The sequence below is a fragment of the Homarus americanus genome, unplaced genomic scaffold (genome assembly GCF_018991925.1).
Source record: "Homarus americanus isolate GMGI-L3 unplaced genomic scaffold, GMGI_Hamer_2.0 scaffold46197, whole genome shotgun sequence".
Classification (NCBI taxonomy): domain Eukaryota; kingdom Metazoa; phylum Arthropoda; class Malacostraca; order Decapoda; family Nephropidae; genus Homarus; species Homarus americanus.
Genome location: NW_024723050.1, coordinates 2,955,841 through 3,019,949, shown reverse-complemented (window position 1 = coordinate 3,019,949; position 64,109 = coordinate 2,955,841). Strand labels below are relative to the sequence as shown.

Here is a 64,109-nt window from a genome sequence, read left to right as displayed (position 1 = left end):
TGTTAGTTACAAGACTAGCGAGGTCATCCTAAAACTGTATCTTGCGCTTGTGAGACCACACCTGGATTACGCAGTTCAGTTCTGGTCACCGTATTACAGAATGGATATAGAATCCTTGGAAAGAATTCAGAGGAGAATGACAAGACTAATCCCGGGCATTAGGAACCTTGAGTATAGAGACAGGTTAAAGCATCTTAATTTGCACTCCCTCGAGAGACGTAGAGCGAGGGGCGACCTGATAGAGGTGTATAAGTGGAAGTCAGGGATAAACAAAGGGGACATTACAAAGGTACTCAAACTATCCAACCAGGAGCGAACTCGTAACAATGGTTTTAAATTAGACAAATTTAGATTTAGGCGTGAAATAGGTAAACACTGGTTCGGAAACAGAGTAGTGGATGAATGGAACAAGTTACCAAATATCATCATTAACTCGAATACGCTGATTAGCTTCAAACATAGGTTGGATGCTTATATGAGCAATAGGGGTTGGGTGTAAACGGGACTGCCCAGTATGGGCCAATAGGCCCGCTGCAGTTTCCTCCATTCTTATGTTCTTATGTGTGAGGACATTGTGAGTATCGACACTCACAGGTACACTTCCTGTCCAAACGGTACGAGGCAGAGTTGCCAACCTACCGCTTTTGATGCTAATATTCAGCGATATTTGTGACTTTAGCAATAGTTCATTAGACGTTCTTTTATTTATACTTGATTACTTGGTGCCAATTTAGGTGGCTAAAAGAGCAAAAAAAATTATTTGCTTTATTTCTAAATTTTTAACTTGGATTCTTTAAATATTCTCTGACTCTGTACTATTTGCCAGATTTAAGGACAAATCTAGCATTATTTTTATAACTTCTTAGCAACACTGCTAAGCCTGCTCTGAGTCAGTCGCATTAGTAAGGCTACATCTGTGGTGGTCTGTGGATTACTCGCAAACACTAAATTTAATTTTCCTCACTAACAACCCTATGACATCTTAGCAAACAACATTAACTTCTTTCTTTCGTAAACGATCTGAGGAGTGTAACAAGAATAACGTACAAGAGACTGATAATAGTAAAGTGACAAAAGCTGTGTTTCACCTGCTTCTACTGCAAATTTTCTAACCGGGTCCAAATGCAGTTCTGAAAATAATGGCTTGTATCCCTGTGCAGGTGTTTGGACGGAGGAAATGTGGAAGAAAAAGAAGGAACTTATTCCTGGTTAGTCTTCAAAGATGATAAACTTGGGTGTAAAGTATGTGCAAACATAAGCAATCTGACGCTTTTCACTTCTCAGGGTTCGAGGCTGTCAAATGAATGGCAAATGTGCCAGGTATCCTATTATGGAGCCGATCAAAGGACACGCTTGAAGTGTCTCAGAAAAAAATGTTGATCACAAACTATCGAAACCAAACATTGCTGCTCTAAGTGTTGAAAATAAAGCTAGTGAAGATGCTCTTGGAAAATTATGTGACACCATGAATGCTTCGCATCTAAAGGCAACTTGTTAAATTTTTCGTTCCACATATTATTTAGCTCAGAATGACAGACTATACTCTGATCACTTTGGCTTACTGGAACTTCAAAACAAATATGGTATTGATATTGGATTTGGACTGCATTCCCGCACTAGTGCTACAGACATCATTAATCACATAGCCATTAATATGAGGAAGAAAATTTGCCAGCATATCAAGCAGATAAATGGTAAAATTTATGTTGTCATTGATGAATCAAGCCTGAGCATCAAGACTGCCCGAATAGTTTATTTGAAATGTGAAAGTGATAAGGAAGGTGATCCCCATTTTATGTTTTTAGATCTAATTGAACTGCCTGATCAAAAAACTGCAACTATTGCTAAGCATCTATTAAACTGTCTCAATAACCATGGTTTTGATGACTCTTACTTGAAACAGAACCTTGTAGCATTTGCTAGTGATGGGGCGAGCGTAATGCTTGGTGTCAAATCTGGTGTTGCTACAATTCTCAAGGAACATTACCCTGATGTGATAATTTGGCACTGTCTTAATCACAGATTAGAACTTGCAGTAGGTGATTCGGTGACAGAAGTTCATGGAGTTAATCATTTTCAATCATTTATGGACAAATTGTACTCTGTTTACGGTAGATCACCTCTAACTCAAAAGAAACTGTCTGAATGTGCCTCTAACTAGAACAACAAATTTGCAAAATAGGCCGTGTTCTGAGCACCAGGTGGGTGGGTAGCTAGCTTGTTTCGAACAGTTTCAGCAGTGTGGCAAAATTGTGAAACACTGTTTTCATTTTGAAAAAGCAATGAAGAATAAAACAAGATCTGGGAGTGACAGAAAAACCTATGAAGGTCTGTTGAAAAAACTCTCTTCAGAAGTTTCTTTTGGACTTAGCTCTAATGTATGACACGTTGCATGAACTTGGTTTACTGTCAGAGTGTTTACAGAAAAGCACTACTACGATTATTTATGCAGACAAACTGATCCAACGGAGCATAAGATCACTGCATGGACTGAAAGAGCAACCTGGCACGAAAATTCTAGAAGCTCGAGAGGCAGTTGAAAAGGTGAAGTATGGAGCAATTACCTTAGTAAGCAACAACAAAATTGTCTCCATTAATTATCTACAGTTTCTTACTAATCTCATAAACAATTTGCTGCACCGTATGTTCATGACAACATCCTTGAAAGGTTCTCATTCTTCTGAACCTCAAAGTATGTATAAATCCCTGCTAAATGAAATGTGTCCTTGATAAAGACTACTGGCCTGCTGAAATACCGCCTAATTATGGAGGAGCTGCAATATCATCTCTCTGTAAAAGGTTGAAGCTTTCTTCTTCCTCTGTAATAAATGCCTTCAGAGATTATGTGGAGGATGGTGGACGCCGCATCCCCCAAGATTTACGGCCATTACTGAGCTGTTCATAAGTTATTCCCACTAGTACTGCTGAGTGTGAGAGAGGATTCAGTCACATGAACTTGATAATAACACCAACACGCTCAAGAATTCTCATAAATCATGTATCAGCACTTATGTTTGTTAACTACACGGACCTCATCTGGTTCAGTGGACTCCTGAGCCGTAGGTCACATCATGGCTGCTGTACCACAGATCAGCAGAAGACACCAGGACAAGAGTTGCTTCACACCCACCAACACATATTACGCCTGACCCTTTGTGGAAATTATTGTGAAACTTCTCATTAGTGGCATTTGGTAAGTACGTAATTACTTGTAAATTGGTAAAATACATGATTACCGTCTTTTTCTTTACTAGTTTGATATTTATATTTCATGATAATTAGTGAGTGCAACCGTGCAATACTTTGTCATATTATTAAATTAAGTATTATATGTTTTATTGTACCAGTTATACACTGACATGTGGTGATAGGCTATAATCTTGTTAATGTCTTAATTATCACTATATTTCTGTGGAGCTCTGAAATTCATATATTTCTTTCATCTTGGTTTAGTGCATGAAATTATAAGCTGAAGCTCTATATATATATATATATATATATATATATATATATATATATATATATATATATATATAGAGAGAGAGAGAGAGAGAGAGAGAGAGAGAGAGAGAGAGAGAGAGAGAGAGAGAGAGAGAGAGAGAGAGAGGAAATGGCAAGCATTTTGACAGCTCCGGCACCTAAAAAAATTAGCACTGCAACACTGCACGTTACTATGTTATATATACGGTGTATAGCATGCGTTAATATACCTTAGAGCAGGTACATATTGGGTATCATACTGGGTGAGAAGAGACTTATTTTTAAATAATTTAGTTACAGTACAACAACTTGTCTGTTAACGTGATGTTGCAGTAGGCATAATTCTTGACGGTTATTAAATACAACATACAAGTTGTTACTGGGTAAGTGACCACAACCTCACACACCCACAGCTACAGTACATTAAGTTTACAGTTCTGGGCGAAAAATAATAACAATGATTCAGTGACGGAGGCGACACAAAGTGAAATAAAAATTAAACCGAAAATAACCGATCGTTAAATGTACTATAACATAACCTAACCTAAATTAACATTGTTAATCGAAGGTTTTGCTTATCTACAGTCACCCATGCACCACTTAGAATGTAAACAAATAAAGTAATGGTACTTTTTTGGATGACACCAACTGGGTAAGACGCCCCCACAAAATCTCTAACGTTAGCAAGGTCATGTGTGTATGTACTGCATACATTACACTAAATAGCGATAATTTTATAATAGCGAAGTTTAAACCTTTTTGGTAGAAAATATTATGCTATGTCTTTATTACCGTCTCAAAATTATTCAAAGTCACGTTGAGGATTATCAAAACTATTAGGCAAATAAAAAGCACTAAATAAACTACTGCAATTCTCAAAGTTCACTTCTCTCAGAGGAAACAAGTGGGCTTTACAGATACAAATTAAATATCATTACATTTTCATCACAGACTAAAACTCCTAACTGTACACAAACTCAACTCAAACTGTGTATCGAATATCCACAAAATTTAAAACATCTGCCTCGAAATTTCACAAACAGTTCCTCCATGATTTTCCCGCCAAATTTGTCCCGCGCGCCCTGGCCTCGGCAGACCGCGACGCTAAAACAATATTGGTCGATGTGAATTTGGCGGGAATTTTCTTGCCTGGGGCCCCACGAGGCTCATTAATACGTGCCGAGTCATCAATATGTAAAACCCGGACGCTGACGAACCACAACGGAAATTATTAAATTATTTCCAGTTTTGATGATTTTTTTTGTTTAGGCCACTGACCTAACAATGCGGATACCGAGTAATAATTATATTGTCTGGTGCTCAGGAAAGAAAAACACGGCGCACGTTCACAATGGGGCTGTGTGCTATAATTGAACATACGATGTCGTGTTATTGTGTTGTGTGCAACATTAGACTTGTAGTTTGCGCAAGACTATCTCAACACCACACGGCAACAGTAAAAAAATGTATGTACAATTATAACAATTACGAATTTCAGTAATAGTAACGAAGAAAATTTTGATTTCGTGATTTATTGTTATTACTATTATTAGTAGTAGTAGTAGTATTGTTGTTGTTTTTAATTATTGCTATTAATAACGTTATCATTATTATTACTATTATTATTAGTAGTGTTACTAATATTAGTAATATTAACTTATTTTTTAGCATTTCCTTTCTTGCTTAAGCTTACGATTAACCAGTTAGTGCATTCTTATAACCACAGGTCAAGGAACTATTCATCGCTGGACCTTCTGAGGCCCTGGTAACACTCTTGATGAATGTTATGTTAATACCGATACTTTATTCTGTCAACTTATCATCGTTTTATTTAACAGCCGAAAAACTCTATTATCAAGGAAACACCCCGTTCATTTTGGTGAAATTTGCAGCAAAATTTACCATGTGGATCTTGTCATATGTTGATGACCCCACACACACACACACACACACACACACACACACACACACACACACACACACACACTACTACTACTACTACTACTACTTTTCTGTCACTCGGAATCGAGTATGACGATCATCCAGCTATGATACAATGATATAAGTTAATAGGGATGTCACCTTGGTTGGTGAGTTTTGAGGTGACTGAAGAGGCCGATACGGGACCCACAGGGTCGTCCATAATTCGTCGCACAAGTGGACAGCAGCATCTAGTGCGGGAGCGGTGGCAGCGTCTTTCCGGCGTTGGCGCTTGTCTGCCTCGGTTTGCAGTCGGGTTAACTCGAAAGTATTGACACCTGGTGTGGGGCTCCTCCAAGCATTAAGGTGTGGAGTAATCGACTCCCAGGTGAGGGGGGTTGATTTGGCACTTATTCAGGTTTGTCTTCAGATTATCCTTATACCTTTTCAATTGCCCGCCGGCGTTACGTTTACTGTTCGTTAGATGACTGTAAAGTAGCTGCTTTGGCAGTCTACTGTCGCCCATGAGGGTAACATGGCCAGTCCAGCGTAGATGATCATGGATAATGGTAGCCTCGATGCTCCTACAGTTGGTGTCAGCAAGAATAGTGGCATTTGTTCTCTTGTCTTCCCAGCAATGTAGACTACGTTGGTGAAAGTTTTCAAGTGCCTTGAGGTGCTTCCTGTATGTGACCCATGTCTCACTGCTATATAGCAGGGTGGAGAGGACCACTGTTCGATATACATGCAGCTTTGTAGATAATTTCAGCTCCCTACAGCTGAAGACACGGTTTCGGAGTCTGCCAGAGGATTGAGATGCACATCTGATCCGGTGCTGAATCTCTTCATCGATGTCTGCGGTGGTGGACATAGCAGGTGGGAGCCGAGATACCGAAAGTGGGTAACAGTAGAGAGGGTAGTACCGTTAAGTTGGATGGATGGTGGAGGTGTGGCTGAACCAGGGGCAGGTTGAAAGAGAATCTGAGTCTTACGTACATTCACCTTATGGCAGAAGTGCGCCTACGCATCTGCGTAGGTGTTCAGGATCTTCTGTCGGTCGTGTTCAGTGTGGGCAACAAGGGTGAGGTCGTCTGCATACTGAAGTTCAGTAATGGAAACTGCCGAAACCTTTGTTCTTGCCTGGAGTCGTCTTATGTTGAAAAGGCCCTTCACCCGGTATTCGATGTCCACCCCGCCGGGTAAATTGGCACTGGCACGAGTAGGGAAGACAGCCAAGAAAATGGAAAAGAGAGTTGGTGCCAATACACACCCTTGTTTAACCCCCGTTTGGATGGGAAAGAACTCAAAATGGGTGCCGTTGTGCAGGACACTGCCGTTCATGCCATTGCAGAGTTGCCTCACAACGGCGATGAATTTTGGTGGGCAGCCAAAACGGCTGAGGGTCCATCAGAGGGCTTCCCTGTTGACCGAGTCGAAGGCCTTGGTTAGGTCGATGAAAGTCATGTAATGTACAGGTCACGACGCTGTGTCACACACACACACGCGCGCGCACACACACGCGCGCGCGCACACACACACACACACACACACACACACACACACACACACACAGTCTTCTGGCTGCCAGCTCTTTCAATAAACCGTTAATTATTATTATTATTATTATTACACACAAACAAAGGAACGAAAACAATAAGAGCGTTTCACGTGACGTCACTGTTTGTTTACTTTCTGACTGTGGGCAAGAAAGCAGAGCGTCGCTTCCATCTGCCTGGCTCCAACATTAACATTTATATACAAATTGACTTAGTCCACGAATTTAAGTTTTACTTTGTAAGCATCAGCTTGAAAGTGTTTGTTTTTTATTGTGATTAGCCCACCAGGGCACAGGTCAATGACCCATTGACCCACGTCAGGACCGAGGGGGCGAAAATATAAATATCAATAATAATAAAAATATTAATAATAATAATAATAATAATAATAATAATAATAATAATAATAATAATAATAATAATAATAATAATAATAATATTAATAATAATAATAATAATAATAAATAAATAAATACAAAGATTAAAAAAGATAAATAGTGAGAAACAATATATGTATGTTGTGTTGTCAAAGTAAGAAACATTGAGACCCTGCAATTGTGTGTAAATGAGGCAGAAAGTCAGATCAGCAACCTGGGACTTGGTCACAATTTTTGTGATGCCATATGGCAGCAGGATCTACCATTAGACAACACGTTATGCTTCCAATATCTTCCCAGGCTACTAACATCAATAGTTATGTAGTTAAAGCTTGTACTGTACCTTCCATCACACACCCCAACAGTGAGGACGGGGACGTTAACCAAGCATTTCGTTATGCGTGAGGCAACTTTCTTATGGTCGGAGCCACAGTTAAAGGTGAACCTTATTAAGAGTCTGAGCAGTGACTTGGGTTACGCGGGAAGTTGATACAGGGGTTTATGTGGGTGGGGGGGATACGATGGTGACATCCATTTGGGTTGCAAATGTAAAATCATCTCCCATTACCTAGCTTAATCCTAATCTATTATTAATCTCAATGTTTCCTGGTTAGGGATAGATTAAGTTCAGAGTTAAGATGAGGGTTAACTAATATAACGGTGGGATAGATTAAGATTTTATACATGTGACAAACACAGATGCAAACATTTTAATTCTAAATGTGTTTATAAACCGCCAGGTACTGGCCGGTGCTGTACGCTGTCTCCAAAGACAATTATTGTTATGACAGTATTTACACAAATATAAGGGTGGTACAAAAACCTCTTTAATTTTATATAATGTAGAAAGAGACAAAACTATGACAGTGATCAGCTTAAGCAGCCGTAAAACTTACCTCCAGCCAAAGAACATCCAAGGGTGAGTTGGTCCCTTAAGGTGAACTGGGAGCGCCCGGGAATCGAAACACCGAACCCTGGAACAGAATTAATTACAGATTAAGTAACATTTCATTTCACTGTTGAATAAAATTTATTATAGAGTTGAAGATAAGAAGCTATAGGCTGTCTTAACTATACATCACTTAGCTTACGTTGTGGGGCAAGGTGGAGTGGCGGGACCCCGAGTTACTGTTGATGATTTATCCTTTAGTGTTGATCAGAATATCATGTTATAAATCTTCTAAGGAGATAAAACAGTGAGATTACTAAGGCGACAATGTTATCTGTATCTAAAGTACCAGGAAATAAATGATCGATCAGTTCTAAACTACTTAACATTATCATAAGTGTATAATTTTGTTCACTCATTACAGCTTTTGGTTGTCTGTATACAACTGGGGGCCACAAGAGCTTCCCGGGGTTCACAAGCCTCACAGTTGCCAGTACTCTTGGTCAGGGTAAACAACAATAACAATAATTCTTACACAACACATAAGTTTTCACCTAATTGCGACATAAGACAACATTACTGTAGTCTCTGCAGTAAAGAAAAACCATTTTAAAACCTATCTTTATATCGAAGCTTAAGTGATTCAGTTCTATAAGGTCAGACATAATATATAGTTTGGAGAGGAATATCTGACGTTTAAGAGCCTTTGAGATGTGCTGAGGCCTCACATCCCGGGTGGCTGGTCACCGTAGACTTCCCCAGCGCAGGGTTAAGCTTCTCCCTCCTAAACGACTCCAAGCTTTATTGTGCGTGACGATAAGGGGAAAGTGATGGTTTATAAGGTATTGATAAAGTTTTGTAGATGTATAATGAATGGAAACATTATGTCTCGGCAGGAATTTATGGTTATTGTCTTTTTTTTTTACGTATACAAAAAAGTCTCTCTCTCTCTCTCTCTCTCTCTCTCAGCTGTCATTGAGCGCTAACGTACGGAAATTCTTCACTGATGACAAACTCCCCCGCGTCGTGATTCAACTACGGGCGGTAACCTGTAGTATCTCTCTCTCTTTGTCCTAGTTTAATTCACCAAAAATTAAAAAAAAAATTGTCAAGGTGTAGGACGATGAGCGTAGATAAACTTAATTATTTAACCGTCACTGGAGGGCGCTAAATTTACATAATAGCGAATATCAAACTCATTCATAATTTTTCCAATGTCATAAAAAACGGGAAATCGAGACGTTCAGGGGGAGACTCGGATAGATCAGGGAATCCCCGAGCAATGACGGGATGCCACGAAAATAGTGCGAGGGTGGAGGTAGTAGGTGTGTTGGGACTGTTTGTCGGGCTCACTAGTCCTCACGCGCGCCTCCCCACAGCAACCACACCTCACCCACAGCTGCTACATACAGTCACCGCTACATACAGTCACCACCACATCCATCTACCACAACAGTCACTGCCACATCACCGCCATTGTCACCACGACACTTCTACCAATCGCGTCACACTGTACCTTCACACACGCCACAAAAAAATACACACACCCTAACCCAGTGATCGTTTTTTGTTGTATTTACTGTGATACTATACAAATTTACCTCAACTACAGAGCGACAAGTAAGTTTTAGTATTAAGCTAACTTATAATTTGGGGTTAGGTTAGGTTGGGTTAGGTTCTTACGAGATAGTGAATGAGTTAGAGAACATCCGGTGGTGTTTTGGTTGATGAGGTGTTAGGACTCATCAACACCATCTAGCGGGAGAGACAGACATGTGCAACTAGCGGCAACTAGGAAACGTGTGTGTGTGTGTGTGTGTGTACCCGCCGTATCCTGGCCCAGTGTGTAAATCCATCAACATTATAACCTTTTGTTGTCAATACTTAACTATTTTGTATTATGGTAAAAGACAGGATGGTGTGATGAGAAAGCGTCTAGAGGTGATGTCAGAAAATAAATAAATGTGTGAGGAAGTAAAAATGAGGCAATGACAGCAACAGGATATTATGTCAGCCGGGTCGGGAGGGGTACTGACACACACACACACACTCTACTCGGTCTTACCACCCCTCCCTCTTCCCTTCCTCTAATTCAGTATAAAAAAGGTATCATTAATCGTCAAGTGTACCAACGCGTTAATCACCTCATTTTTAAAACCAGTAATAAACGAGTAATTGTAATTAAATGCCATGACGGTCCCCAACTGTGAACCATATCGTTTATTACTTCCCATGAGTCACTGACGACCGGGTGTAAATATCCTCTGAGTCACTCAATATAATGAACACGGGACCCCAGACCTATAGCAGACTCACCAGTGGGTTAAATGCGAGTGTAACTTATCTCTTAAAGCAGTGTTACTATAAGTTTGTCAGTATGGCTGGATACCGTGTGAGTGTGTGTGTGTACTGTGGTGTGGCGGGTTGAGGCGCTCAGCTGTTATTAATGGCGCCAAATAATGCGGGCGCTCCTGTCTGGCTGGGTTCGCACGAGGCTATTTTGTTTGTCTGCCATTCGCTTATCTGGGTTAAATCGTTGTATTTACGCCTTGGCTTTTATGTATTTAATATACTATCACGTAAACCCTGTGTGCAGTGAGACAATAGACAAGGGAGAGAGAGAGAGAATACACTATATGTTCTGTTGCAACCACTAACCCTCCCCACATAAAATATCTAGCTAGGCTTGTTGCCCGTATATACCTAGATATATTGTCCTGAAGATACACCTACATCTTAAAAGCATCTATTATGTGTACTGTATATTCACATACTTTAAAACGTATACTCAGAGGTATATATTTTCCATAAAGGATCTTATATATATATTAACAAATTGATGTGCATAATTATAAGTGTATTACTAACATGAGTGAACTATGGAATGTATGTGACATGATCTGTGACTTGTTAGTAGGGTTTATTAACCAATAGTACATAAAGGTAAATATTATGTTGGACGAGATACAAGTGTTTAATTATACATACATACATACATACATACATACATACATACATACATACATACATACATACATACGGTTAGGTTAGATTAAGTTAGTTTAGGATTTATTATATTAGGCTGGGTTTGGGAAAGTTAGTTGGGGATAATTTAGTTTAGGACGGGTAAAATTGGGTTGATTTAAGTTAGTTTATGGATATATGAGGTTAAGACAGATTAGGGTGGAATAGCTTAGCTTAGGTAAATTTATGAAAGACTAAGCAAGATTAGGTTAGGTTAGGTTGGGATATATCTGTATTAAATTAGACTTGAGTAACGAACATTCACACAGGTCAGAGCTAAAATGAATTCATATTACAGGTAGGTGTAATTAAGGTGTGTGTGGGGCGGAATTACCTAATGATTAAGAATTGTAGTGAAATAATAATAATATACGGATTCTTGCGTGTGTGTGTGTGTGTGTGTGTGTGAGCTAGGTACTGTCACGTAGCCTGTGTTGTGTATCCTGTAGGGGGGAGGAGGTGCCCCTGCCTACCTCCTCCCTCCCCCTCCTCTTCACCCCCTACCATCACGTTACTTTCTTCCATTCTATCAATCTATCTTTCCTTTACACTACTTCTCTCCCACTCATTCCCTCCCCATCCCCTCTCTATGCCCCTTGTCCCCTTTCCCCCTCCCCACTCACTCTCGCTTATTTTCTTTCCCTCCCCACCCACTCTCCCTCTCACCCACCCACTCTCTTTTCCTTCCCCTCTCCCTTCTTCTCTCCCACTCCCCTCTAGGCGACCACACGGAGGCTGTCAGGGAGTGTTGTGTCGCGGTCAGTGCTGGCGGACATATTGACCTGTTGACTGTGTGTGTGTGTGTGTGTGTGTGTGTGTGGAGGAAGGGAGGTGAGAAGGGAAAGAGAACGGGAGGACGGGAAGGAGGAAATGAAGGAAAGGGTGAAAAGGAAGGAGACAAAGAAGGTGAAGAAATAAAGGGTTAGGAGAGAGAGAGAGAGAGAGAGAGAGAGAGAGAGAGAGAGAGAGAGAGAGAGAGAGAGAGAGAGAGAGAGAGAGAGAGAGAGAGAGAGAGAGAGAGAGAGAGAGACAAACCTCTTCATAAAACATCAAACCAACGAACCTTCAAACCACTGAACCCATCGACCCAATAAACACCAGGAACAGTGAACCTCCGAACCACTGGAGCTTCAGACTAGTGTATAATAGCAAAACAATAGCTCCCATTATCTGTTATAGCTTATACAGTATTATATCTTGTTATAGCTTATATGCCTCCTATTATAGCTTATATTGTTATAGCATATTATATGTTATTAACTTGATACCTGTTATATCTAGGGTGGATCTTTTACAGCAATTACAATATTTTTTAGTATGTTATGTTATTGTTGAATGCATGTTTAGTTATCAATTATCATATTTCTGTAATTGTTATTTGTCATCATTGGTATTTCTAGTGTTATTGTTATTTCGGTTATTTTTTTGCGATTGGTCTTTATATGAATGGATGGCTGTATGTTTGTATGTATGTATGTGATCCCGTATGTGTGTGTGTGTGTGTGTGTGTGTGTGTGTGTGTGTGTGTGTGTGTCCTTATTAAGACTGACAGACACATCACTGTAAATTACGAGATGGAACCCAGTATTGTATTCTCTTCTTCCTGTTCTTCTCTTCTTCCTGTTCTTCTCTTCTTCCTGTTCTTCTCTTCCTGTTCTTCTCTTCTTGTTCTTCTCTTCTTCCTATTCTTTTATTATTATTATTATTCCTTCTCTTTTTCTTCTTGTTCTCTTCTTCCTATCCTCTTTTTTTCCTGTTGTCTTCCAGTTTTGGTCTTCCTGTTCTTTTCTTCCGTTCTTCTTGTTCTCTTATTCCTCTTTTTCTATTTTCTTAGTCTTTCTCTCTCTCTTATTTTCTTTTCCTGTCATTCTTGTCTTTGTGTTTTTTCTTGTTTTCATTATTATTTTATTTCCTTCTACTTATTGCTGTTTACTCTCCCTTTTCCGCGCTTCATTCTGTTTTTTGCCTTTTCTCTCTTTCTTTTTTTTCATCATTCTCTTCTTTACTTTTCTTCTTTTACTCTTCTTTCTTCACCTTCCGTTCGTTGTCCTTCATTTATTTTTTTGAATTCTTCTTTCTTTCATTTCTTCATTTGCATTTTCTTTTTTCTTTCATTTCTCTTTTCTTCATTTCAGTTTTTCTTTCTTTCGTCGTCTTCTTTCTAATATACTATAGGTCTAGCCGTCTGTCTGTCTGTCTGTCTGTTCTGGGCAGCCGAAACGGCACAATCGTTTATCATCAAACTTGGTGGAAAAATCGCAAAAAATTCGTAGAGTTGAACAAACCTGGTCCCATGTCGATGGTTTCTTTAGGAAGGCATTAATTAACCATTTTATTTACGATGGAAAACGATGCAAGTCTACGGACTTGGCGCACCCTCATTCGCTGTACGCTGTCACGAGCGTTAAAACTTTTACAAGGGCACGAAGGGCCCGCGATCACTTGTATTCTTTTATAATAGTCAGTTGGGTAGTAAGTCAGTCAGTCAGTCAGTTAATTAGTCAGTTAGGTGATCAGTCTATTAGTCAGTTAGTTGGTTAGTCTGTTGGTCAGTCTATTGGTCGGTTATTGATCAGTCTATTAGTCAGTCAGTCGATCGATCAATCAGTCACTCAGTCAATTAGTGAGTTAGTTAATCAGTCAGTCAGTCGGTCGATCAACCAGTCAGCCAATTAATGAGTCAGTAAGTCAGTCAGCAAGTTATCCAGTCAATCAGTCTATCAGGCAGTGATTCAGGCAATTTATCAGTGAATATCTTAATCAGTGAGTCAGTTACTTATTAATGTATCAGTGGCCTGTCCCTTGTTCTACAGTGCAGTCTCTTTAATTTGTTTAGTATAAGGTGTTAGGTGCTATACCTCTCTCTCTCTCTCCTTCCTATACGACCTCTTAATTCTATTTAGTACGGAGCTTCATACTCTCTCTCTCTCTCTCTCTCTCTCTCTCTCTCTCTCTCTCTCTCTCAGACACACACCCACCCCTCTCACCGCCTCTCCCTGCAGGATGAACTCCCGCATCGTGTCGCTGCGCCGCGGGGTGGAAGAGCTCGAGTCAAGGGTGACCTGCCTGGAGGAGCAGGTAGACCAGGAGGCGCTGCTGGGGGTGGAGGCTCACCACGTCCTCAAGAACGCCAACAGACACGCCCAAGAACTCACATTCCAGGTCAGTGCCATCACGTTCTTCACTAATTATTACATTTCATTCACGTGTTCACTTTGTTTTACGGAGGTAGTGGTTTGTCCGAGTCACACATGAGGATCCTCCGTCAGGTAGGTCCTTCGGTCTTAAGTGCTTCTTATTCCCCTGATCTATTAATCTGTCAGGGAGGTGGTGGGATATAGAGGGGTTAGTCGGTCCGTGTCGAGGATTAACTTCCTTCTGTTCTTCGCCTGTGAGGTTTCTGGTCTTCCCCACTCGATAAACTCCCTGTTGGAACCAATGGCTTTATCTGTTTAGGTGTGGACGTGAGGAGGCGACAGGACCTTACTAGGGAAGTGGTGGGAGTGTAAGGCGTGACAGTATATTGCTGGGGAAGTGCTGGGCGTTGTTGTTAGTTTAGCTACCATGGGGAATATTGGGGAGGGTGGAGGGAAGGGAGGGAAAGGGAAGGAGGGGGAGGGGGGGAGATACGACCCACATAAAAATCGTTCTCGCTGTAAGACATTTATGGAGATTTTTTACAATTGTTTTTTGTTTATATTTTTTCTAACGGGCATTAGCCCACATGGGCACAGGTCAGTTTATGACCCACATCAAGGCCTGGTGGGTGAAAATATAACAAAATAAAATCAATAAAACTTAATATAAATAATAATAATAGTAATAATAATAATAATATTAATAATATTAATAATAATAATAATAAAATGAATAATAATAATAATAATAAAATGAATAATAATAATAATAATAATAATAATAATAATAATAATAATAAAATGAATAATAATAATAATAATAATAATAATAATAATAAAATGAATAATAATAATAATAATAATAATAATAATAATAAAATGAATAATAATAATAATAATAATAATAATAATAATAATAATAATAAAGAGCCATAAATAAATACGAAAATTAAAAAAATATAAATAGTGAGAAACAATATATTGTTTGTTGTGTTGCCAGTAGTAAGAGAAACAATTGAGACCCTGCAATTGTGTGTAAATGAAGCAGAAAGTCAGATGAGCAACCTGGGACTTGGTCACAATTTTCGTGATGCCATATGGCAGCAGGGTCTACCATTAGACAACACATTATGCTTCAAATATCTTCCCAGGCAGTAGTACCTCCCTGTAGTTCTCATACGTCTACTTTAACCAATCTCTCATCTCCATTATCTCCGTCTCAATCATCTCCATCATCATCTTTATCTCTCATCTCCATTATCTCCGTCTCAATCATCTCCATCATCATCTTTATCTCTCATCTCCATTATCTCCGTCTCAATCATCTCCATCATCATCTTTATCTCTCATCTCCATTATCTCCGTCTCAATCATCTCCATCATCATCTTTATCTCTCATCTCCATTATCTCCGTCTCAATCATCTCCATCATCATCTTTATCTCTCATCTCCATTATCTCCGTCTCAATCATTCCATCATCATCTTATCTCTCATCTCCAGCCTCTTCAACGTCAACTTTATCTCTCATCTCCATTGGTCCAGATTCCTGACTCACATTCCAACCATTCCAGATTCCCACTGGTTGCATTTCAAGCGATTCCGAATTTCTCTTGACTACATTCCCAGTAAATTCCAGTCGCTCACTTGTTGAACACACTTCTCTCTGTCTCTCTCACACACACACACACACACACACACACACACACACACACACACACACACACACACACACACACACACACACACACACACACACACACACACACACAAATCAGATCATACAACACACCCACACCAGATGGTCAGTCGGGGTGAGTCAGTTCAGTGAGTCAGTTCGGAGACTCATTCCCGTGACTCGGTTTCACTACGGAGAGCGAACTATCGTCAGTAACCGTACATGATCGGTTAGGACCAGTCGGAAGTTTCCCAAAATATCGAAATACATAGTACAGTAGTTATCGCTAATTATCTCTATTTAGTGTATAGTTTTTATGTCTATTTCTATACATCTATCTATTCATCTCTACCTGCACGTATATTTCTATCTATATATCTCAATCACCGTTTATATATCTCTAAATCAGTTTATATATCTGTCAATGTGGCTATATATCTGTTAATCTCTGTCTATGTATCTGTTAATATCTATTTATCTGTCTATATCTGTCTGTCAATCTGTTATTTCCTCTATAAACCCATACCTGTCTACCTCTCTCAACTCTACCCGGCTATCACATCCTGTAAGCAATGGAGGAGGAGGAGGAGGAGGAGGCCCTAACCCTAAGATATCTGAACACGAGATAAAACTATCTTTGCCGCCACCTAACAGAGACGTGCTGCCCATGTTTATGATATCAACGGTGGTGAGGGGAGGGGGGGAATACGCCTTTGGGGAGGTTGGGAACGGGAAAGGAACAAACCGTGGGAAGGGAAGAGAGGAAGGGAGAGAATACGCCTTTGGAGAGGTTGGGAACGGGAAAGGAACAAACCGTGGGAAGGGAAGAGAGGAAGGGAGAGAATACGCCTTTGGGGAGGTTGGGAACGGGAAAGGAACAAACCGTGGGAAGGGAAGAGAGGAAGGGAGAGAATACGCCTTTGGGGAGGTTGGGGAACGGGAAAGGAACAAACCGTGGGAAGGGAAGAGAGGAAGGGAGAGAATACGCCTTTTGGGGAGGTTGGGGAACGGGAAAGGAAACAAACTGTGGAAGGGAAGAGAGGAAGGGAGAGAATACGCCTTTGGGGAGGTTACCGTGAAGGGAGAATGCCTTTGGGGAGTTGGGAACGGAAAGGAACAAACCGTGGGAAGGGAAGAGAGAAGGAGAGAATACGCTGGGGAGGTTAAACGGGAAAGGAACAAACCGTGGAAGGGAAGAGAGGAAGGGAGAGAATACGCCTTTGGGGGGAGGTTAGGAACGGAAAGGAAACAAACCGTGGGAAGGGAAGAGAGGAAGGGAGAGACATGCCTAGGGGAGGTTGGGGAACGGGAAAGGAACAAACCGTGGAAGGGGAAGAGAGGAAGGGAGAGAATACGCCTTTGGGGGGAGGTTGGGGGAACGGGAAAGGAACAAACCGTGGGAAGGGAAGAGAGAAGGGAGAGAATACGCCTTTGGGGAGGTTGGGAACGGGAAAGGAACAAACCGTGGGAAGGGAAGAGAGGAAGGGAGAGAATACGCCTTTGGGGAGGTTGGGAACGGGAAAGGAACAAACCGTGGGAAGGGAAGAGAGGAAGGGAGAGAATACGCCTTTGGGTAGGTTGGGAACGGGAAAGGAACACACCGTGGGAAGGGAAGAGAGGAAGGGAGAGAATACGCCTTTGGGGAGGTTGGGAACAGGAAAGGAACAGTTGATAGGAGGCGAGAAGTAGTTCGTGTGTAGTTAAGAGAGGGGGGGGAATATTAGCCAACAAGGAGGGAAGAAGGAGGGAGGAGAGCAGTGTGTGTGTGTACAGTGGAGGGCGGGGAGCAACACACAGCTGACACACACACACACAACGTGGACAGCGGCAGCGAGGCGAGATTTGTCGGCATGATGGGAGGCGACGGTGTTCCCAGTGATGACTGATGTGAGATACTGGCGGGCCACGGGAGAGAAGAGGAGCCTACAGGGAGGGAGGGTTAGTCTACAGTGTGTGTGTGTGTGTGTGTGTGTGTGTCGGAAAGAAAGAAACTAGTTCCCTGTAAAAATAGGATTACGTCAAGGTGTGTGTAGTGTAGTGTTGACGTAATGTGTTTATGGACGGGGAGGGTGAGTGAGGCAGGACCAGGGAAGATGAAGTACAGATGGATATGAATCAACACCTGTTCTACTGAATGATTCAAATATAAAAAATAAATAAACTATTGGGACATGAGTCGATAAATGTTTTATAATAAAAATCTGATATTGTTAAAGTGAAGAAAAATAAAACGATACTAATGTTTTCTATAATGGAGACAGAACAGAGACATGTTCCAGACAATAGATGTATCAACAAACTGATCAACTGAACCACCAGTACCAGAGAGAGAGAGAGAGAGAGAGAGAGAAGGATGACACTGGGTAATACCTGACCCAACATTAGAGACAGGATGTGAAGCTTGGACACAGTAGACGTATATAACACAGGAGTGAGGGAAATAATGTACTTGAGAGTAACAAGAGGAAGTGAGAGGAGTAAAGGACAAAGCAGATGAGAGTTTACTAAGATGGTATAAGGATATATTGAGAAACTGAAGAATGAGAGAAGTGGTAAATGGAATGTTTAATAAAGATGTGGATGTTAAGAGAGAAGAAAAGACCAAGAAGATGTAAGGATGAGAGGGGGAAGGTCCTGGATAAAGGAGGGAAGGGAGGGAGGGGAACTAAAAATCCAGAAAGCAGAGGCGTGCGTGCATGAAAGGATACCATGGCGCCAGGGGTAGAGGGTGATGCTGGGGAGGTGGGGGATGGGGAGGGGGGTGATGCTGGGGTGGTGGGGTGATGCTGGGGAGGTGGGGGTGATGCTGGGGAGGTGGGGGGTGATGCTGGGGTGGTGGGGTGATGCTGGGTGGTAGGGGTGATGCTGGGGTGGTGGGGGTGATGCTGGAGAGGTGGTGGGGTGGGGGGTGATGCTGGGGAGGTGGGGATGATGCTGGGGAGGTGGGGGTGATGCTGCTGATGGGGAGGTTGGGGTGATGCTGGGGAGGTGGGGGTGATGCTGGGGAGGTTGGGGGTGATGCTGGGAGGTGGGGTGATGCTGGGGAGGTGGGGGTGATGCTGGGGAGGTTGGGGATGATGCTGGGGAGGTGGGGGTGATGCTGGGGAGGTGGGGGTGATGCTGGGGTGGTGGGGGTGATGCTGGGGTGGTAGGGTGATGCTGGGGTGGTGGGGTGATGCTGGAGGTGGTGGGTGGTGGTGGGGGGTGGGGGGGGGGGTGGGGGTGATGCTAGGGAGGTGGGGGTGAGGGAGGAGATGCTGGGGAGGTGGGGGTGATGCTGGGGAGGTTGGGGGTGATGCTGGGAGGTGATGCTGGGGAGGTGGGGTGATGCTGGGGAGGTTGGGGATGATGCTGAGGAGGTGGGGGTGATGCTGGGGTGGTGGGGTGATGCTGGGGTGGTGGGGGTGATGGTGGGGAGGTGGGGGTGAGGTGGGGAGGTGGGGTGATGCTGGGGAGGTGGGGTGGGGGTGATGCTGGGGAGGTGGGGGTGATGCTGGGGGAGGTGGGGAGGGAGGGGGGTGATGCTGGGGGGTGTTGGGGGTGATGCTGGGGAGGTTGGGGGGTGATGCTGGGGAGGGGGGGTGATGCTGGGGAGGTTGGGGTGATGCTGGGGAGGTGGGGGTGATGCTGGGGTGTTGGGGGGTGATGCTGGGGAGGTTGGGGTGATGCTGGGAGGTGGGGGTGATGCTGGGGAGGTTGGGGGTGATGCTGGGGAGGTTGGGGTGATGCTGGGGAGGTGGGGGTGATGCTGGGGAGGTGGGGTGATGCTGGGGAGGTGGGGGTGATGCTGGGGAGGTGGGGGTGATGCTGGGGAGGTGGGGGTGATGCTGCCTTTGTGTGAAGTGACAAAAAAAAGAGATTTTATGAACTTGTGGGAAAATACCATAAAAGAACACAACTGTTGCAACACTTTAAAGAGGATGAATTTTACTGAATGTTGACGGTGAGTTTTATTCCGGTCACCTGCACCATGCGGCAAAGGGGCTACAGAAGTGGGTAAAATGTGACTCGTATCACACATCGAACTCCAGTACAGCTACCCTGGACAATACTGAACAACTAGCAGGAGTACCTGACACTGTACCACACCTCCTTTAGGAAGTACTGTAGGTCTGTTGACATCATGTTACAAAAAAAAACAAATTCCTGCTGGATAAAAATTCATCCGTGACACATATCAGGTGGAGTAGTCTGCACCAGCCAGCGGAGGGTCATGGTGAGAGCCTCTTAGTTGTCTCACAACACAGTAAGTAATGCAGATTGAATTAACTCACCAACACAACTTGTAAAGGTTACAGAGCCTCGGGTGAACAGCATTATGGAGCGTGGTGCCCTCGCCTAATGAAAGCAGGAACCCCATAACCCGCGTGGAGGCCATCCTGGTGGCCAGCAGCTGGTGGTAATGACCCAGCCAGGCTTATCCTGCCACCCTCCTACTGGGGACCCGACCTCGCTCCTCCCACCCAGTATTATAATTACAAAGTTTATTTATAAATACCAACACAAACACACAGCCAAGTATTACCTGAAGGTACCGTCCTCCCCTGTGGTGTCAGCACAAGTACAGATTTAACTACAAGTATAAAAGAAAATTACAGTAATTTTCATTTGATTACAGTAGCATAAATGCCACACCTAGACACAGAGAACTAATTAAACTAATCTTCTATGCATAGTAATAACATCATCTCCAACACAGAGACTCATACAATAAATCATCCCCCTTAACCTGGCATCTAATTGGTTCATTTAAGCTACGACACAAATAAGGCATCTCAAAGGATCGCGCCTTGAGTCTTCCTCCTGACTGGGGAAGGAAGTAAGGACGCGTATATCTGGCTCATTACGACGCGGCACAAGGATGAATTCTCGAGGTTCTTAACACAAATTTTCTCCGTAACTGAAGATGTAAGAAGATTCTTAGTCACATAAGCGCCAAAATGACGACGAAAATGCAGAGAGTTTGGTATAACTAGACACGTTTTCTTATCCCCTTTAAGGAGAAAAGAAAATTGCTCACGCATCTTAAGAGACTCCGGCTTCAGGGTTGCCCGACATTACCCGAACTCTGTTATTCTGGCGACGGGAAATTTATGTTTATTTTCGCGGATCTCGTACGTTATGTTGTTGGTGATTCATGTTTATTTATTTTGTTTAACCTCGCGAATATTGCTCGTGTGATGCACTTTTAAAGCTGGGATTTAAACAGATGAATGAGTGCAATTATTCACCTTTGTTGTGCATAAAAGGAATATTAGAATTCTGTTTCGCTCCAAAAAATAACATCCGCCATATGTCGACCAACAGTCGCCCATAAACAAACAAAAAATAGATTTTTTTTCTTTTTACTGTAATTGATATTTGCAGTTGTACAATATATATAAATATATATATATAAATATATATATATATATATATATATATATATATATATATATATATATATATATATATATATATATATATATATATATATATATATATATATATAATTCTATGGTTTAATACAGCACATAACGTACAATTCTCCAACTAAATGGCAACATGTAAAGTATAAAATTTATTTCTCAACCTACGACATAAAGACGGCGCTCAAAATGGCGCCGAGAGTAAACTGACACTATCGTAAACAAAATCTCACAGGATTATTATTCAAATTCTAAAAAAAACACAAAAAACACAACTGCTTTCGGTAGAGTCTCAGTGCAATTCGGACTCCATCTTGTCTGTCATTTGAGCATCGTAACACAGGAGAGCTTTTAATCTCAGGCTTCCACACGTGAAAACATTCCCTCCCATAGTAAGAACTTCCTCCATCAGTGAGGTCAGGTGAGGCAGTGAGGTTCGCCATCTCAGCTTATTTCATCTGATGATTAATAACCCGGATGGTACCTGGGAGGTTAGGTTAGGTTACCGTTAGATTAGGTTAGGTTAGGTTAGGTTAGGTTACCGTTAGAGTGGTTAATCATCAGCTGAATTAAGGTCGAGAGGAAGGGAAGAAGGGGGGGGGGCGAATCTTCAGGTGACCTAAATTACCAAGGGAAGGTGTGAGGCGACGAGCGGTGTCAGGGCTCCAGTAACACATCGTGGCTGCCTCAGAGGAAGTTAATGGGCGGAATATAATACTAACACACTTCATCCCAGGATTCTGAGTGATTCTTAATATCCTTAGTTAAAAAGACTCTTGCACCATGGTTTTTGAAGTGATTCCTGTACCATGATTCCTAGAGATTCTTCCACCATCATTAGTCGTGATTTTTGTACCATGATTCCTAATGATTCTTGTACAATGATCCTTGAAGTGATTCTTGCGTGTGAAATATTAGATCCTCCTTTTAAATTCCCCTTAAAAATGCTTTATCAGTGACACAACAATGGCGACGAAACTGTACTGAGACTTCAAGATGACGCTTAACAATACCCGAACAGACAGCAGTTACCACCCACCCCCTCCTTACCCTCCTCCTCTTCCTCCTTACCCTCCTCCTCTTCCTCCTTACCCTCCTCCTCTTCCTCCTTACCCTCCTCCTCTTCCTCCTTACACCCTCCTCCACCTCTTACCCTCCCCTCCACTCTTACCCTTCCTCTTCCTCCTTACCCTCCTCCTCTTCCTCCTACCCTCCTCCTCTTCACCATACCCTCCTCTCTCCTCCTTACCCTCCCTCTTCCTCATATCCTCCTCCTTCCTCCTTACCCTCCTCCCTCTTCCTTCTTACCCTCCTCCTCTCCTCCCCTTACCCTCCTCCTCCGCCTCCTTACCCTCACCTCTTCCTCCTTACCTCCCCTCCTCTTCCTCCCTTACCTCTCCTCTTCCTCCTTACCCTCCTCCCTCTTCCTCCTTACCCTCTTCCTCTTCCTCCTTACCCTCCTCCTCTTCCTGCCCTCTCCTCTTCCTCCTTACCCTCCTCCTCTTCCTCCTTACCCTCCTCCCTCTTCCCCTCCTTACCCTCCTCCTCTTCCTCCTTACCTCCTCCTCTTCCTCTACCCTCCTCCTCTTCCTCCCTCCTCTTCCTCCTTACCCTCCCTCCCTCTTCCTCCTTACCCTCCTCCTCTTCCTCCTCACTCTCAGCATACAACACCACGTCTGTCTGGTGTTGACGGAGCCCCAGTCCCAGACCCGAGCTGTAGGCCCAGTGCAAGCCAGAGATGGGGTGCCTGAACGCCCATTAAGGATAGATGATGATGATGTTGATGATGTTGATGTTGATGATGATGATGATGATGAAGTTGTTGATGATGATGATGATGATGATGATGCTGATGAAGTTGTTGATGATGATGATGATGATGATGATGATGATGATGATGAAGTTGTTGTTGTTGATGATGATGTTGATGATGATGATGAAGTTGATGATGATGTTAATGATAATGATTGTGCAGAACAAGATATAAAGACTTAGAGAGCTGTGAATACACGTACAGTAGTAGCGTCACTGTGAGGTCATGGATGGATACACAGTTCTCACTCCTAGTAAATCACATCACCAGTTCTGAGGGAAACCATTGTACGAGTTATTTAGATGATAGTATAGTAAACGTTCCCCGTAAGTGAAGACGTAAGCATGTATCTAACTGGTTAACTTAAATGAAAGCAAAAAAAAAGGTAAAAAGTTGCACTCAGACGCTATACCTTAACTAGATACGTTCACATAGCATCAAGAGATAAAATAAGGAAGAGAATTATTTCCAAACATTTCTCTAAATTAATTCTCGTATTAAACTTGGAGGTTAATTTGAAGATTTACATTACCTCCTTACGCCATCACTTACCACGACTATTGTGCCGACCTCCGACCTCCAAGCTGTGGTGGAGGTAGAGGTAAACACAGGCTGGAGTATCCTGGACGCCTGAGTACGCCAACCTCAAACGACAGTCAGTGGGAAACGACGAGACATCCAGGGATTTTGAGGACGTGTGTGTGTGTGTGTGTGTGTGTGTGTGTGTGTGTGTGTGTGTGTGTGTCGAAACATGGTAAGAACGACCTCCTAAGTAAATCCTAAGACTCTCATTTGACCTTTTTTCACCACAACTTTGAAAACCGTCTCGGTCATCTTTAGACAATTTTTTTCAAGCTTTTATCCGTTTTACGTAAAGATGGAAACAGTGACATAGTTGTGGCCTGTGAGACACTTATTGTAAGGCTTTAATACAATGTTATCCCTGCTGGTGTTGTTGTTAGTAGTAGAAGTAGCAGTAGTAGTAGTAACAGTTGTTGTATAAAGGTTATTATTATTATTATTATTATTATTATTACGTATAAAACGTTGTCAACATCACTTGCTAAAAGAAACTTAACATTTGCCTTGGAAACTTTGAGACTGGCGGCCTCCACCCCGTGCTTGTCAACAAATCACGAGTACTTACATATTTTTAATGTTGCTCTCAAGCACGAACACAGGCACAAGCACCGCCACTTACACACACACACAATTTTTCCCCATGCCTTTCACACTCATTTTGCTCATGTCTTACACTCATTTTTCCCGTGCCCCCACACCACACACACCCATACGCGCTCACTTTTCCCATGCCTCATACTTTCACAACCTGGCCATACACAACGCATGTAAGCATTCTTAAATCCTTACATACGCACACAAACTTTACACGCACACGGACCTCACGCACACAGACATCATCTGGTAATACTGGTGACCAGCTCCGGCATCACTGTTAAAGCCGTCATCTGGCAACACCGGAGATGATTGTTTAGGTAATGTTAAACAATAACCATTGGGTGAAGAATAAAGCTTAATTTAGCATTTTTCAGCTAATGACTTTCAGAGCTTTTATGTGTATTGATAATTAGTCGTCCTGATAACAGGCCATTTGGCAACACTGACAAAATCATTTACGCAACACTGGTTTGGCAACACTGACCTAATTATTCGCAAAATAGACTCAGATATTTGGCAACAATGACACCAAACACTTACCAACAGTCAGCTTACCTGGTATCACAGTTGCAGTCACTTGACAACACTGACTCAAGTTACTTGGCAACACTGGGATGGAAGGAATATGGTAATAATGTTAATGGTATTGTTTTGGAAAGTTTCACAGTTTGAAAACATTACCAAAATCTCTTTTATATCAATATATTACTAACACTAATTAGACCTTAGTACAGGTAACCCTGAGTCAGACAATTAACCACATGTGGTAGAAGCAACAACCTCATAATGCCTAAGTACTGTATAAGATATTAAACACAACATTACAATAATTTCTGTACTCGTTGGTGAAGTGATCCTGATAATTGGAACAATAACATCACGGTGACACTGTGACTCCGCCCTAACGTTCACTGCAGCCAGGATAAAGATTAAGTTTTACAATCTTTCCAATGATTGTTATGTTATTTGTTTCTCTTAATTAGTGCTGATAAATCTATCTGGTTAAGGTACAGTATCAGTATAATGTTCACGTTATTTCTTATAGACCTTATGTAGTTGAGTGCATCTTAACATCTACAGCCATAACTTCCATCCTTAGAAAATTGTGAATTTTGGTCTAAGTTGGTGACTAAAAATATATTTAAACATTTAAGATTATATTGAAGACAGATATTAAGTTTCTGTATATTATAAAACATTTTTCTCATTTTTATATAATAATATACAATGACCATTTCAACCCCCAACTGCCCCCCACACACACACATACCGAGCATTTCATGAAATTATTATATCACTGCTGAAATTACATCCAATTTCCTGTGTAAATATGTAAATAAATTGGGTTCGTATTAAAAATTTCAAATTCTGATGAATATATATATATATATATATATATATATATATATATATATATATATACACAAGGTTGTTACGTGATAATAGCTTGGTAATAAAGAGGAACACCAAGGTGACCACAAACATCTTGAGTGTTAAATTGTTTAACACAATTAGTCAGTTTTTTAGGAACATGACTTACTTCATCCTCAGAGCAGAGCTTTCTACAGTTACACGTATAATGTATTAATAAGATACGTATAATAAAACACTGAGGAGTCACGCTTGACCAGTACTCACCCACTTAACGAGAACTCTCTTTAACGACCTTAGTCTTTTAGGGTATGACAATACAATTAACGAACATGTAGTCAGTTTAAGGAGCCAAATTTATAGTGAAAGACTACGGTACCGACCAGCCTGGGCCTGGTTCCTACAACACCCCTCTCTATACTTTAAACTAACACTTGATCCTGTTATCATTTATTCACTTAAACAATAAAACCTTCATACTCTCATCATTCACTCACTTCAAAAATAAGAATTGGATCCTATTATAATTTTCCACTTAAAACAATAAACAGGTGATCATATTATAGTACAATAAACAATTTAATAGGAACGCTCTGACCCGTCGCGTGCATCTTAACCCTAAAACTTCAATATTTACACTAGGCACACCAGGGTGTTTACTTACAATGACAAAGGATACCAAGGAAAATCATGTTTACCGTAAAAAAGTTTTAAAGTATATATACTGTATAAGGTACAGTCTCACCCAAAAGCTCGTTAACTCTCCCAGCCAGCTATTGCTACACTGCCTGCTTCAGATGTATGAAACTGTCTCCGTACCAACCAGAACATGAAACCGATACGAATGAATCTAAAGGTTCGAAGTAACAGACTCAAGTTCATACATCTGAAGCAGACAGTGCAGCAATAGCTGGCTGGGGAGAGTTAACGAGCTTTTGGGTGAGACTGTACACAACTAAACCAGCAACAACTGTTCCTGGCGAGAAGTGGTGGTGTTATAGTACTTCATTATATCAAGGCTGAAACTTACTTAATATTTAACCTAGTTACAATGACAGCACAGTATATCAAACGAGACATTACCAGGTACACATATTATATACATGTTGACCGCCTCTGAAGCGTAATTTTGTCAAGATATAACCTAGCCCGATATACTCTACAGAATTTTCATCAATAATAGACACACACACAAGGTAAATTATCCATTCATAACATTTCTTTACTAAACACAATGACATGTTTACTTATTTATACAACAATGTTTGATCTCCGTGAAGCCAACGGTCTGGCAGATCTAACAGCTAGCGTACAAGTTTCCCCGACACAAGCAGTTATGGTTTATGTGGGATGACTTATCTCTTCCACTGATTCTCTTCAAATTATAGAAAAACAAATAATTATGACACTACTACAGGCAGAGTTCAATAATGAATAACTACGGTCAAAGGTGATCACCAATGAAGGTGACGCTATGCTAGGAAACACCCACAATTATCGACAAATTTAAACGAAATTTTCACAAATGAAAGAGCTCACATATCTCCAGTGGCCATACTGTAGACTGTAAGCAGAGCACATTATTATTATTATTATTATTATTATTATTATTATTATTATCTTTTTTTTATTATTATTATTATTTTTATTATTATTATTACCATATTTTACTATAATTATTATTACCATTATTAGCAGTATTATAGCAGTATATACGACTATTAATCCTTCATCTAAATGACAGGTAATTATCCCAGTCTGTAGCAAATTTGTTCCATCATGAACCCATTGAGTGGTAGGAGCTTCTCTCACCTGAATCATAATCCCCACGTGCTACTATGTACAAATTACTTATACTAGACAAAGTGTATGAATTTACCATTTACTATACAGTCGTGATTATTGTCATCATTAAACTCCGCGTGATCCAGATAAGTGTGAAAGGACTGTAAGATTAACCTGGTCGTCCTAAAAATATAAATGTGTAAAATAATCCTCATCCCTAAATTCCACTAATACATAATATTCCCTTTATATATTTGTATGGAATAAGATGGCGTGTCCAGTATAAAAATAAATAAATAAATATCATATATATTAATCCCGTGATATTAATTTTAGTAAATATTTGTGCGGATTTAGCTGGCATTCCAAATATTAAATCCTGGAGACTGATTCCTTTACCGCAGTGGAGGTCAGCGTTAGGTCCCCGAGTAGTCTTGAAGCTGCTCGCTAAGCCTCCAGAAACACCTGAGAATACCAACAGCGGAAAGCCAGCACCATCAGACACCCACAGCCCGCAGGGAGATGCCAATTAGGGATTTTATGCCGCTGTATTATCATTGGTAATGTTATACTCGCCTTGCTAATTAAGGCCGTTAGTATGATTTGCCCGTGTTAATTTCGAGTGGAATTGCAGTTTTAACTCTCTCTCTCTCTGTAATTATCGATCTACCTAACTCTCCGTAATATACCATGTACAGTGAAAAAAGTACACACAACACGCCAAACTGACAAGTATTTTCCAAACTCAAATACGCCCGCCCCCAGCAGGAGTGTTGCCAATTACCAATAAAACGCCGGCCTCAAACTCATCCCCAACAAAAACTTCTGCATCAAGTATTTTTGGACGCCGGATTTATATTAAAGGCGTCTGTCTGGTTGCTTCAGAAAAGAGATGAGGAAAAAGCTGAATAAATTATGCCCAGCGTCTCTTAGTAGGAGTTGAATTTCGTGGTAAAATGAGCAAGCGGAAATCTAATATTGGCAGGAGAGTATTGACGTTTTGGTGATCCAGTCGAAATATTAATAAAAAAAAAAGCCGAATGATGTTGACTGTGTGTGCGCTTGTTCTTAACTATAAATATACACGTACTAATAACAAACACATATGTAGAAGCCAGAATGATGCGTATTAAAAAAAAATATTTCTGTTAATACGAGACAAATTCAGGGGCAAATTTAACTACATATGTATCTTTGCTTATTAAACACAATTTCATCTAAGAACACTTAACATCCATAACAAAGCCAAGTGGTCAAATTAATCTAACCAAATTTAACCTCACCTCAGTCTACAGTTTATCATGAATCCGAAGCATTTTATAAACCGAATAATGAATATCAGTCGACTGCTTTGGGTTCACGAATCTGAATCTTGTGGTTCGTGCAGGTTCAAGGGAGAGACGAAAGTACTTCAGTAGTTGACTGGTTTAAATACATAACACTTGTCATCCAATTTTGTTACATATTGAATCCAGACCCTTGCCAATTGCCCTATATAGTGGTTTCCTATATATAACACCACTAACACTCTACAGTACCCTAATTAGATACAGTGAAACCTCCATATACCGGACTTGGGATCTAACGTATACTAATCGCATACATTTAGTCCGTTAGAACGTTTTCATATATAACGGACTACCATCTCACATAATCCGTAAGAAGGAAGTTTCATGTTTAACAGACTAACCTATCATATAATATCCACACCATCCTACCATACACTCCACACCAACCATACACTCCACACCATCCACACACTCCACACCATCCAACCATACACTCCACACCATCCACACACTCCACACCATCCAACCATACACTCCACACCATCCTACCATACACCTACACCACCTTAACATACACTCCACACCATCCTACCATACACTCCACACCATCACCACTCCACACCACACCATCCTACACCCACACCATCCTACCATACACCCACACCATCCACCACACTCCACACCATCCTACCATACATCATCCAATCACCATCCATCCAACCATACACTCCACACCATCCTACCATACACTCCACACCATCCAACCATACACTCCACACCATCCTACCATACACTCCACACCATCCTACCATACACTCCACACCATCCAACCATACACTCCACACCATCCAACCATACACTCCACACCATCCAACCATACACTCCACACCATCCTACCATACACTCCACACCATCCTACCATACACTCCACACCATCCAACCATCCACACTAACTCCTATGCAGTTATTTCATGAAGCTATTTATTACTAAACTCTTCATCACCCTCACACAACATAATAATTATCCCGGCTATATACAACTGCGTAAAAAAACACTGACCAATAATAAATAAATACAAAATAATAGTGTACATATTATATCTAACTGATCAAATTACAATCCCATAAAATATAACACTGGTAACGATTCGTGTAGTTGCTAAAAAAAATTATAAATTCTATACGCATTTATACTGTCTCCATGAGTGTCAATCCGTCATAATTACGTCACCAATTCGAACATACAGTAAACACGCTCCCTGGGACCCTTACACACCCAGTTAACGCCTTTGGACGTGGCCACATTGAGAACTATTTGCCAAAAGTAACAGACAATTACAAAATGGGAAAAGTGGTCACCTTGTAGCTCGGGGATTTGGCGGGTATTTTAATTGGTGGTGTGTAACGTTAGGGCGTCGTATGGTGGGGAGGCAAGATCGCACGACATACCAGACATCCAGTGTTGCCACCACATGTACACACTACGCTACACTACACTGCACTTTAAACCAGACGATTTTATTCAGCACAGAGGGGACCCCGTATATGCAAGCGGTTAAATAAATGATGATTGTCATACATTTACAAGAGCAACAATAAAATATAAATAACGTCTCTTTGTGTATTTATAACGATGGAAATAATATATAGAATAAATAAAGTGTATTTGTTAGTTTATTGCTCGTGCATAAATTCATTTGTTATTAAGCCATACTCAAAGGCCAAATTATTACAGTTGCTCACATATTATAATTGTAATGTTTCCCTGAACCATTTATACGCGGCACCACCTAATGTATTATGAAATTCAATCCTGCAATTAACTCCATTAGGTAATTGCAACATTACATATGAATTAGGAAATATTTTTAGGTCCACAGCTTGTCAGGTTTATTTGCTGAAGGTCGCTCGATGATTTCCTCCTTGCAGATAATAATGTATATTATACTGTAATATAGTCCGCCTACCTGACTGGTTACCTTAAGTGGTAAAATGAAGAAAATAGCTTCCTATAATAATTACACTAAGTCTACCATAACTACAAATATATTCAGGTGACACCAAACCAAATCTTACATAATACTCTCCTGTCTCGTGTTGTCTCCTAACTGGTGCTATACGTATTTATAGTAGCGTCTCAGTTTAATGTGTATTCGGGCTTTATTTTGTTGCATTTTAGCTTAATTAAACTAAGAATGTAGTTAGTAGGCAGCTACCAAACAGGGAGGTACTAGTGCCTGGGAAGATACTGGAAGCATAACGTGTTGTCTAATGGTAGACCCTGCTGCCATATGGCATCACGAAAATTGTGACCAAGTCCCAGGTTGCTCATCTGACTTTCTGCTTCATTTACACACAATTAAAGGGTCTCAATTGTTTCTCTTACTATTGACAATACAATATACATATATTGCTTCTCACTTTTGATCTTTTTTTTCATTTTTGTATTTCTTTATAGTTCTTTATTATTATTATTATTATTATTATTATTATTATTATTATTATTATTATTATTATTATTATTATTATTATTATTATTATTACATTTTCGCCCCACCCCAGTCCCCGATGTGGGTCAGTGATCTGTGCCTGGGGTGGCTAATCCTGGTAAAAAAAATATATATATATATATATATATATATATATGTGTGTGTATATATATACAAAACTTTTAGACTCAACAGCGGATGACACGCCCAGCAATACGATACAGTAAAGTACAGTACACCAGACGCTTTCATCAGGGATGATCTTCTCCCTAACGCATCTTACACCTGGAGGTCAACTGAATTCATCCTTTAAAATGAGAGAGATTAATTAAGGCCTGCCGCAGGCCCAATAAATAAGTTAGTGACGCCAAGAGTGTAGTAACTGATGAACCCCTTTAATATGTGTTCACTCTCCCGCTTAACATTCTTCTCTTGGTTTCAAAAAGCATAAAGAGATTGTTGTTGGTTCTCACTAGAATTTGTTCAACTAAGTGAACAGCATCCATGAACACCTACTTAGTGTTCACCTACTGGCACTAGAGGGCCACACACCACCTACTGGCACTAGAGGGCCACACACCACCTACTGGTACTAGAGGGCCACAATCACCACCTACTGGTACTAGAGGGCCACACACCACCTACTGGTACTAGAGGGCCACAATCACCACCTACTGGTACTAGAGGGCCACACTCACCACCTGCTGGCACTAGAGGGCCACACACCTACTGGCACTAGAGGGCCACACACCTACTGGTACTAGAGGGCCACACTCACCACCTGATGGCACTAGAGGGCCACACTCACTACCTGCTGGCACTAGAGGGCCACACTCACCACCTACTGGCACTAGAAAGCCACACTCACCACCTGCTGGCACTAGAGGGCCACACACCACCTACTGGTACTAGAGGACCACACACCACCTCCTGGTACTAGAGGGCCACACACCTACTGGTACTAGAGGGCCACACTCACCACCTACTGGCACTAGAGGGCCACACTCACCACCTGCTGGCACTAGGGGCCACACACCACCTACTGGCACTAGAGGGCCACACACCGCCTACTGGTACTAGAGGGCCACACTCACCACCTGGGCACCCACTCACACTGGCACTAGAGGGCCACACTCACCACCTACCAAAGGCCACACACTCACCACCTGCTGGCACTGAGGGCCACACTCACACTGGCACTGGGGTCACACTCACCACCTTCTGGTACTAGAGGGCCACACTCACCACCTACTGGCACTAGAGGGCCACACTCACCACCAACTGGCACTGGGGGCCACACTCACCACCTACTGGCATTAGGGGCCACATTCACCACCTGCTGCCACCCACACTCACCACCACTGGCACTAGGGGCCACACTCACCACCTACTGGCACTGGGGGCCACACTCACCACCTACTGGTACTAGAGGGGCCACACTCACCACCTAATGGCACTAGGAGGTCCACACTCACCACCTACTGGCACTGAGCACTACAGGGCACTGGGCCACTCACCACCTACTGGCACCCACACTCACCACCTGCTGGCACTGAGGGCCAGAGCCACACCTGCTGGCACCCACACTCACCTGCTGGCACTAGAGGGCCACACTCACCACTGGCACTAGGGGCACTAGAGGGCCACACTCACCACCTACTGGCACTCTCACCACCTACTGACACTAGAGGGCCACACTCACCACCTGCTGGCACTGGGGCCACACTCACCACCTACTGACACTAGGACCCACCACCTGCTGGGGGCCACACTCACCACCTGCTGGCACTGGGGCCACACCACCTACTGAGGGGCCACACTCACCACCTACTGGCACCAGGGGCCACACTCACCACCTACTGGCACTAGAGGCCACACTCACCACCTGCTGGCACTAGAGGGCCACACTCACCACCTACTGACACTGGGGGCCACACTCACCTGCTGGCACTAGAGGGCCACACCTCACCACACCAGAGGGCCACACTCACCACCTGGGCACTAGAGGGCCACACTCACCACCTGCCACACTCACCACCTGCTGGCACTAGAGGGCCACACTCACCACCTACTGGCACTAGAGGGCCACACTCACCACCTGCTGGCACTAGAGGGCCACACTCACCACCTACTGACACAGAGGCCACACTCACCACCTACTGGCACTGGGGGCCACACTCACCACCTGCTGGCACTGGGGGGCCACACTCATCACCACTGGCACTAGAGGGCCACACTCACCACCTGCTGGCACTAGAGGGCCACACTCACCACCTACTGACACAGAGGGCCACACTCACCACCTACTGACACAGAGAGCCACACTCACCACCTACTGACACTAGAGGGCCACACTCACCACCTGCTGGCACCAGAGGGCCACACTCACCACCTGCTGGCACTAGAGGGCCACACTCACCACCTACTGGCACTGAGGGCCACACTCACCACCTGCTGGCACCAGAGGCCACACTCACCACCTACTGACACTAGAGGGCCACACTCACCACCTGCTGGCACTAGAGGGCCACACTCACCACCTACTGACACTAGAGGGCCACACTCACCTGCCACCACTGACACACACAGGGCCACACCACCTACTGGCACCCACACTCACCACCTACTGGCACTAGAGGGCCACACTCACCACCACTGGCACTAGAGGGCCACACTCACCACCTGCTGGGCACACTGGGGGGCCACACTCACCACCTACTGGCACGGAGGGCCACACTCACCACCTGACACTGACTCACCACCTGCTGGCACTACCACACCCACCACCTACTGGTACTAGAGGGCCACACTCACCACCCACTAGAGGGCCACACTCTCCTGCTGGCACTAGAGGGCCACACTCACCACCTACTGGCACTAGAGGGCCACACTCACCACCTGCTGACACACAGCCACACTCACCACCTACTGACACTAGAGGGCCACACTCACCACCTGCTGGCACTAGAGGGCCACACTCACCACCTGCACTGGGGGCCACCTCAGAGGGGCCACACTCACCACCTACTGGCATGAGGGCCACACCACCACCTGCTGGCACTGAGGGGCCACACTCACCACCTACTGACACTAGAGGGCCACCACCTGCTGGCAGGGCCACACTCACCACCTACTGGCACTAGAGGGCCAGACACCCACACTGCTGGCACCCACACTCACCACCTACTGGCACCAGAGGGCCACACACTCACCACCTGCTGGCACTAGAGGGCCACACTCACCACCTACTGACACTAGGGGGCCACACTCACCACCTACTGACACTAGAGAGCCACACTCACCACCTACTGACACTGAGGCCACACTCACCACCTGAGGGCCACATTCACCACCTGCTGGCACTATACTGGGCCACCACCACCCACACTCACCACCCTGACACTAGAGGGCCACACTCACCACCTGCTGGCACTAGAGGGCCACACTCACCACCCACACTCACCACCTACAGGCACACTCACCACCACTGACACAGAGGGCCACACTCACCACCTGCCACACTCACCACCTAATGACACCCACACTCACCTGCTGGCACTAGAGGGCCACACTCACCACCTACTGACACTAGAGGGCCACACTCACCACCTGCTGGCACCAGAGGGCCACACTCACCACCTGCTGGCACAGAGGGCCACACTCACTCCACCACCTGCTGGCACTAGAGGGCCACACTCACCACCTACTGACACTAGAGGGCCACACTCACCACCAGCTGGCACTAGAGGGCCACACTCACCACCTACTGACACTAGAGGGCCACACTCACCACCAGCTGGCACTAGAGGGCCACACTCACCACCACCTAGCGTTCATCATCTGTTATATAAGTAATATATGCACAGTATGTGATGACTACAGCAAGAGTCATTAAGTACAAGGTAGTAGAGAAGTGCACATGACCTCGGTAGGGCCGCGGTACAGTGGGATAATCACTAGGTTCATCGAGGTCACTTAAAGCTGTCAAGTGGTATTTAAAAGATTACTACACATCTAGGCTAGTACCCCACGGTACTTTATGTTAAGGTCTTCTTTAGCACCTGGACAGAGAAGAAGAATCTGTTAACAAAGACTGACCTAGATGTTCTGGTGAGGAAGTATTCTCTCTCTCTCACACAGTGCACGCCAACTGTATATTTTTAATTAAAGAGTTTGTTTAATTGTTCCATCTATGTAATATGAATCGTAACCCGGTCAACTGTTTTTATTTATACTAATATGAGGACAGTTGGGGAGGATGAAGAGTCGGGTAAAATGGAAGACGCTCCCCGACACTACGGTTCAGCCTATAGCCTACACCAGACAGCCTAAAGGAATTAAATCTATATATACTGTAAGTTATTTACACCAACTAGGCTGAGTAGTTTTCGTATATAAGTATTATTTTCAAATGTTTGTACTTGTAGCTGTATCTAAGTTGGTTCTGCTTTAATACTGTACAATGTAACGGTGAACAATAGTAATTGTCCGGAAAGTAAACTTGGGCTATCCAATACAGCACATTAGTCTCTCGGGGTGTGGAGTTAATCTAAGCCAGGTTCACCACCACGAAATTGAAAGCATGAAAAAAGTAAATAAATAAACGAAATATTAGCCACATTGTAATGTATGATTCGTCCAGCTCATTCTACGAAGTTACAAGTTAATAAAAATAATTAAATTGTTAGTTCATTGCCTTTGGTGTTACGTTAAAATTAGGCAGATATAATCTATGAATTAAGAACTATCATATGTAGACAAAACACAGTCTTTACACATATTTACGCTTAGCACTTCGATAAAGCCTCATTTTGTACGGACTGCAGGTGAAAAATCAGTGTGGGTTTTGTCAACAAAATCAGCCGGGCCTCGGCCCAGGTTGTGTATACCCCATAACTACGCCGAGCGACAGCTGCCACAGGTGAACCCAGCCGCCAGTAAGTGGTGTGCCTGCCAGACGTCTCGTTACTTCAGTCAATCACTGAAACTATTCTGTGTAGTCATATGATCTCAGCTTTAATTTTCGGGTGGCATGGCGGCACAGGAATCAGTGGCGAGCCCAAGGGAAGGCGCAAGGGGCCGGCCCCCTCCATAGTCTTTCATATTAATTTGGGTAAAATTTCCCTAAATTTATTACTTACAGGTGACAGACAGATTGGGCAGGAAGGACAACACCCTCACTCGAATCTTGTCTTTGAAAAGCTTTCATATTATGTAATGCGTATTAATAAAAATCTAAGGTTTAGATTTTTATATAGAACCAGTTTAAAACTGTTTACATTGACAGTTTTGTTGATTTTTTCGTTACGGTATCTCATCAGATTGGTAATTTCAGCAACAATCATCTTAACTTTCATGCTGAAAAGTAAATTCGAGTAAACAGAACTATACAGTAGCTCTGCCTACAGTCTATAGTACATCATCCTTACTCGATCAAGAGGTGCGTCTTCGGTAACGACACTAGAATGGTGAGTTAGGAAAACCTGTATCTATCACAATGACATTGACTGTCAGTTCAATAAATGCAAAGCATTTTCCAAATTTTAGTATTATCATGCGCTTGTTGCTGCTACAGCCACTACAAAGAGGGTAAACTCTTCCCTCAAAAGTGGCAGGACGGTCCTATCAAAGATTCTATGTACAGAATCCTTGGAGTACGTGCCACCATGGGTGAAAATAAGCTTTATTGTTGTAGCACGTACAGTACACAGGGACATATTTCTTGATTATGATAAGATTACACAGATATGTGTGAGCCGACACCCAAGGAGATGGTTTGTAAATCCATTCCTGATAATGAATAAATGATACAAATGACATGTATCCACACTTGAAATTTGACTGTATTTGGTCTACAAAAATAAATCTCAGTTCATTTTTTATTAAAGTAAGTTTTGTTGCCAGAAAACGAGTGAATCTCATTCTCCAGGTGCTTAGTTATGTGTTTCACATGTCACCACAAAAGGTTTCTCACTTTCGTATTTCCACAATTTTCTCCAGTCCAGGAGGGGTCCCCCCCCCCATCCCCCGCTTCATGGCTTAGCTGTCTCGTCAACAGTTGTACCATTAGATTAAGCCTCCATCCCCCGCTTCATGGCTTAGCTGTCTCGTCAACAGTTGTACCATTAGATTGAACCCCCATCCCCTTTCATGGCTTAGCTGTCTGTCAACAGTTGTACCATTAGATTAAGCCCATCCCTCGCTTCATGGCTTAGCTGTCTCGTCAACAGTTGTACCATTAGATTAAGCCTCCATCCCCGCTTCATGGCTTAGCTGTCTCGTCAACAGTTGTACCATTAGATTAAGCCTCCATCTTCATGGCATCAACAGTTGCATTAGATTCATGGCTTAGCTGTCTCGTCAACAGTTGTACCATTAGATTAAGCCTCCATCCCCGCTTCATGGCTTAGCTGTCTCGTCAACAGTTGTACCATTAGATTAAGCCTCCATCCCCCGCTTCATGGCTTAGCTGTCTCGTCAACAGTTGTACCATTAGATTAAGCCTCCATCCCCCGCTTCATGGCTTAGCTGTCTCGTCAACAGTTGTACCATTAGATTAAGCCTCCATCCCCCGCTTCATGGCTTAGCTGTCTCGTCAACAGTTGTACCATTAGATTAAGCCTCCATCCCCCGCTTCATGGCTTAGCTGTCTCGCCAACAGTTGTACCATTAGATTAAGCCTCCATCCCCCGCTTCATGGCTTAGCTGTCTCGCCAACAGTTGTACCATTAGATTAAGCCTCCATCCCCCGCTTCATGGCTTAGCTGTCTCGTCAACAGTTGTACCATTAGATTAAGCCTCCATCCCCCGCTTCATGGCTTAGCTGTCTCGTCAACAGTTGTACCATTAGATTAAGCCTCCATCCCCCTTATTTCTAAACACGCCCCTGAGATTGACTAAATACTGTACGTCACACTTCTTACACTGCTGAAACTTGGTGCGCAAACACCCATTATTTTGTCCTTGGTCCTGATCATATTACGTCTAGTTACAGTGCGCCCTGACGACCTGTTAATATACTACCAAATACAACTCGAGCGCTGGCGATGCTCAGACCTTGACACCTCGGCAGACGTCATCAATATCTGTGTGGCGGGTACTGAGGGGGTCGGTTGGGTGAGATGGCAGCGGAATGTGATATCCGGACATGCATGAAATGTGACCACGGGGCCACACCGCCACCTGTCATATCTGATACTGGCCTGACTCACAAAATGACGTTTGCATTTGACATTTTCAGCTTAGTGTAAGTCAGGCAGCTGCCACTCTCTCTCAACAAGTACAGCTCTCACAAGGCCACAGCGCGGGGACACGGTTACTCTCACCTCCCCAGTGGACCCATGCCAAGAGTTCCGTGTTGGTGTAGCCACGGACGCTCACCTTCACGCCCATCACGATTCATCCCCCTCGTGTTTATAAGCTTAGGACGCTTTAGAACCAAAAGTTTCCTAATTACATGTTAACCTAACCTTACTTAAACTTAAGCTGTCCTCGGTGTAACCTTAGCCTTGCTTTCTCTAGCCTTAGACTAAACCTAATGTTACATGTACCCTTACCTAACTAGGTTAAATCATTCTAGGCCGGATTCGTTTGCAAGTCATATCTACCTAAAGGCATCAAGGCTTACTTGTTCATACACAGTGATAAAATATAGCGCAATGGTCTACATGATTTCAGCATTTTACACACATTCTAAAAATTCCTCTGTGACGACCTCTGGGTGTGTTGCAGTGAGGAATTTCAGAACTGCAACCTTGCATTTTTAAACCGATCAACAAAATCCCGTAAATCGTAGCCTGGACGCAGCGTAGCGTGGAAATGTTTTATACGTGTTGCTGTCAAAGAGTATATCTTCGTCTAATACAATATCGGTTTATCATGTTGGACAGACTAAGTGCTAAAAATTGGAGCTTTTGTTTTCTATTTAGTCTGGAATAAACCTTTACGTGCACTTTAGTCTGAAAGGTAAAATAAAATAGGAAAGCTGTATGAAATTACGTCGAGCACACACACACACACACACACACACTAGGTCAGAGGGTGATCAGATTAAACGGATGGACGACTTTGCGCTTCTCACCACCTATACCAACAGTCCATATTACTGCTGCTGCCTCTCAGCTGTACTTCCCACACTGTACTGTGCTATAACTGCTTTACCGATAATATTTCTAACTCGACATCATATGCTTGGAGAACTTGAGATAATATATACGTACTGTGTATTATAAGTCACGCTAGAGATCATCGCCGATTAAGTCTTAAAAAACAACTGACGTTTTTGCCGAATAGGAATAACTTTTTTTTTTTTCTAGAGTAATGGAAATTATTTCGTAAATATCACAATTTGTCTTGTTTAATTTAAGACAGCCAAATTATACCTAAAGCAGGTTAGATAACGTTAGGTTACGTTATGGTAGATCATTGAATTGAAACAGTTTATTTAGCCAGCAAAACACAGATACAGAGTGGATAATAATAACAATATTAACATGGCTGAGCCAGACGAGAACCTGGGCTCTCTTTTAGGCACCTGATATATACTATACATTTATCTCAAGAAGTATTATGTAACATTTAGTATCATCTGGAATAGTACGCATTGCATGGTTGGTAATAAGAACATCTCATTATGCTACCACGGTTATCACTTCAATATTTATTTATTTTATTTATTTATAAATATTTTTTTTAGTTTATTTTTTGTATTTTAAGTATATACATAAATTACAGTGGAATTGCAAAAACATAAGTAGAGTGGGGGAGCAGTACAACCTGGGTTGTACAGTAAAAGGATGAACAAGAGGACAGAGCTGTCAGGATTATGTCCAGTTGGCAATTATGTTTATTACAATGGTAATTTCTTATCTATTTACATGATAATTTCCGATACAACGATTTTGATGGTACAATAAAAGCAGGTACTGTAAATATATCACGTTTGGTTAGGTTAGGTTAGGTTTAATATGAAGCTATTTATTATTATGTATTATGATTATCTATATGATCTTTTAAGGCAAGTCAGTAGTTTAAAAACAAATAAATGAATCGATAGAAGTTATCAGTACTTGACAATAATCCCTAAAAGTGTAATATACTCACACATACATGAGACAGGCAGGTCATCCCTACCAACAATGAAACACAAACGTCACAAGCTGCCATGTACTGTACTCACACCTTTAGGAGAACAAACACAAGTGAGAACAAAGAAAAAAGCACAATAGAGTACATAAGCTGACTGAGTTGTCCTGAAAGTGTAGATGAAGTAACCGCAGGTAAGACAAATGTTAACCTTACCACTGATCTTTTTGAGGATGAACAACTTTTTCTTACATGTACAGGCTAACGTTCAAACTATTTTTACACACCCAAACATTTAGTTGATTATCCGCTTCCTAGCACCACTGAAGAATAAGAACCTATTTTCATTTTTTTTTACACAATACTGTATCTCGTTATTTCGTTTTCAAAGCAAATGAGAAGTTTGTATTTTCCAATTTATTCTGATTAGTCTAAGAGTTGTATCAGTATCGCTTAGTTGTCCCAGACTAAATTAGTTTGCACTGCATACAAAAAAGAATTATTGTTCAATTATCTCTAGAACATAATTTAACATTTTTTATTGATAAGTTTTGGCCTACTGTTGAAAATGTATCTTGATAACAACTCATACGAAAATGTGGTTCAAGATATAAATGTAAAAAAAAAGTACGATACTGCATACTTAATGCAAGGGTGAGTTTCATGTAGACTCGTCCTTTACTAAGTGTGTGTATGAACTAGCTAGTTGTGGTGCGTAAAGCAGTGATGTGGTAATACTGTAATGAGGCGGTCGGTGCTCCCACAGGCGGAGGAGGACCGCAACAACACCACCAGGATGATGGAGCGCGTGGCACACCTGCAGGACCAGCTCAAGACCTACGCTGCTCACCTGGAAGACGCCAAGCAGGTAGCAGACGCCAACCTGGCCAAGTACAAGCAGGCCGAGCGTGCTAGAGACCTAGCTAAGGATCTCAGCAGTATAAGGGAAGAGCGCGCCAAAACCGCCAGCAGGAGGGAATAGCCTGGGCGCCAGATGTTCCCACGGACGAGGTGCGACTCCAATGGTGCCACAGTTTACACGTATATCCGCCTCAAAATGGGATTACAGAAAATGTTGAGTAAGACTAGCAGCTTAACTTTGGCACATCATGTGACTTAAGTCGCTTGCGCTTTAAAAGCTTCGCTAAAGCAGGTTTGAGAATGGTAAGCTTTGCCAGGCCATCAGCTAAAACAAGCTTATACATGATGTTACATAGTACGAGGAGTGCTTTTGCAAATAAAGAGCTGACAATGGTACCAGATCATACTGGTACAATCTAGCTTATAGTCTAGCTGTGCAGAAACGGCTTTCGAGAAGAGGCTCAGAGTGAAAGCCTTGAAAGACTGTATCAATAATAATCACGAATGCATTTCCAGAGAAAAATTATACTGTACAGTATATGGCAGCCATACAGGGTGATCACAAAGATGCTGCCGATCTACGACAACAGAAAACAGTGTTAAAACAATGAGAGGCTAGTTGTGCTAATACATATGCTATATAAATCCACGTATATTTAATATTTCATCAGTTAATCAGAATGCAACAGATGGAACCCAGATGTGTTTATGAAGCAAATAGCTCTAAGTTGTAACGGTGAGGGTACACAAAGGTTCATAATATGAAAATTTCTCCAAAGTGAAGTTGTAAGAATGCATCTACAGTATAACACCCAAAAATATACAGTACAAGATCACTGAAAGAAACCGTATAATCTGTCCTCCTTAACTGGTACATAGAGAACGTATCTATTTCTGTTATAGTTTAAGCGAGTGATAGTGTAATTTGGGTGCCATTTTCAACGTTACTTTTGTATTCTAGTTCAAGTAAACCAGATGAATTCTTGCATCTTCACTTTAGAGTTATTGTACGAAAAACTACGAATCCTGACCCAATTGGCTCGTTTCGACAAAAGTAAATCAGAGATTAATGTGAAAATAAATTATGTTATTTCCTGTTTGCTGAACGTATTGTTAATAATAAAGATCAGACCACCATGCGTCACTAAGGTGTAGATCACTCACTGCAACAGCTTATATACCATGCACTGTGTCCACACAAATGAAAATATTTACTGTTAGTAATCGACTTGACACAAAAGTAAAAGAAATATCACCAACACGTTCGTGGAAACAATGTTAAGCTCCCCGAAGGGCTGGTCAGAGCAGTGCTTCAATCTATCTGTCCTGGGAGACCTGTGCAGCCATGTTATGTGGTGGTGCTGATGGATTCTCCAATATCCTCCGTTTTTCTTTGTCAGTCTTAACGAATAACCTGAAACGACATCTCGTGAGAAATTTGACGTTGCTTTCAATAAAGACATTGAAACCGATATGCTTTACGATATTATAAAACAAAAATAAAAATATGACAAAGTTAAAGCAAATAAAAAAATGTTTCGTCATATTTAATTGCCGTAATAAAATGGTTTGTATTTGTTCTATTTTCGATTTCGTTACAACTTAACACTATATATATATACTTACTCTAATTCTGCTTATGGCTTTTAGTGCTTTGCTTGTATGTCAAAACTTATTGACAAGTTTAGTTAAAATCAATTTTGTATGCATAAATCTGGTCACCTGCTGTTACATTGGTTAGTTAATCAGAGATCGTTTTTCTATCAGTGGTTTACCTCTCGTCTAAGTGTACGACAGCATGGGACCAGTTTATGATAAATTAGGCTTAACATTTACATTACATCCCCGCTTATTAGACCCGCAAAAAGAAAAATATTTATGCTAGATTCATTTTCGTAGTTATTATTTATATTTCTAATATCAATTGTTCAAATTTATTTAGCTATTATAATGAAGTTGAACTCACAAAGTTCTGTAATACTGTATTAATAATAATGAATAAATTAATATATCCGTTAAAACTCGCTATAAAATCACATACAATCAAATAAAAATAAACGACGACTATTGTAATAATATAATAAAAATAAGCAATAAAATTAAACAAATGGCCTCATATCGTGGCAGCCGTTATCCTACAAACTTTTGGCGACAAAAACCTGCCAAAACCCGTGTTCGCCTTCACAAGTTAGGAGGCGCCTCTCAGGCAAACTTGTCGTAAATCTCTTCTGTTTACTCTCGCTCCGCCTCCCACGAATTATCTTGAGAGATAAAATATTTATCTTTTCAGTCTGGTAATGAGGTGTTTGATATTTTTAGACCAGGTGACGAGCTAGTTGCGACAGAGTTTAATGAATTCATAGTTATTTTCCTCTGGGTTAGCCTGGATGTGTGGCGCAGACGAAGCGTATACGCGAGGCTATCTTCGGAAGCTTATTCTCTATTGTTAGTTTACTCATTATTATAGTGCATTAAAAAGAGTGCTAATATTATGTGTTTTTCTCCCCTATATGTTGGAGACTATTTGGGTGACCAGTAGGTTGAGTAGACCGTGAAAACATTTGATGTTTCCGTGAGCAACAGCTTATTGTGTGTCAATTCCACAACTACTAATTGGCCAGTAATTGCTTCATTGAAATGAGTGGTTCCGTAAAAGATTCTTGAAACAAAGTCGGTTCTAACTTTTTCCGTATATAACTCACCATTAAAGGTCACTGAGTTGATACAGTGGACTATGAAACTATACAATCAAGCAATATTTAATTTTCGTATGTATACCACAGTATTTTTTCCCTAGCGATTGTGATTAAAAAGTCAGATGAGAGCGAGAGCCGCGACACACACACACACACACTGATGCTGCTGATATCGTTCACATGAAACCTTGCACATTTACAAATATTAAGTACTGCATACTGAATCGACCAATAGGTACATTTAAGCTTTACGTCTGAATAGTTTTGGGTTACATGTAGAGAGAAGAAAAGGTAAAAATGTAGTTTAGTTCATGTCAGGGAGGATAGACATTTCATGGATCAAGCCCTTATTCATCAATGTTCAACTAAATATATACCAAAAATATTCTTCTCAGTATAATCCATTCCATGATTCAACACATTAATTTAATTATTTTGGTTTTACTTATGAAGCGACTTATAGCAGGATTGAACTCATGGCGATAAATACAGAACAGTACTTAATTTTGGCAATAGTCCAACGTTTGTTCCTACTAGAATCAGAAACAGCTCAGATGTGGTTTGTTTTCATTCGTCGCAGAGTGCAAAACATTTGAAGCTAGTGGCCTACTAGCCGCTTCATAATTAAAATAGCAAGTCGAATCGTGAAATTTCATCCATCAGTGTGTTCGGTATATAATGTGTTTTCAAACGTTAATTAATAAGCGCGCCTCTAACTTACACTTTCACGTAATGAATAAAGTTCCACTTGACTGGAAAAAAATCATGTATTAAAACTTACAAGAAAACTTTTAATAACACTTTTTTGTTGACGTAAGACCTGCGAGTCAAGAAAACATAATGCCATCCCGATTTTTCTGTGCACAATAGCATACTAAGCCAAGTGCGGTCTGGCGCTGTCTTTACAGATCATGACGTTTCATTGGCCTCTGCTGTGTACCATACCTGTAAACTGTCTATCATTTAAACGAATTTACAGTCATACGACCCTAGCCGCTGGTGATCAGTGGTGGAAGCTGGGTAAGCGGTGAAAGGAGGGTCGTAACATTATTATATAATCAGTTACGAGGAACATTCATCATATGAACCTTTGAAAATCTGGAATCAATCGTAGGCCATTATTTTCGGACACACTACAGCATATTTACACACAATTATATATATATATAATATATATATATATATATATATATATATATATATATATATATATATATATATATATATATATATATATATATATATATATATATATATATATATATATATATATATATATTATATATATGGTTTATTAAATATATTAAGATGTATATCACCAACGTAAAATATGGCAGTCTTAAATTTGATGAACCCTCCTTTCTTAAGATAATTGCAATAAGTTAGTTTGTACCCTGGTGATTTTTTAAGGGCACCCCTACTGCATAAACCAAGTTACTGTTAACAATGTTTAAAGTTACCGTAAAGCGTAGGGCAACAGTGAAGCTGAGCGAAGACAAAATTATCTGTGATGTGCTGCCAGGCTAAAATTAGAGTCCACGCGCTCAAGGGCATCATGGCAGGGACTACTGTCTCAAGATATTATTGTATAACCAAACCTATATAAGATATTAAATAAAATCAGGCAAACAATTGTAACGCGTAACCGCTTTTTAATTTTGGTTTAACAAATTTATTGACAGAGCTTGGAGTACAGTTTGCCTAGTCTGAGTAATTTAGTCGGGTCTTGACACTGAGGGTGGTATCACTTCTCACTACCACGCAGGACAGAGGTTCATACACAAAGAAATACATCATATTCATTAACAGTATATATACTGTAAGTCAGTCATGTGGGTGATGTCACTGTTCACTGCCATGCAAGACAGTGGTTCATATACATTGGACGCCATATTCTAATTGAAGATTCATCAGTGTGGGCTAGCAAATTTGGGATAAACAGCAAGAATGTCCTCAAGCACCCCCGATTCAATGTAGTAATTACAAAGTTCATGATACAATAAGTCAGGTGGCCTGAAGTCTTTGACGGTGTCACATTCAATAATATAGTGTTCAAGTGTATGCTTTAAAGTTTTATCACAAAGTTTACATGCTGAGTGTTCCGGTATGGGTACAGCGTTACTAACTTACCAGATGTGTCTGTATCCTAGCCTAATTCTGGCCACGACTATGTCACATTGTCTGGTTCTGTCCTTATGCTGGCCATCCCGGTACCTCTCGTCACAAAATTTGTCATATTTACTAATGCTACAACTGTCAGGTCTCTCTGCATTTCTCAGTTCTTCTAGATCAGAGTTCATGATTCTGACTTGAATGTTTTTAAGTATAGCATTGGACAGGCCAAGGTCACGGTCAACATTTTCTTTCTTACATGCCTCATTGGCCAGTCTATCAGCACGGTCATGATACCTAATTCCAACATGGGACAGAATCCACACAAATTCGATACGAGAGTTTTTCTCATTGTGTTATCACATTTCTTTTAATATCACATACAACTTTAGACATAGAGCCTGACGGGCTGTTCATTGAGTTCAAAGCACTTTGAGAGTCACAGAATATCACCCCACCTCTATTTTCTTTAAGGTAGGCTGTGGCTAAGTAGATTCCAGTTAGTTCAGTTTGTGTTGTGCTGGCCCAGTTGTTCAGCCTTTGCTTGTTTGACAGCAGTGGCTACGATTTTAATAATATTTCTGTAAATATCATAGTTGTTGTTGATGTTGTTTTGGTTAAAATTAGCTTCAACAGTTAAGGTCGTTCTGTGTGTACCGGCAGATACATTAAGCAAAATAACAAAAAGATATTTAGAGTAAATTACCAAACTTAGATAATATGGACCATGTCAAAGTAATTTTCTGGATAAGCAGAACAGTTAAGTGACTGGCATTGACGAAAATCTAAAATACATCAAACATGAATTGTATAATGTAAAAAGATGAACTACTCAGTAATCTTTAATACTTGTATACTTTATAAGCTAACTTTGAGTACACTAGGTAAAAAATATATCTTTACAATTATTCTTGTGCGAAACAAATTGACACCACGAACGAAGGTCCACGAAGCATACTGTTATTCACCAATCATATTGCAACGAATTAATTTGATATTCCGAATGATTTAACTAAATTAGGCCTACCATAATATGTAAGAAATGTCTCACAATCAGGCCTACCAACCCCAGCGAGACAACAGGATTGTTCAGTTCCAAATTCATCGGACCTCTCCATGATGATTTGTTTACAGTGTACAGTGTATGCTTTAAAGGCCTTAGTTGCTGAAGCACGAAAATACAGCACATGTAAACAACAATAACGACAAAGAATAGCGGATCATCTTATCACTGCATCATTTACCTCAACCGTTTGTTAGACTTTCTACCTACCGGACGGTGGCATGAGTATGGCAACAAAAAAACTCTACCTAACCTGACATTACCCAAGTTAACTTAACCAGATTTAATCTAACTACCAAACAAACTAACAGCTTAACTTAACCTAACAGCCTATCTTAATCTAACCTCACCTAACAGCCTATCTTAATCAAGACTAAGCTAACAGCCTAATTCAACCTAACATAGTCTTGGTTAACCTAACCTGGTTTCGCCTATTCTAACTTAGCTTAGCCTAAATTAACCTAACTTAATCTAACCTAAATCACCCTAACTTAGCCTAACCTGATTTAACATACCCTACAGCCCACCACACGATCAACTTACAGTACTTACAAATTAACCAGTGATGCTATCTGTAGTACAAATTAACCAGTGATACTATCTGAAGTACAAATTAACCAGTGATGCTATCTGTAGTACAAATTAACCAGTTATGCTATCGGTAGTACAAATTAACCAGTGATGCTATATGTAGTACAAATTAACCAGTGATGCTATCTGTAGTACAAATTAACCAGTGATGCTATCTGTAGTACAAATTAACCAGTGATGCTATCTGAAGTACAAATTAACCAGTGATGCTATCTGAAGTACAAATTAACCAGTGATGCTATCGGTAGTACAAATTAACCAGTGATGCTATATGTAGTACAAATTAACCAGTTATGCTATCTGTAGTACAAATTAACCAGTGATGCTATCTGTAGTACAAATTAACCAGTGATGCTATCTGTAGTACAAATTAACCAGTGATGCTATCTGTAGTACAAATTAACCAGTGATGCTATCTGTAGTACAAATTAACCAGTGATGCTATCTGTAGTACAAATTAACCAGTGATGCTATCTGTAGTACAAATTAACCAGTGATGCTATCTGTAGTACAAATTAACCAGTGATGCTATCTGTAGTACAAATTAACCAGTGATGCTATCTGTAGTACAAATTAACCAGTGATGCTATCTGTAGTACAAATTAACCAGTGATGCTATCTGTAGTACAAATTAACCAGTGATGCTATCTGTAGTACAAATTAACCAGTGATGCTATCTGTAGTACAAATTAACCAGTGATGCTATCTGTAGTACAAATTAACCAGTGATGCTATCTGTAGTACAAATTAACCAGTTATGCTATCTGTAGTACAAATTAACCAGTGATGCTATCTGTAGTACAAATTAACCAGTGATGCTATCGGTAGTACAAATTAACCAGTGATGCTATCTGTAGTACAAATTAACCAGTTATGCTATCGGTAGTACAAATTAACCAGTTATGCTATCTGTAGTACAAATTAACCAGTTATGCTATCTGTAGTACAAATTAACCAGTTATGCTATCTGTAGTACAAATTAACCAGTGATGCTATCTGTAGTACAAATTAACCAGTTATGCTATCGGTAGTACAAATTAACCAGTGATGCTATCTGTAGTACAAATTAACCAGTTATGCTATCGGTAGTACAAATTAACCAGTGATGCTATCTGTAGTACAAATTAACCGGTTATGATATCTGTAGTACAAAAAGTATACGAATCATATCTTGTATATTTTCTCATAAATGTTTAATCCCTAGAACACACGTATGCAAAAACAATGGTGAAAAGTAAATAATACAACTAAGGGAGATAAAATTGATGGATCATCATTTTTGTTTTTTATCATATTGTCACTAAACAGGCCAGAGTGGTTTGGCACGTATTACCACACATCCTTTAGCTTTATACTGCACTGGGCATTTTTTTTTTAATTCAAACATATGGACAAAGTTTTATCTCTTATCCAATATGCTTTGTCAAATCTGGAGTGTGTGTGTGTGTGTGTGTGTGTGTGTGTGTGTGTGTGTGTGTGTGTGTGTGTGTGTGTGTGCCGCTATGAAATTTCTTCCCCATATAAATTCGGTTTCATGGAGTATATAAATGACTTATCTACTTTTTCTGGTCCATATGCAACATTTTTTTTGTTGCTGTTGGCTAGCTTAGGCTACAACACAAAAAAAATACAAAATATTGCTTCAAAATGGTAGGAGGCTATACGCAGTGTTTCTCAAACTTTTCTCACTCGTACACACCCAGAGCCGACTTACTAGATGCAGGCACCCCAAACCCTTTTAGATAAAATTATGCTTTTATACTTCATGAATAGTTACTACATACTGCAGTTACATATAATCATAGAGCTAAATATTGCGATGTATCATATTGTGAACGTGTTTTATAATTGAAGCCATTTTATTTTTACTTTTGATATAAATCTTTTATTATCTCCAATCACTGATTTTACTGGCCCTGCAATCTTATCGCTACGCACAATTTAGAACATTCTAACTGTTAAACTATGAAGCTGTATTTATTGATGAGCTTTGTAAAAAAAACTCTAATATGAAAACACTGTACCTTTGTCTTTAAAATGTCAGCATTTTCATAATCTAGCATTCTTCCTAGCTAAAAAATAACTAGGGGTTAGCGTAAAAGTATTTGCAATAAATTGAAGTCATAGTATGTCACCACATTTACTCTTTCTAGTCCACTCTACCTCTACGACATACAGTATTTCACAGTACCTGTACAGTATTTGTGATGCGATCTGGCAGTTTGCCATGGACCCCTAAAACCACTCAGGGTGTGCGCACTAGTTTGAGAACCACTGTTTAAATAAAAATCTCCAGCACCAAGATGCATGTTAATATCACGTTACACTCGTTAGAGAATATTACAAACGCTCATATATTTTAAATCCTGTGACCCCTAGCTGTCTTCATATGACAGCTGTATTCCTTGTTGTTGAATTCCTTAAAATTATACTGCGCACGAGGTAAAACTGGTGAGGTGGAATCACCAACCTGCAGTACAATTATTACAGATAAGAGACAGTGAGTGAAAAACTTTCTTTGAATATTAGAATTACTAAACTGAAGGAAAAGAATGAATGTAGAGTTGAGGGCTAACGACGTTAAAAGATACGAAAACCCACATTCTATCAAATCCTGAATCCTTACTAATGCATTATCCGGCGAGCACTGTAAGTGATATCAGCAATGAATCGATGTTTTATATTGAACATTGAAATGATTAAATACCTGTTGGGTACTTTGGTTATCAGTGACCTTGTGATCTTCGTCCATAGCATTTTCTAACAGTTTTGAGGAAACCAATGAGTTGTTTTGTTTAAATTCCTCATAATAACTAAATTTAGAAAGGAAATGCTACGAGTCCAAAGACGAGTCATTTATTTTCTTTAAATACTCATGACTTTCATAGCTAATAATACCAGAGAAGTCCATCATGCAGTTATTGCTACACGGTTCTCCACTGCTACTGCTACTTCCATTTCCGAACACATTACGTTACCATTCGCTCCGCTTCACATATTTCAGAAAAAAAATTGTGGAAGACTTCCACGGTGGGAAGTAAACAAATTACATATACTGGTCTTGCACGGTGCACCTTACATACTCGTACATAGAAAACTATCAAGTCACAAACTCTTCATCCAAATTAAAGTTAACAGACTATTAAAACTGGGGCAGTGCCCTTGTATAAAAAACTGGGGCTAATTATACGATAGTGACCGTCAGCGGTTCGGTATTATGGGTTAGACAGTCTTGGAGTCGATTACTTTCACTTCTATTCATTTTCTTGGGCAAATGCTTAGTTTTCCAGATATAGGCGAGCTAAGGTAGCATTCTTACAGCCGCGCATCGAATGTGATGTGGCAGGTGTAAGTAAACCAAGGTCTTGGATATAAACAATGTACAGTCTCGTTCAAGATTCTTCGAGCACTGCTGGAGACAGCTGGCAACTCAAGGCCGTTTGTTTTCTATAGTATGCAGTATAATATAATACGAAACAATAATGCCCAACCATTAAATTAAGCAATGGGGAACTAAGTAACCATTCACCGATCACTTTTAAATTTATTCATAATTTTTACTACGTACTATAGTAAACAAACGGCCGAGAGTTACCAGCTGTCCCCAGCAGTGTTGGAAGAATCTTAAACGAGACTACCATGAGGGCTAATATACGAAACGTGGCCGTCAACGTAATTTTCCTGTATAAATGCTTAGTTTTCTAGATAGAGGAGAGTTAAGATATTTTTTTCCCCAACATAATACAGTGTCCTCTAATAAAATCAGTCAAAACTGGGTATTTTTAAACTATTTTTCAATAAAAAATAACAGACGGTCACGAACCAAATGATTACTTCATAACCAACAAAACAATTCTCGCAAATTTTTTACAACACGCCCGTCGCCGAATTTTCATAGAAAATTATTTTAAAATGCGGCAATTTCAGTGTCTTGCAGGGGACACTGGTAGTTTGGGCAAATGTGTTAAAATGGTGTTATTTCTAAATTAAACCTAACCTAACCCCAATTTTTCATAAAAATTTACTATAAAAACACCGCAACTTCACCGTTTTCCAGGTTTTTTCTAAATTAAGTCTGACCTAACCTAACCTAACCTGGATCTGGAGGGTGCGGTGGTCTTGCCCCTGAATTCACAAATAATGTTCATCTAAGACCAGCAACACCCTTCACACGCCATGGCGGAATTGGAGGGAAAGTTGGAGAAGGAGACGCCGGCGCTGCGGGGTGTTTTGAAATACTTCAATATGATTGGCTGTGGTATGTTCAGTATACATCCGCCATGCCGTTTCACCACCGAGAAGACGAAACAGAGCGAGCCTAGGAACCTAATTATTTGCCCAGCAGCTCAAGAAATAAATAGTACGTCCGTCCGAACTCAGAGATGGAAATATATCTATAAAAGATCCATGAAAACAAATTACGAGGCCCAATTTGTCCATTGGACAAAGGAAGGCTATAGGTAGGAGAATAAATCGTGGTAGGTTTACCTCCGAGATTATTATAAGGTATTGGCCGATAGGGTTAAAACCGAGATAAGAAAAGCAAAGAGGAATAATGAACTGAAGGTAGCAAGGGAGGCAAAGTCAAACCCCAAGGGATTCAATCAAATGTATCAAACTAAAACACGAGAAAAGATTGGACCAATACAGTCAGATACCGGCGAGCTAACTGATATCAACGGAGAAGTGAGCAATAATCTGAATAAATATTTTTCAACAGTTTTCACCACCGGAAATCTAAACATGATACCCGAGGCACCGACTCTATACAGAGATAGTTTAGAAAATAAATTAAGCGAGACAGTAGTGACTAGTAACGATGTTATTAAGCAAATGGACAAACCAAAGCCTAATAAGTCACCTGGTCCCGATGAGATATTTGCCAGAGTATTAAAGGAATGTAAGGAAGAGCTTAGTATGCCCTTAGCAAAGTTGTTTAACATGTCCTTAAAAACGGGTGTATTACCAGAATCCTGGAGGATAGCGAATGTAATACCGATTTTCAAGAAGGGAGATAGATCACTATCCTCTAACTACCGTCCAATCAGTCCAACATCAATTGTGGGCAAATTACTGGAAGCAATCATTTCAAACTCTATTCGAAATCACCTGGAGAAGCACAAGTTGATCAATGATTCCCAACATGGCTTCACAAGCGGGCGTTCATTTCTAACTAATCTATTAACATTCTTTTCATCTGTTTTCGAATCAGTGGACGAGGGGCACAATTATGATGTGGTATATCTCGACTTAAGCAAAGCCTTCGACAGAGTCCCCCACGAAAGACTAATAAGAAAAGTGGAGGCTCATGACATTAAAGGAGGTATTCTAAAATGGGTTGGGGCGTGGTTACAGGACAGGAAACAGCGAGTGAGCATTAACGGCACTAAATCCGATTGGAGCAACGTCAGTACTTGGACTATTATTATTTATTATATACATAAACGACATAGATATCGGTATAGACAGCAACATAAGTAAATTTGCTGATGACACTAAAATAGGGCGTGTAATTAAATCTGACAAGGACTCCGCAAAATTACAGGAAGATCTAAAAAAAAATTCGAATGGTCTGAAAAATAGCAGATGAAATTCAATGTGGACAATGTAAAGTACTCAGTATAGGAGATGTAAACGGGGAACCAGATACCAGATGAACAACGATGTTATTGAGAAATCCGACTGCGAGAAAGCTTTAGGAGTAATGATAAGTAGGAATCTTAAGCCAAGTAAACAATGTGTATTTGCTCGAAACAAGGCTAATGAAGTACTTTGATTCATACAAAGGAGTGTTAGTTACAAGACTAGCGAGGTCATCCTAAAACTATATCTTGCGCTTAAGAGACCTCACTTAGATTCCGCAGTTAAATTCTGGTCACCGTATTACAGAATGGATATAGAATCCTTGGAAAGAATTCAGAGGAGAATGACAAGACTAATCCCGGGCATTAGGAACCTTGAGTACAGAGGCAGGTTAAAGCATCTTAATTTGCACTCCCTCGAGAGACGTAGAGTGAGAAGCGATATGATAGAGCTGTATAAATGGAAGTGAGGGCTAAACAAAGGGGACATTACAAAGGTACTCAAACTATCCAACCAGGAGCGAACTCGTATCAATGGTTTTAAATTAGACAAATTTAGATTTAGGCGCGAAATAGGTAAACACTGGTTTGGAAATATAGTGGACGAGTGGAACAAGTTACCACATATCATCATTAACTCGAATACGCTGGATAGCTTCAAACATAGGTTGGATGGATATATGAGCAATAGGGGTTGGGTGTAAATGGGACTGCCCAGTATGGGTCAATAGGCCCGCTGCAGTTTCCCCCATTCTTATGTTCTTATACAGTATTTGTTGCAAAATTCTGACAGCGATCACAGTACCAACTAACTACCCATACAATTGTTACTCCTAAATCTTTACTTTGTTTCCACAAACGAAAAAATGAAGGAAGTTGTTTTATATTACCTTTCTTTGTGTTGCGGGAAGCAGAATAACGACATAACAGAACAACCTCTATGTCAATTTATCACAGCACAAGAAGAAAGTCACTGCCCGTGTTTACGCTCGGGCTCCCGCCGCCGACCCGACCGTCAGGGTAAGACAAGGGTTCCGACACTATAGAGCGGTGGTCCCCAACCTGTAGTTCGGGCGCCCGCGAAACCATATTATAAAGCCCGCAAGGATTTATTAGAAAATTGTGAATTATTTGGTATTTTTTTGTAAGTGAAATTATTACCCAGACTAGAGAGAACAAGCCTTCTCACTGGGGTAAATATACTGTACACTTCCTGTCCAAGAGCAAAAGTAAAAAGTATGTAAATGGTAACAGTTAGATGCGTAAAACTGCAGATAATGTACAGTATATATGAGATTTTTTTTCTCGAATGCACACTCACGGACCATAGTTTCGATGCACCCTCTTCCCCCTGCTTCTGGCTCGATGGAAGTCGTAGCCTTGGCTTCACACCGAACGTCCCCCCCCCCCATCGTTCAGTGTGGTAGGTCGAAGCTTCGCTGGATTGTACGAATAGCAGTTCATGATGTAATATGTGAGAGAATATATGCACGATATTGATTTTTTATTGGCTTCATAACACTTCATTTACCATCACTATACAAGAGGGACCATTCGGTTTGCAGCCCTGACTACGACTTCCCTCGAGCCAGGCGTAAGGGTAGAGGGTGCCGCGTGAGTGTACATCCAGCGTTTTGGCGCCCTCCACTATATTACAATGATAAATGTGGCCCAGAGCCTACAAAAGATTGGGGACCACTGCTTCATAGTGCTAGAATCCTTGGTAAAGAGTAAAAAGAACGGCTGAGTGACTACTTGTACTAGAAACTCTTTTGTTACAATAGAGGAAATTCCTTAAAATTATTCATACTCTAGATTTTTTTTTAATAATCACATTCATTAGTAAAGTACTTCCACAGCTACTATTGTATTTCGAACATAAAATTTGCAATGCATACGGCAAGTTTAGTGTTTCATAAATGATTGTTAACATCAAGGAACATATTCCCTGGAAATTTTATGGTGTGCATGGATTTACCCATAAATAATTTACAACTTCTATTTTCGGAAAGACATACGATTCACTCAAAATTTCTTGCCTTTTTAAGTAAATGTCGTTTATACAGTACTGTATTTGTGTATCCATGCGAAAAAGATAGTTTGAAAAAGTATTGTATTGCGCAACGCTTATGTATGTACAGTTCTTAAATCCACAATTACTTACTCCTATAAATAATTTTCACATAACGTAACTGAAATTTAATTGCATATACTGTACTTGTCTGTCTCCATTACATGCACACCTCTAAAAAAAAATATTTTATAGCCAATAAACTTAAGACACTATTTTATTGGAAAACAACGGCGTATTGTGTAAGGACTGTGTATCTTAACACAGAATTACTCCTTTCCAAGTCCCAACTGGAGATACGAGAATGCTCCTACTCGTGGTAGATTGTCATTGTTACTTATTTGGCTGCTGAATTAGGGTTCATGACTATAATGAGTGAGTTAGGTACCCTTTTCAGATTTAAAGTTAGGAGTAAACATTTTAAAGAGCCTGAGGATGTGAACACTGGCAATCTTTTATACCAGCTTCTCAGAAATCTAACATAACCCTTCTAACTTTGCATTTCCTTTCTGGTCTTTTCTTTGAAAAATGGACGATAACCAGATTTGGGCAAAATACACACACACACTTTTCCTTTATTCGCTGTCATTTAATTATTCTTACTGTCGCAATTAATGTTATGATATTCCCTTTCTCCAAAAAGGCTCCTGGTGTATATGTGATTTAAACCCTGTCGCCCGTGATATAGCGGTAGTTTAGTGGCTCAATAGGGAAGGATCCCCCCCCCCCTATTTTTTTTTTTTTAGGGAACAGCGTTCGGCTACTTTTTTCACTTGAACAAGACCATGTCTCAATAATTTGAACATGTTGATTTTTTTATTACATTAGTGTGTAAGTTTGCTGTATTATTGCGTAATTACCGTACATACGGTATATCATCATTAATGTTCATGAAGTTGCATGGTCCACCATTTGCTTTGTAAAACAAATCAATATGCAGAGTTGGCTTTGAAATAACAGATCAAGTGACACTGGAACGTCTTTATCTCAATACAAAAAAGATGTTGAACAACCATGGTAGTACTTATTATAATTGATACAAAACTCTACTGTATGTACAGTACTACAACACACAACAGTATCTGTATCGTATAAAAGATTAAGTGTTGTTTTATGTTTCAATTATACTTTCTTCATACTATAAACATAAGTGCTTGCTTGCTTACACTCTCTGTAACCAACGCTGTATATGCCAATGAAGGAAAGTAGATTCAGTGGTTTTAAGTCACTTAGATACCAATAGTACCAGTGTTAGTATTTTAATATTCATTGTACATAAGATATTACATACTGTACATAAAATTTAACTGAATATAAATGTAATATTTGTATAGTAAAGGTAGTTCTGAAATACATAATAAACAGTATGTACTGTACTCAATAGTTTAAGGTGTAATAATAAAATTAATCAGGCTCTTTACTTTGTAGCCTACATAATATGGAACAATTAAATGGGGTACTGTACAGGGAATGATTTTCTACATGGTCGATTCCTCATGAAGTATTTTATATAGGTCCCCCATTTTTTTCTTTTACTACAGTTTTGCTCGGACTACACCACTGCCTATCGCCTTTCATAATCTAGCTTCACACAGCATTACATCCTTCCCCCAAAACCACACCCTTCAGTAATTTGCAAATCTCCATTAGCTGTATGTCCCGCCCCTCATTTTTCATGCATTATTCATCCCAATCTTTTCATCGTCTTGCTTTTCCCTCCTGCCAACCACTTTTTTTTTCCATCTTTCACTTCCCATTTTATAACCATACTTCATAATAAGCAAACCCCGAGCTGCTCAAACCCTTTTTCCACTTTTACTTATCTTTACATCTATGTTTCTATCTGTATCCATACCTTATTTACCAAACATATTCCTCTGAAGCAAGTCATATCTGTAACTTGTTCCTTCATCTTAAGTCAAAAGTCCATGCTTCATACCCATACAGTACAGTACTGTACAATACTTATCTTCCTCCACTCTTTCTCTAATCAAGCTACTATTCATTTCAACCTATAGCAGGACTCCTCTAGTTTTCACACACACACAAATGAGTGAATTTAAACATCGGTATAGTACAATGGATATTGTGATCATGAAACCATATCAGGTACTGTACATACAAAAATGAAAATTTGTACCCAGAGGACAAATTAACACATATTGTACTGTACCGCAGTAATCTCTGTTAGCTAGAATCTTCAATCCCTGAAACTCTCCAGGAGCTGAAATTTTTTTAGCATTCAGAGAAATTCTTGGAAATCTCTCTCCATTCTGGGAATTCAAACGAATTTCCTAGATTGCATCATGCGTCCAACACAGGGACATGTGTCGGGTACATGGGTAGATACATCATGCGTCCAACACAGGGACATGTGTCGGGTACATGGGTAGATACATCATGCGTCCAACACAGGGACACGTGTCGGGTACATGGGTAGATACATCATGCGTCCAACACAGGGACATGTGTCGGGTACATCATGCGTCCAACACAGGGACATGTGTCGGGTACATGGGTAGATAGTCTCGGTGCTCAAAAGCTACGATTGGCTACAGTATTACCATTCATGGGACTGCATGGGATGCCTATGATTGGCTGATGTATCCCGCAGCCTCTCAAACTCTTGCATCATGACACTCTTAGTTCGTTGTTTGCTGCCATTATACAACCTTGTTCACTCACTCGCCGCTGTTTTTACAAATGAACTGCATCACAAGTTCAAGACGACATCATCTGCTTGGGAGTACAGTATATTCAGTACAGTAGTAGTAGTATATTTTGTTTTTACAATACAGGGTACTGTATATTGTATGTGTACAGTGGTGTTCGCATAAATAAATACAGCTGTGTCTGTCTGACTGCAGTTAAGTCGCTATGTGCAAGATGCATAGTTTAGACTCCGAGAAAACTTTCACCAGTACTGCACCCGGAAAAATTCTGGGTATGTGCAATTATTTCGGGGGATGAGAAAATTCATCTCCATGCCCAGAAATCTCTCAAACCCGGAACCGCTCTGCACCAATTATTCCAACTAAAGGGGAAATTACATTTTATGATATTAACAAGGTTCCACTGACCCAAGCAGCCCATATTAAGCACATGTTATTTTAACAGGTTAGAATAGAAAGTGATAAAAACATTACATCTCGTTTCACAATCCAAACAGTTGAACCATTCAACCTTTTGTAGGGCAGCGGCTCCTGGCTAATGCCAGACAATTTCTTTCAGCTGAGTAAAACCTGTCCTACAAAAGGTTAAAATTAGTAGATGAAGAAATTAATAGTACCGTACCAGTACCACGATCCTTGCCATACTCTATACAAACCCTGGGTGTGGTGGTTTTGGTATGCCTTACCTGATACTATACTGTACTGTACTTTCTTATGTTAGAGAGATGTCAAAAATTTTGTGTTTATACCATTATTCCTTGGATGTTTCATTTCTGCTTCTGCCTTACATTTCATTTGGATTATTGTTGGAGAATGAATTAATTGGCCGCAACACTTATACAGTACAGTACAGTACACCACTTCGGTTTTAATTACGTAATAAGAGCCTAATCCAAATTGAATCCCATGAAGTGAGACCATCATTCATACTTCGATATCCTGTAACTAAAGGAGAATATGCATGGATATTCATAAGAATAAGGCTTAGAATTAAATTGACATAACCAAAGGGTAGAGGAGAAATACTACATGCAGTATTCTCCAATTATTTCAAACAGCACTTTCGTTACACTTTTTTTTCCCATTAATAGATAATGGGAAATGGTAACGGTTCTGTTCAGGTGTCAAACAATCCTTTCCTACCATGTGCCACAAATACATCCCTAATTAATCAACATTAAAATGCTAAAGACCATTGGTTTTAATGCAAATATTAGGCTTAGTATTATTTCGGTTATCTAAATCACAGAACATTGCACAATAAAGGATACTTAGCCTATATAGCCAAAAGTACCAACCCAACATACTGAATACATACGGTATGTGCCTTTACTTACTTGTTCATTCCAATTTCCATTGGACCCAAGGGTCATGATACAGGGTACCTTTTTTTGATGGGTGTACACCCACTAAAATATTATTCGGCACCCGTGTCATATCGTACCACACCATAAGGGTGCCAAATATTTTTTTAGTGGTGTACATTTGTGAGCTAGTAAGGTATTTTTAGACAAACTAGATGTAATATAATTCATAAGTGAAGGTAACTTGAACTAAGCAGTTTTGCAAAGTAACATTTGATGAGCTTGAGTGGTTCTCCTGTACAGTGTTTCCTTTCTCTAATTTTAATCATCTTCATTTCACTGTTAATTTCCTCCTCGCACACATTATACTTAATGTAATTCACTTTTCCTCTAAACCACTCACTGAAGCAGCATAACTTGTAAATAGTAGTGGGTTCAACTCGCATTTTTATCCTGTATAATTATTTACTGAACCTACAACCTTTTCCAATACTCTTACTCTCATTTCTCTGAACATCTTCACTGATGCACACATGTGACCCATTACATATTTTTATATTGCAAGTAGCATCAAAGGGAATTCTCCCCAAAGATAACAGTACAATACAGTACAAAACTTATGACATACCATCTTTCTTGCATACCACAAGAGGCATCCAAGATAGCCATAATGACACCAGCCAACAATACTCAGCCTGCCTACTTGAGTTACAAATGCTTGTGGGCAAATCAAATAATGATGAATTCATTGCATGGCAACACTGCACGGGTGGTGTGACATAGGCACAGCACTCCTATTTTTCCCTCATAACTAAGTGCTGAATATTAAAAAAGGAGAAACCATAAGTACTGTACTGTAAAGCAAGACCACATTATTATTATTATTATTATTTTTTTTTTTTAAGAACTGTATATGGCAAGTCTGCAGTAATTGCTCAATGTTTAGAGCAACCACGTTTATGCAACCATAATTTTTACTTACCACCTTAAACACAGCCACAACACACTCACTTGCAGTCAGGTGCAGCATTCTCACACTTACAAATTCTTAAACCAGTGTTAATTCATTGGTTATACAGTACTGTACAGTATCCACAACCTTAAAAAATAATATTTCATGCGGTTTTAACTAAATACAGAACTCCTTCATTCCATTGCAATACTCTCACATAAAACTACTCTCATAATATGAACATTGTATGTGTGAGCTCCAACAATGTTTTGGTAACAATTCATCTTGCACAATATTTTGGACAAATTCATAACATAGCATTATTTATATTTTATAGTTTACTGTACTTGATACTGTACTAAATCAAATAATGAACTTGTTTTATGCTCAACTGTCCTACTAGACCTAATATACATTCATATACAGAAAAATAAATGTTAACATACATGGATAAATACATGAAAAATAAGGCAAATAAAAGCAATCTGTATTTTATATAAAATTTCATTTGAATCAAGCAATTGAGTAGCTACAAGATAAAGACTTCACAGCACTTTAAGGAACATGGACCTCATACCCAGGGTCTAGTTGTGAATGAAAACAGACCAGTAATTTTAAAGAAAGCATATTCTGTATGCAACTTTCTCTCAATAATATGTTAAGTAAAATTTGGTGGGTGTAAGTTCTTTGGTGGCCCTGGGATTGCAGCCCCACCCACCCACCACTGCTCATGCCTAATGCTGCAAGTTTCTTTTTTGGGGGGGATTACACAAATAAGTAGTAAAACCCTTTTAGATTCTCAATTCAGTATTTATATACGATCACTTAATTTTGAAGTACGGGTATAGACAATGATAAGTGAAATCTACGTTTCAAATTCTCAGATAACACTGGTACTACACCAAGTAGGACATCAAAATTCATATACTGTACACTGCATAAACTTGTATCAAGTCGATTCACAATTCTTTATGAAATTTAAATGAAAGCTTCAAGTTAACTACTGTACTATATAACTTAAAAAGACTTCCAGTGATAGATAACAGTTCTATTTTGCAAAAAGTCAAACAAATAAAATTTAATTCTTAATACTGAAGCAGTTGATTTTATGTGGTGGATATCAAACCAATTGTACATTACATACAAATTGCAAAAAACAAAATGATTGCTTATGAAGTAAAAATATCTCAGGTGATGAATTAAGGAGACAATAGTTAGGATATGAACTTCTGCTTATCAGTACAGTACAGTATATAGATATACTACAACCAAACTGTCAAAAGTTAACCAGGCTAAGAGGTCACTGATGTTTGCTAATCAATCAGTGATGATTTATAGAAGACAAAAGTCCACCCAAAATAATACATGAACAATTAGTTAAAAGAAACCTCACACTGCATACATATATATTGAAAATGGTTACAAAGAATGCGCATCCGTTGAACTCGTGTCCTGGGGATATGTTGTACATACATCACACAACTCCAAGCTGACCTTACTGGAACCCACAGACAACCTATAAATGGAAAGTAAATAAAAGTAAACTATCTTGTGCAGTATCAAACTGTTAATACTGTATACAAGACATACAGTACAATTTGGCATACAAATTTATTTCAAGTCATTGCCAGTCATATAATACTGTATTCTAACGTAAGTCAGCACTGTGCCTGACATGTGCACATTTACTGGAAATTACATAAATAGTCAACTAATCTAATCCTCCCACTCACCTTATTTTACCAAAAAGAAGTCATGATGACAGTGGATATTGTAGCCATCCACCTGCAACATGCCCATTTCTGGTGATCTCGGTTGAAATTGTTCTCATACCAGGACCTTGTGTGAAGAGCGGTGTTGTTCCTGTTTTCGACGTTTTCTTGTATAAACCATGCCAGCCCAATCTTTCCTAAAGGGGGAGGCATGGAAGGTATGGGGAGGGAGGGAAGAGGGGGAGGGACGGATGCAGTTGGGAGTGGAATTATTAAGTGAAGCAACAAGGACAATTTATCTTGATGTGAAATAGGACAATTCAGAAACCAATATCTAATTCACATTGATAGTTATGTGCAAGTCATAGATCGAAGACTGACAGCAATAGACTTCAGAATGGTTGATTTTTTTTTTAGATCAGAGCTTGTGTTCTAATACATATCATTATCATCTTAACAATCCATAGATTGCAATATTCTAAGGGAGTTTGCAGTGCAATTTAGACTGATAATTTTAAAAGAAAGTTCTGCCTAAATGTAAAGGGTGTAATTTGGAGGACTTCACCTGTGTCTTCTCTTGCTCCCTTTACATAACCAAATCAGCTCACTTCTGAGGACCACCCTCCTCTTTAAATTTCAACAGCCTGAATTATAGTTCAAGGCAATAGTTACATTTTATCAACACAATCTAACATTCTGCAGAATTTTTCAACAAATGCTTACACCTTTGTTCTTTGATTTCTAATTTACATTATTAAGACATTAACAAAATAGAAACTTCAAAAGTGGTGGTGAATAAGTTTGTCTAAGTATGTGATAGTGGGAAAATGAAGATAAATGCAAGGAAAATAGGGTACTGTAATGGTTTTTGAAAGGAAAGGGTCTGAAAGAAATTTAGGAAAGGGTTTGACAAAGAAATTTTGTAAAACATATCAATATTGTTAAAATAATGAAATATTGAAGGAGGTTTAAGGATTTCAAGTACAGTACTTGTACAGTAAGTCCTCGCTTAATGTCGTGGTTCCGTTCCTGAAAACCGCGACGAAAACGGAAACGTTAATGGAATCAATTTTCTCCATAAGAAATAGATAAAATACAAGAGCTACATTCCCCAGTCTCCCTTTGCCCCATAAAATACATTACATATACATAAATTCAATGGAATTTTTATTGAAAATAGTATATATTATACATCCAAAGAGATAAATAAACTAAATCATTTTGTATTGTGCTCACTGATGGGCGGAGGTGGAGCGAGTGTGTGGTGGTTAGTGGAGAGGGGGAGGGCGGGAGAGGGGGAGGGTGGCGAGTCACTAAGACCCGGAGGATGGCTCCTCCTCCTGCTCTGACTGGGTGAGAGAGGGTGATGCACCGTACAAAGTAGTCCATGATGACATTATACAGAATCGGCAGGACATTGTCCGAATCATGGGTATATAAAGAGTAGACGTTATAACGAAACAACGTTGTCGGGGACAACGCTGAACGAGGACTTACTGTATTTGGGAGTAATGTTATGGAAAAATTTAATGATATACTGTACAGTGAATTAGAGACAAACTAACACAAGAAAAGAGGGTGACTGGCCTCCTGGGAAGTATCATTAAAAGCATGATTATAGGCTTAGAAGTTAAGAAAAGACTTGAGAAGGTATTATACTTCCTACCTTAACTTATGGCAATGAAAACATGGATGTAGAATGAGGCAGAATGTTCTAAAATTCAAACTAGAGACAAGTTACTGGAGGGATGCACCTGGAGGTTACCAGAATGGAATGGGTAAGAAACAGGAAATGTACAAAGTGTCTAATATGGAAGAGAAGACAGAGGGTGTGCACTGTGGAGTGTTAGAAAGGGAAAAGAGGTTTGCCGAGATGGCACTGACGTTAGAAGGATGCTGGAGAGGAAAGTATAGTGTGCACAAGGTAGAGGAAGACTGCCTTCATCATAAGAGGTAAAGGAAGAACAATACTTATGCATCAGAGAGGGAAGAGGATAACTGGTAGCCTCGAAGCCC

General features: G+C 40.4%; 1 protein-coding gene and 1 long non-coding RNA gene across 3 annotated transcripts; one reads left to right on the top strand and one right to left on the bottom strand.

Annotated features, from left to right (window-relative positions):
• Positions 1–9,528: 9,528 nt before the first annotated feature.
• On the top strand, positions 9,529–43,827 carry LOC121863271 (myosin heavy chain, muscle-like). 2 transcript variants are annotated; one of them, XM_042361844.1, is made up of 3 exons: positions 9,529–9,842; positions 14,213–14,408; positions 41,244–43,827. In XM_042361844.1, exons 2-3 carry the CDS (start codon positions 14,250–14,252, stop codon positions 41,457–41,459), a joined length of 375 nt encoding a protein of 124 aa, XP_042217778.1. In that variant the 5' UTR covers positions 9,529–9,842; positions 14,213–14,249; the 3' UTR covers positions 41,460–43,827. The 2 variants fall into 2 exon arrangements, with proteins under 2 accessions (XP_042217778.1, XP_042217777.1); XM_042361843.1 differs by having other exon boundaries at positions 9,532–9,842; positions 14,249–14,408.
• A 17,042-nt stretch (positions 43,828–60,869) lies between these two features.
• LOC121863270 lies at positions 60,870–63,292 on the bottom strand. Its single transcript, XR_006088366.1, has 2 exons — positions 62,115–63,292; positions 60,870–61,897 (listed from the first exon to the last, which is right to left on the bottom strand). It is a non-coding gene; the product is annotated as an uncharacterized LOC121863270 (long non-coding RNA).
• Positions 63,293–64,109: the final 817 nt, after the last annotated feature.

Coding starts and splice junctions, on each gene's coding strand:
- LOC121863271 (XM_042361844.1), top strand. CDS start 14,250: ATGAACTCCCGCATCGTGTCGCTGCGCCGCGGGGTGGAAGAGCTCGAG. Junction 14,409..41,243: donor CCCAAGAACTCACATTCCAG/GTCAGTGCCATC, acceptor GTGCTCCCACAG/GCGGAGGAGGACCGCAACAA.